Source organism: Urocitellus parryii, chromosome 6 (assembly GCF_045843805.1).
Source record: "Urocitellus parryii isolate mUroPar1 chromosome 6, mUroPar1.hap1, whole genome shotgun sequence".
In the NCBI taxonomy this organism is placed as follows: Eukaryota; Metazoa; Chordata; class Mammalia; order Rodentia; family Sciuridae; genus Urocitellus; species Urocitellus parryii.
In genome coordinates, this window is record NC_135536.1 from 76999709 (window position 1) to 77071797 (window position 72089).

General features: G+C 40.7%; 1 protein-coding gene across 2 annotated transcripts; it reads left to right on the forward strand.

Moving 5' to 3' along the window:
- The first annotated feature begins 33694 nt into the window (after positions 1–33694).
- On the forward strand, positions 33695–40791 carry Bmp4 (bone morphogenetic protein 4). Of its 2 annotated transcripts, none has more exons than XM_026384094.2 (4): positions 33695–33754; positions 37129–37253; positions 38415–38741; positions 39712–40791. In XM_026384094.2, exons 1-4 carry the CDS (start codon positions 33705–33707, stop codon positions 40566–40568), a joined length of 1359 nt encoding a protein of 452 aa, XP_026239879.1. In that variant the 5' UTR covers positions 33695–33704; the 3' UTR covers positions 40569–40791. The 2 variants fall into 2 exon arrangements, with proteins under 2 accessions (XP_026239879.1, XP_026239877.1); XM_026384092.2 differs by having other exon boundaries at positions 33714–33964; positions 38362–38741.
- Positions 40792–72089: the final 31298 nt, after the last annotated feature.

Here is a 72089-nt window from a genome sequence, read left to right on the forward strand (position 1 = left end):
TAGAAATTATATAGACTCATGGAGATTGAACTTTTGAATGAATAAAGAGTCATGTCATTGAGGATTCTAAAAACCAAATATTTGTATTCTTGATGGCTGTCATTCTAACTAGAATGAGATGAAATCTCTGTGTAATTTTGATTTGCATTACCCTAATTGCTAAAGATGTTGAACATTTTTTCATATATTTGTTGGTCATTTGTACATCTTCTTTGGGGTAGTGTCTGTTTATTTATTAATTGAGTTGTTTGTTTTTTGGGTGTTAAGTTTTTTTTAGTTCTTTATATATTCTGGGTATTAATCCTCTCCCAGGAGAGTAGTTAATAAAGATTTTCTCCCACTCTCTTGGCTCACTTTTCACATTCTTAATTGTTTCCTTTGCTATGCAGAAGTTTTTCATTTGATGCCATCCCACTTATTAACTCTTGGCATTATTTCCTGAACTTTAGTGGTCTTATTGCTTGTACCTACATGTTGGAGTGTTGACCCTACGTTTTCTTAGAGTTGCATAGTTTTTGGTCTAATTTATACATAGACAATGGAGTACTAGTCAGCCATAAAGAAGAATGAAACCATGTCATATGCAGGAAAATGGATGAAACTGGAGGTCATCACGTTAAGTGAAATAAGCCAGACACAGAAAGGCAAATATCAATGGCAAATTCCTCTCATACATGGAATCTTCAAATAGAGAAATAAAAGAAACAATGTCCTCACCTAGAAGTAGAAAGGGGACCAATAAAGAAGAAGATGGAGCCTGGGTGTTAGGGGATAAAACAGGTGGCAAGAGATGGTAGAAGGGAGGGTGGACATGATCAAAGCAAGATACACACACACACACACATATGTATATATACACACACACATATATATGCATATATACACATATGTATATATATAAAAATGTCCAGTGAAATGCATTGATTTGTATAATAAATATGCATTAATAATTGTAACAACAATTTTAAATTGAGATTTATGTTTATGAATTCAAAGATTTAAAATTTTTAAAATGTCAGTTACTACAGAAGTTATCATTAGAACAAATATAAATACTAACAAAAATTTTATGTACATTTCAGAATGAGCTTGGGTATGTTACTTCAATTGCTCTGTGCCTCTGTTTCCTCATCTGAGAAATATAGGTAACAGCTGTGTTTATTACTAGGCAAGATTATTATGGGGATTATACATACATAGTAAGTGTAATAAGTGTTCAAAACATTTTTAGTTATTATAATACATGTCCAGTACCATGATAGAATTAAAAACATGTATGAAATATTTATCCTTTTTTAAGACCCTGATCAAGTGTACTTTCCAAAACTTCTGAAAGAATAATCCTTCCTTCTTCCTAAACTTTCGGTAAATTCCTATTTTAGCCTTTATTATATTGTTATCTAGAGTGTCTTGGAAACTCTTTGTAGGGCAGAAATAGGATCTTATTCATCTTTCTTTCTTGACCCTCCTCCTTCCCCCTGGCCTGCAAATACAAATGCGTGGCCCTTGGGCTAGAGGTTGGAGCTTAGAGAGTGTAGAATAAATCTTTGTTAAATGGAACTGAACTGAATTGACATGCAAAGTCTGGGCCCAACCCAGGAGAAAAGAGAATCGGAGAGCAAGAGGAAAACCCAGAGCTGGCATTTGTCATTTAGAAACAGTGTTATCTCACTTACATGCATTTGAATGAAAGGCTCTTGACACTGTGAAGTTTGTGGTTGAAAGACAACAAAAGCTTATTGAGGCTATTGAGGTGCAGACAATCCTTTATGAAATATGTACTGGCCAGCCTTCTGACTTGTAGGAATCTTGGCCCCCCAATTTCAGTCCATGCCAAACTGAGATCTCAGAGAAATTTTTGATAAAGCTGTAGCTTGTGCAGTTTTACTTCTGCAAATTAGTGTGAACTAAAGGTAACTTTTCAAGTGACTCTACTGTGATTCCCCAGTGCATAAAATTCATAGGGGTTAAATTCGGTAAGGACGTGTGGAGCTTTGGTCTCTGGAAGCTTGACCAAAGTCATGGAAATCAAATGCAATCAGTGGTGCTGGCATAAATCCCAAGGGTCAGTTAGGAGAGTCCTGTTTGTCCTGCAGTATAAACACACACGTACACACATGCACACACACATTCTCTCAAACATACACAAGTCATTAACACATACACATTCTCAAACACACTCTCAGATTTATCATCTCAAACATTGATACACAGGTACTCACAACCCACATACACACAGACACACACACACTTTTCTAGTAATCACTTCAGAAATTGCAGGAACAGATCTTTTGAGCAGTAATCATGAATATCTAGAAACTGGCTTCTCTTCTGCATATAATAGTACCAGTACTCAGGGCTTTGTGTTTGGCCTCTAGAGTTGTTCTCATCTTCATATTAGTCTGTCAGGATCTCCTACAAAATGAAAATTCCTAGCCCTGAACCTTCTGAGGGTTTGGCTCAGCAGGTCTGCATTTGTCAGCCAGATCAATAATAGCTGATCTAAAACCCTTTGGATCTAATAATGACTTATGGCTCTGTTTTGAGGCCTACTATATCCACCTACGTTTTATCACTGTACCAATAAAACCTCAAACATCAAACTTTGAAGTCTAACTGCAGCCTGGCCATCTTCACCTGGAAGGCCCTAGTGTGCTTCCCACATTGGCATCATAAGAAGGGCCTTGTTTAAGAATGGGTCATAGCTGGGTGTCATGGCACACATGCCCGTAATCCCATCCACTATGGAAGTTGAGGCAGTAGGATCACAAGTTCGAGATCAGCCTCAGCAATTTAGGAAAACAAACAAACAAAAAACAAAACAGGATCATCCTACACATTTGTGTGTGAAATGAGAGCAGACAGCTCATTCCCTTGTTGTAGCTGTTCATGAATATATATAGCACAGACTGCGCACCCCGCCTCTGAAATGCTTGGAACAAGTTCTGGATTTTGGAGCCTATGGATTTTGGAGTTTGAGATGAGAGATGCTCAACCTGTGTCTCATTTTATCTCCGCAGAGTGGGCACTCAAACCCAATGCAACCTTCTTTCTATTTATTTTTTATTGTTTTGTACTAGAGATTGAAATCAGGGGTGCTCTACCACTGAGCTACATCCTCGGTGCTTTTGACTTTTTATTTTGAGACAGGGTCTTACTAAGTTGCTGAGGCTGGGATTATAGGCTGTGAGCACCATGGCTCCTGGCAAACCCAATTTTCGTGATGATGCCACACCTAACATGTGTCTGGCTGGACCTCAGTTGTCTTCACTGGCTGACCCGGAGTCTCATCAAATGAAATCTTCATAGCAGGTGATATTAAAGTACTTAGCAACCAGTAGAGCAGGTACAGGCCCTTTCAGGACTGATGCAGATATGTGGGCCCTGAGGTTGTTGCCTGAGTGCAGGAGAGTGTCCTGCTCACTCCCTGCCCCACCCGCTGAAAATGGCATAGTGTCCTTCAAGATATTATCATAGGGGACTCAAGCCCCTAATTAGGGCTGAGAAAAAGAAGCAGGAAATCACCTGCTTCCACCCAACTTCCAGAGCAAATGAGAGCAAACAGAAAATGATGACCAAACAATGCAAGTTCACTCTTTCCTTGAGACAGGGTAAAGGGCTGAATTAAAAAATAGAAATTGTGACAACCTCCGCCCCCCAAACAATATCTCAAACTCATACTCTGACAAGTATTCTGCATTTATGAAGATGAGGAAGCTAAGTGTTTTAAATTGCGACCCTCCTGCAAATCAGTGACAAATGATTACCAAATGTCAACATTATTTGGTGGTCATTACCATGCTCTTTAATTTCCTTGGTATAAAGAATTTGTCTCCTTCTAGGGCTCAGGTGCAAACACCTGAGATGAGAATGCTGGGAATGTCTGAAAGGGTGACTCATTAAGTCCCTCACAGTTTTGCCTGGATCCAGCCCAGGTCAGCTGTCTGTGACCCTGTCAGGGCCTGCATGATGCCCTGCAGGAGCAGGGGTTGACTTTGCAGATTTCAGATTAGAAAAAGCTCTGATCAACCACAGGTTCCCTTCTTTCTCCATACCTCCTCCCATCTTTCTTCATCTTTTCCAGCTGTTTTAAATTTAGTTTTTAGACTTAATATTTAATCCATATAAGTCTTACAACTCATGATTCAGTATTTTTAAAATATATTTTTAGTTATAGATGGACAGAATTACCTTTATTTATAGAATTTTTATTTACTTATTTATTTATATGCGATTCTGAGGATCGAACCCAGTGCCTTACATGGGCTAGGCAAGCGCTCTACCACTGAGCCACAACTTCAGCCCTTAGTATTTTCATACTAAGGTGAACTTTCATTTTTTTTTTAAGAGAGAGAGAGAGAATTTTTTAATATTTATTTTTTAGTTTTCAGCGGACACAACATCTTTATTTTATTTTTATGTGGTGCTGAGGATCGAACACAGAGCCCCAGCGCATGCCAGGCGAGCGCGCATGCCAGGCGAGCGCGCTACCGCTTGAGCCACGTCCCTAGCCTTGAACTTTCATTTTTGATAGCAGTTTCTAACTCTCCTGTTTTTCTCTTTTGGACTCTTGTCATAAGTACTCCACTTATGACTTTAAATGACTTCTGATTTAAAATCATGCCATTCTGATGTAAAAATCCCATACTTAATACAGCCATGCCTAATAACCATGCCCACAAGGTATTTAAGGTAATTGGAAATTATTTTATTATGGCTTCACTTCCCTAAAAGCATTCCAACATCACTCATTGAAGTAGCTAAAATAGAAGCTTGATCTTGGAATTAATTAGGGATTAACACGGAATCTTAATTTTAAATGTATCAAAGGAAAGAAAACAATTTAGACCCCAGTATACATCAAAGGATAATTCTATCTGGCAAGGCACAATGACTTTGCAGCCGCCTAATCTCTCACCACACCCTAATGCTTCCATGGCGACCGCACCACAGAAGCCCCAACAACATATCTAGAGCAGCTCCTTCAGGAAAGGAGCTCTCCCAAAGCACTGTGTCTGGTACTTATTCAATTATGGCTATTTACAAACCCACCAAAGCTGTTGTACCCCAACAGATAATTTCCACTAGCCCAGGTTGAGGTCTCTTTGGAATGATAACCGGTGATAACTGTTGCAAAACCCTGCTTTAACATTGCGGGCATAGCCTCTGCCCTGCTTTCAGCCTCTGCAGAACAAGAATCTGGAAAGGCACAGGGCACTTGGCCAGAGGGATAAGTGAGAGGCCACAAGGAACAAGGTGAGAGAGAATTCAGAGGCCCATGACCAGCTGCATTCAGGGTTCAAAACGGTGTCAAATGTCAGCACGTCACAGTGAGATTCATATGCACATACCCTCTTCTTGTAGGCAAAAATCTCACGTGCATTTTTCTCTTTTTCACTTATTTGAAAACCTTCATAGCTGAGGAAGGGATTATGCACTAGGAGTGTTTCATTTTCAAATGTTTTTGCAGAGGCCCTGTGCCTCCCACCAACATGTCAATCACATATAGTGAGCTTCACTAGAAAAAAAAAAAAAGGTTTTCATTTAAAATTTGAGTAAGCATCATAAAATCTAGAAGGATTCAGCATAACTAATTCTGAAAGAGAAAATTCTAAGTAAAGGAATCTTCTTTAATTTAGAAATCAACCTGTACCAAAACATCATCATCCCCAATCTTGAGTCAACCTACTTATAATTTGAGACTTTGGTATAGGGAGTAGAATTTAGGGCTTTAAGAGCTAAACTTTTTATTTTATCAGAATGCAACTCACTTAAGTGTATCTTTCTTTCTGACCATATTGACTAAAAAGGGTATTTTTCTTTTACTTCTTCTCCTTTATTCTCTTTCTTTTTCTAATAAGTGTAACTGATACAAAATTTTAAAGTTGTCCCTTTTACAGTTCAATTGAATTGCCTTATCTCCAGTGCTAGTTACACCTAGTTTCCAAATACTAAGCTTTCATTCAGGTACAGAACTGAGTTCTTCTTGGCAACAGAACAGGTACTGTAGAGAGTCTTTCTTTTATTTAAAAATACCTTTGGGGGGCAACTTTCCCCTTGCTGTAGACTAAAACAATTATCGAGGCTGTAAACAAAGCCAAAATCACCAAACTCTTAACAGCCAGTTCCAATGGGATGGTCCTAATGATGAAATTTCTTTTCTTTTTTTTTTTTTTTTTTAATCTCTTAAGAAGGGTTTTTAGTTTAAACTGAAAAACACAAATATGTTGTTAGTGAGTGTTTTCCTGGATATAATGTATCCCTCAAAGCATTTTTCCTAAGAGGGAAATGTTGAACTCTTGATAAATGAAAAATAAACTCTTGTTTTCAAAGATAAATTATTACAATGAGAACTTTCTCTACCTTAAAAAAAAAATCTAATACTAATCTTTGGCTTGGCATGGTAGAATTTCCCTAAATTGTTGGATGCATTCCATGTTCCTCAGACTTTGTTTTGGTAAAGGACAAGGGGAGCATCTCCAGTGGGTGATTTGCCTTATCTTCCTTACACCACATCCTCAGAGATCTTTAACTCTTTAAGCAGTGGCATTTAAGTCTTAAGAACACCCAGAAGTATGCCCCAGGCTTTAGCATTCTTGGTTAAAAAAAAAAAAAAAAAAAAAAGGCCAGCTTGGGTATCAGCAAAGCAGAAAATGAATAAGGCAGGTAGTTCAATTCTGATAAGATTAGAGATCTTCTGCAAATCAGGTAAGCTGACCTGCAAACAAGTGCCCCTACTTGGGCAGAGGTGGCCTCTCCTCTTTCTTAGGTCTGAGTCTACTAAATGACAAAAAAAAAGTTATAGATATGCTCTTTCTCAGCAACTAGGTTATTCTTTCACTTTTATAAACATTTTTTAATCACATCTTCTTACCTTTGTGCATCAAAAAGAGGTTATCTAAACCCGAATGTAACTGTCTCTAGGCTATGCTGAGAAAACTGGTACAATCATCAATTTTAAGGGGGCTTTCTCATGATTATTATATCATGACATAAGGAATGCTTGACCTTTGAAATGACACCTCAGGCCTTCCCTAAGGAAAGCCTTTACTTTAAAAAGAAGAAGAAAAAGAAGAAAAAAAGTAAAGAAAATAAAAATGATTGTAGGAACATGCTTTTAAGTCCTAAAAATCAGAATGCAATTATTCCTTCATTAAAAACTTTGCAAATTGGTCTTATTTAAAACTCTTTAATTATAAAACCAATACTTCATATTTCAGTATGATGTAAAAACCCTTAAGCTATACTGGTAAATAGAAAGGGTAATAACAAAAAATTTTGTTCGACTTATTTTGTAATAACAAAAAAGTTTGTTTTGCATTTTGCTTGAAGTGCTGCCTTCAAGCAAAAAAGCAAACAAGCAAACAAAAGTGCACCAGTATACCTATACCATGTTTTAACTTTAACAGTTAATGTTTGTTGTCAAATCAAAGTTGTATCCTATATCATTTATAAAAAGAATTTTAAAGAAAAGCTTAGAGAAAACCATATTCCCAAAGTTAAGCAGTCTTTGACTTTAAGTGGTACAATCATAGTTGATTTTTTTTCCTTTACTTTTTAAATTTCTCAGTTCTCCTGTTTTTTATAATGAAATATTTCTCTTAAAATGTCATGCAATTTTGTGTAAATTATAAGATGATACGGGTCATACTTACCTCATTGTGGGATGTTTTAAACACCAGCTTTGGAACTCCTTCTCTTCACCACTTCTCTGCTTATCTCTGGGTTGAATTTCTCCTTACATTGGTTTTTTCCTCCTCTCACGCCCCTCCCTCGGTGTTCTTTCTCCTTCCTCAGTCAGGATCACCTGCCCTAGAGCTAAGTGCCTAGGGTAACCCTGACAAAGAGATGAAAAAGAAAAAGAAGACAGTGTGCTACACAGGGGAAGCTTCTGAGATAAGAAGCCATAGGAAGTCAGGGCTGAAGCCTCATTTTACAGACAAGGGAAGGAAAGTGAGAGGGTGACTTGTTCAAGGTCATACTACCAACTTGCAACAAAGTGGGATTAGAACCCAGGACCTGTACTTACAAAATGAACCTGTGATGGAGCCAAGAGTCTGAGTACTGACCATCAGATGTGTTTAAGACACAAGGCAGACATTTCATGCCTGAAGCTGGCTGGCAGCCCAACACCCTCCCCCTCTGCCTTTTTTTCTTCTCCCTGCCTTAGATATAGAGCTATGAGCATTGAGAAATGCTCCCCTCTTGTAAGAAGCACAAGGTGCTAAAGCAATGAAACCAGGGACTGCAACTCCAGTATCCAGAGCAGTAGGGCACCCAGGAGCAGTGGCCACCACATCTCAAGGGGGCCACCGTCTCAGCCAGTTGTTGCCATCTATGAACTCTAGACAGTACTGCCAGATCTTCTTATAAATCTTTTTTTTTTTTTTTAAGAGAGAGAGAGAGGGAGAGAGAGAGAGAGAATTTCAATATTTATTTTTCAGTTTTTGGCGGACACAACATCTTTGTTTGCATGTGGTACTGAGGATCGAATCCGGGCCGCACGCATGCCAGGCGAGCGCACTACCGCTTGAACCACATCCCCAGCCCCCAGATCTTCTGATTTGACAAGAGAAGTGAGGAATTAAGATTTTTGTGTGAACTTTGCTAATTTAAATATAGTGAGGTCAAATCACTTTGAAAAGCACATTTCAAGCTAGAGAAATTACTCCAGCTGGGAGCCAGAAAAATTTCAAGCATTAATAAAAATTATGAAAATTGGGGCAGAGTTGCCTCAAAATCTTAGAATATACATGTTCTTGGAGCCTTGGTGAAAAAGGGAAAGGCAGCAGCTATCTCAAGTGCTGATGGGTAGTCTCAGAGTCTAGTAGCATTAATACATAGGCTGGCCACATGGATATAGTGGGGCACTGGGCACAGGGCAACTGCTCTTCCTGTGCTTTTCATATGACATCTGGCTTTCTGAGCCTTTTTTTTTTTTTTAACATAGAAACAAGATTATCACTGTTGCCTCACTGGCTTACAACCAACGCACAGACCCTCCTTAAGCCCTGGTAGAAAGCTGTGGCAGTGGATTGGGATCTACTTGTTGTAACTTGTATGTAACACACATGGTTTCCTAAAACATGTGAGCCTGAGCCTGTACCACGGTGACCATGGAAGGACATCCTTCTTGCCATGTCCAAGAAACTGCTTATATATGCCACCCTCCACCTCTAACTCTCATTTAGGAAAAAAAAAAAAAAAAAGAAAATCCTTTCCTCACCACAGTACCTATTCATTTGATATAATTGAAATTTGACAGAACAAAGATTGAAAGCATTTTCTTTTCAATTCAACTCATAAAGGAGAGCACTCCTGCTGGGCATGGTGGTGCACCCAGCAGAGGCTGAGGCAGGAGGATTGCAAGGTCAAAGCCAGCCTCAGCATAAGGGAGGCACTGAGCAACTCAGTGAGACCCTGTCTCTAAATAAAATACAAAATAGGGCTGGGGATGTGGCTCAGTGACTGAGTGCCCCTGAGTTCAATAACTGGGACCAAAAGAGAAAGAGGAAGGGGGAGAGATGGGGAGAGAGGGAGAAAGTGAGCACTCCTTTTGAAATGAGGACAATGAAATTTCACCTTGGCAACCTAACCAAAAAATTGTAGGTATAATGCTTTTACATGTTTCTACTTTCTCCAATGAGTGTTTATTGTTCTTATAATCTGGAAGGGAAAATGTTAAGAAAAAAAAAAAAGTCTAGAAGGCAAATCAAACTATGTGTCTGTCTGAATAGACACAAAGTCTATTGAAGAGTCAGTCAGATCAGCCACCAGGTAGTTTCAGAAGGCACCAAAGAAGTGGAAAGAACTTCAGCTACAGAGTCAGCCAACCCCAGGTTAGCCTCAGCTTGCCTCCTCCTCCTGAACCTTTGGGCACTCATTCTTTTCTTCGGTTAAATGGGGATGGCGATGGCTACTCTACAGGTTAGTGATAAGCAATGTGCACATGGTAGGTTCTGGATCATTGGTCCTAGTGTCTGTGGTGATTTTGTTTACTACACCACCCCCCATTGGATTGAGAGAACTGTGGGAAACCCTGGTGAACATGCAGACTCGTGTGCATCCATGAGAACCAACCCTCTTGAGGTCCACAGACAGCTGAGGAGGTATCTTGGTTTCCCCTGCTGATTCAGCTCAGGACAGCACCGTAGAATCATGTTATTGTTTGGGACCTGAACAAATTCCATGAGAAAGTTTTGAGGTTATTTTTTTTTCTTATTTTGAGTATTATACTAGTTTAGAAAGAATCAGTGATTGAATTTTTGAGTTGTTTATAACTATTTTTTTTTGCTTCTACATCTTCAAATTTTAAAAATCATACATTCTTTCTCCCCAGGGCTCTTTAGCACAAGAACAACCTTGTAGAACAAACTTGGATCTTGTGCTAAAGATTATGACACTTTTACTAATACTTTGCGCACAGTAAATATTCAAGACATACTTTTTGTATCTGATTAAATACTCCATTGCCTGAATAATGGCCATGGTGTAATAGAATCTGATGGAAAAGTGCAAAACATATTACATTGAATGAAGCTACCTGACCCTCTAGAATTAAAGGAAATGCCAGTACCTTCAGGATCGATTCCATAAATCAAACATTTTTCCCAGATTAATAGTAGTTTTTTTATTATTTTCATTTTGCAGCATTTGAATTTACAATTTACTATGCCAGCCTAATTTAAGAAACTCTATTTGGGATAACTGGATATTTATGTTCTGATCATCTTCCAGGGCTGTCCACTACCACTGATCACACTGAGCTCCGTCTTGTTGCTCCCAGGTGGACTTCCTGCACACACACTACTGCTGTCTTTCTAAAATGCCCATCTAATCCAGCTTGTGACCTACTGGATAACAAGAACTAACACTTATTGAGCATTTACTCTGCTTGGCACTGTGTTAAGCATTCATTATCCCATTTAATCTTCGTAAAAGTCCCACAGAATTATTCCCATTTAACAGAGAAGCAAAGGAGGCTCAGAGAGGTTAAGAAAATTGTGCAAATAAATTACAGATTACATTTTGGGCTTCATTCATCCACTTAATTACACATACTCCCTCCCACCACTGCTGCAGCAGCCCAATGGCAGGATGTACTAGGTGTGGTGACACCTCAGTCACATACTGTCTATTCTGTCTGGAATGCTTTTGCCTACTTAGTATTCAGACAGGTCCTCTCCATTGTGAAGGCATCCCAGACATCCCTCCAATTTTCTGCTTATCCCAACATTTCCGCCACACAACTGTGGCATGTCTTGCTTTGCCATTGTTAGTTTATCTGTTTTTCTCTATTATCAAATGCCATGAGCCCTGGAACTTAGCATATTGTATTTGTGTTCACTTACACAAAGCCTGGTTACCAGTAGACAACTCAATGAATGTTTACAAATGGATGAAGTGTGAGATCCTCAAGGGTCTCACTGATCTTTATATCCCCTAAACCAAGGTGCAGCACCAGGAGGTCTCCCTGAAGGGACCCACCCAATGTAGACAGTTTCTGGCAGTCACTGGCAGTCACTGGCCTGAGGAACCCACTATTTCCCACCCCTTCTGCATGCCTTTCATTCTCTTTCCTGACTTTGAGCCACATAGGCCTTAGCTTGGAGTCATTTCTCATTCATCCTGCTTCTTGACCTGCCACATTTAAACAATTTGCAAGACTGGTTAGTTCTTCCCGTGAAATGCCTTCACCTGTCCCCCTCCCTTCATTGCTTATTACTATCCTCCTACTAAGGGTGGTGGGAAAGGAAAAATTTTAAGTAGGAAATGGGAAAGAAATGAGGGGAAGAAATTATAGTCTGGTTGCAAAGGACGCTTAAGGAACTGATTTGTAGAGCAAAATATCATGTTAGTTAGACTTACAAATTAGTAACAGGACCAAGTTTTATAAGTATAGTTTACCTAAATGCAGAAATGATCAAATGCATATATCTGATGATACAGATATACCTGCTAGTGATGGAGATTGTAATAGGAGGCACTACTTTGTACAGCAACCATTAGAACTCCTTCTTGCTCCGTTTCTTTGATTCCAAGCACTTTCTCTTTTGTTGTCAAATAATTTCTCCTACAGCACAGTTTCAGTATTATTACTATTCACAAACCTTCTCTGGTTTCCCATTGCCCAGTAAATAACAAGTGGTTTTTGCTTTTGTTTAATGTGCTGGGATAAAATCGAGGACCTATTGCATGCTGAGCAGATGCTCTACCACCTGGCTACACTTCACCTCTGCCTACTACACAAGGAACAGTCATTCCACATGTGGACTCTATGGCCCTTCACAATATAGATCCTCCTCTTTTATATATTTATTTATTTATTTTTGGCCTTATATTCCTTAAGTCATTATTGCCCCCTCTATTAATTCCTTTGGAATTAACAGAACATCCAGTGTACTCTGGTTTAAACAAACAGAGAGCTATTTTTCTCACCAAATAAGAAATTAAGAGGTCTACCACCCAAGGGCTGGTAAGGTGCCTGATGATGGCCCAGGCTCCTGTCTCTCTATAGTTTTCTTCTGCTTATCACCCCATGACCTCAAGATACCCCTCCAGGAATCTCACCCACCATTCCCAAGAGGAGATAGGAGAGACTGTGAAGGGCAAAAGTTGAAGGAAAGTGCCTACTAATTGAGCCTGTTCTGTTTTTACGGGGTAAGGGAAACACTCTCCCCGAATCCTAACCCAGCAATCTACTGCTTATGACTCAATGACCAGAAGGTGTCACATTATGGAAGATGACCAGGGAAGGTGAAGTCATGGATGGAGGTGGCCCAGCCATCCGTTAGCACTTGTCACACCCCCTGCTCTAACAGGTAGCTCCCTGTCCTTCCTTTCCATCTGCCTTCATATCATATCTTCCACCTCCGTGATCTTTGTTCTACCCTATCTCTTATTAAAGTCCTTTCATTATTTACAGAACTGATAAAATACCACATCCTCCAAGAAGCCTCCCTTGTCTCCTTCTAAGCCTCTTCTGACAAAATGTCTCCTTCTGAGATCAACCACTGTTTGTATTTCTGCTATACATAGAACTCCTCACACTGCACTATAGTTAATTATGTGTGTTTTGTCTCCTTGTCTGTATTTTGTGGTCCTAGGGGACAGGGAGTATGTCCCATTCATCTTTGTATTTCCAAGACAATCATCACAGAGTAGGTATTCAATAAGCTTTGGATGAATGTGTGCATATTCTGCAATATTCCATTTCGAACAGAAAAGTCTGCAATACCCACACATTGTGTTGTCCATAATAGCCCTTCTGATCCAAGTTAAAGGAGAACATCTGCAGTCCTCTGTGAATATTGGCTGCTGTCTTCTGTCCTCAGCCAAGGCAGGGACATCTGTGGTGGCAACGTGACTATCTACCAATGCTTTCTATGTCCCTCTGCCCAAATGTGCAGCTGTTTCCTGGTTGGGAAAATAAGAGAACAGTAAAAATCAGACAAAATAACAGAAATTTCAGCAAGAGACTTGTAAGGGTATTAGATTTAAGTAAAGAACCTCAAAACCGTGTTACAACATAAGCAATAATATTAATGCCAATTAATGGCATTTATCAAGCCCCCTTATGCCATACACTGTACTTTATATGCATCGTGCCATCAGCTCCTCATAAGAATATAATGTACTCATTGATTAGATAAGTAAACCACAGCTCAGAAAGGTTGAACAATTTGTGCAAGGTTCCATAGCTTCTAAGTGGCAAAACTGGGCAGACTCTCACTTCTTAGCACAAGTGTGTAAGGGAAGGGGTGTTAGCTCTCTTACAGATGAGGAACCTGCAACCCAGAGAATTGAAGTGATTTTCTCCAAGCAGAGGAGTGCAACCATCAAGAGAATGGGCTGTGGTATTGAATTGTTTGGGTTTGAATCCTGGGATACCACTTATCTATGAGTTGGTGCAAACTGTTTCATTTCTGTGCCTCAGTATCCTAATTTGAAAAATGAGGTTCTTTCGAAACAATAGGAATGAAATGCACTTAAAGAGACTAGCATCGGGTCCAAAATGCATTTAGGATTGATCGGACCGGATTGCTACTGTGTGTATGGCAGGGCGTAACACAGCGTACCCGGTGCGATGAACAGAGCAGAATTAGGTATTCAGATGTGCTTAGCTCCTTCTGGAGAAAAGAAACAAATAGTGCTTTCGGACTCCCAGTGGCAGGAGTCCTCTCTCCCCAACAAAAGGATGTCTAGGTTTACCAGCCCCACCCATCAGAGTCATGCCTTTGGAGACAATGGCTCTATCAGCATTTCTTCCCTCTGCCAGCTTTACTTGATCCAGAGAGTTAGCAGAATTGTATCTTTGTTACCTAGTTTATGCTGAGCTCTGTGGGGTGATCTATGATGGTGTAATTTCATTTTGTCTAAACCACTTTTCCTGCTGTGGTATCCAGTCTCTTCAAAGGTTCCCTGATGAACCATGCCTGTTAGTATGCACACAACTTTGTGAATACCTCTACTATATTGAATCTAGAGTCCTCTCTGTAGAGTATGGTATAAGGGATTTTTTTTGTGATTTCTGGCGAGAGGCTAAAAGTAGAGTAGCCTCTGCCTTATGCACTTGGAAAGGTCTCTCAAGGGGATGTTACATATTATATTAAAAGTTCAAATACCATAAGACCCGTGGATGTCTGAGGCCCCAGCTATCTCCGACTGCATGTGTAGGATACCCCAAGTAAGAAATGCCCAACTGAGCCCAGTCAATCTACAGAGCAATAAGAGATATAATAATTGTTATTTTAAGCCTATTTGAGATTATTTATTTTGAAGTACTGGACAATTGAGCACTCTTGATTCTCTGGAGTTTTGGATGCAGTTATAATACATCCAAACCCAAACTGTAGATAAGGATTGTAAACTGTTTCTTTTATTTTTTTCTTTTCGTTTTTTTTTTTTTGTTGTTGTTGTTGTTGTTTTGATGGTACTTGGGATTGAGCCTAAGAGAGCTCCACTGAGCTTCATCCCTGGCACATTTTATTTTTTATTTTGAGAAAAGGTCTTGCCAAATGGCTGAGGCTGGCTTTGAACTTGGAATCCTCCTACCTCAATCTTTTGAGTTACTGGGATTACAGGTGTGCACCTCCTACCTCAATCTTTTGAGTTACTGGGATTACAGGTGTGCACCACTGTGCCTGACTTTTTCAGTTTTTATTAAATAAGATTTTATTCTGAAAATACAAGTCAGAATCCATGGAAGTCCACATGCAAAGCTTTTATTAAATAATAGGCAGAGAACTACTACACCACCTATCCACTGCGTGTTTGTCTATTTGATTGTCACCTGTCTTCCCTTTTTGAATGCAAATTCAAAGGTGGTAATGATTTTGTCTGTTTCATTCTTCTCCTTGTCCTCACTGCCTAGAACAATGCTGGGTTTATAGTGGGTCTGCAGTAAATATGTATTGACTAAGGGGAAAGAAGATAAATGTAATATAAGTAAAATCAATGTATAGTCCAACATTAATGTAATAAGTATATCCAGCCCATTGAAAACCTGTCACATTGACTTCCTAAATAAAATTTGACATAAAATTGTTTGTGATATGGTAAGTCAAAACAAAAATAAAAACAAAACAAAAAAAAAACACACCCTGGCTAAAAAAATCACTTGTAAATCAGCAAGTGATGCATAATTTCATTAAGAATTTCCAAGGGTTTTTCTGCAAAGCATGAGGCCCAAAGTATTTTTTTTTTCAAACTATAGACAGTAGTTATCTCTGGGTAAAGATTCACAAGAGATTTTTGGTTTTTTTTTTCTTAGTGCCTTTAACATATTTTCTAATTTTTTATTTTAATTTTATTTTAATTAGTTATACATGACAATAGAATGCATTTAGGCACTTTGCTATATCATATATACATGGGATATAATTTCTTATTTCTCTGAGTGTACATGTTGTAGAATTACATTGGTCATGCAGTCACATATATACATAAAGTAATAATGTCTGTTTCCTTTACTATCCTTCCTATCCCCACATCTCCTCCCCTGCCCTCCCTTCATTTCCCTCTACCTAATCTAAGGTAATGCTATTCTTCTCTAGTGCTTCCTGCCTTATTGTGAATTAACATACATATATTAGAGAAAACATTATGCCTTTGGTTTGTTGGGCCTGGCTTATTTCACTTAGCATGATATTCTCCAACTCCATCCATTTAACTGGCAAATGTCATATTTTCACTCTTCTTTAAAGCTGAATAATATTCCACTGAATATATACACATTTTCTTTATCCATTCCTCTATTGAAGGACACCTAGGTTGGTTCCATAGTTTAGCTATTGTGAATTGAGCTGCTATAAACATTGACTGCATTATGCTATAAACATTGGCTGCATTACTGTAGTATGCTGATTTTAAGTCATTTGGGTATAAACAAGGAGTGGAATAGCTGGGTCAAATGGTGGTTCCATCTCAAATTTTCTGAGGAATCTGCATGCTGCTTTCCATAGTGGTTACACTAATTTGCAGTCCCACCAGCAATGTAATAATTTCTGAAATTTTAAAAGTAAAGTTTTATGTGTTTTATAGTCAGGAAAATATTATTTCTTTAAAAATGGAGCATTGATATCCCATCTAAAACCATAAAACTTAAAGTCCTTTAATTTTTTTCTCAACCATTTGAATGTTTCATGTGTATTGCTTCCCATAGATTCAAACATACCATCTCTGCCTGTAGGAAGATGAAATAAAAGGTAGAAATAATTCCTCTGTGGCTTAAGTAAATTCAAATAGCATTTTCTGCAAATCAGATCAAGACACTGATTTTCCTTGGAGTCATGGACATTGTTGAAAAAGAAACATTTTCCCAACTTCAGACAGAAATACCATGTTTATAAATGTGTGGAAGCAAACTTTCTAGCTCATTGTGAAAGTGACCCATTGTAAAAATAAAACAGAATATGTTCATGGGGGTTAGGGTTAGAGGTTAGGGTTAGGGTTGTGTCTGTGTATTTCTGTAATTCAAATGAAAATGTCTCAGAATTCAACAGACAATGGAGAGCAAATTGCTTCATCTCTGGGAGGAGAAAAGCTTTCTGCTTAAGAGGATGCACACATGGGGAAGGAGCACTCCACATTCTGAATATATTCTTAGAAGTAAAATAGTGATGACAACACCTATTCCACAAACCCTTCTCTGACTTACTGGGATGAACAACTGCTACTAGTTTATGTGAAACTGTAGCATCTGCCATGTATGGTACTGAAAACCAGATATGCACTGGGAATGAGTGCTAAGAAGTCTAATTCCTTAAATAAATAGTACAGATACCCCCAAAGGTGATCCCAGTTAGTTCTCTAACTGCTCCATCATTGGGAACCATGCATTGTTTAGTGATGAAAATGCTTTCGAGAACAGACATTAGCTCCACTGATGACCAGATTGCACATCATAAAGTTTCCTCAGGCCTGGGTCTCCCCCTAGATTTCCTATGTACATTAATAGCTAGAAACAATAGAATCCTTACCTCTTCTTTCTGCGCATTCCTCACCTGGAAGTCTTGTCAACTAACCTTCAGAATATTCCTTGGACTCTCTTTTCTCTCCTTTTCCTGTGACACACTTGGGGTTCTTCCCATCTCTTACCATGCCTTGCCTACCAGCCTCCCAACTCTGCACCTGGATGTCTTTTTCCCTGGAGAAGGGAATGTTTTTTTGAGGATGAAGAGCAAGTTTTATATTCTTTACATTTTCCAGAGGGCATTGTTCCTAATAGCTGCTCATCAACCACTGGTTTTCTTGCTTGACTGAAAGGTAATAATTGAGGTGGAAAAAAGCACTAAAGCTGAGAAACTAAAGACCTAGGTTCTGCTGTGTGGCTCTCCATATTAGTTGCGTATGGCTTTGTAACAAATTACCTCCAAACTCGTGGTTTACAACAACAGCAATTGTTTTATTATCTCTCATATTATCTGTGGATCAAGATTTCAACAGAGTGTAGTGGAGATGCTTATCTCCCCTTTGTGATATCTAGAGCCTCAGGTGGGAAGACATGAAAGCTAAGTGAAGTGACAGCTACGTTCTGGAATCATGTGGGGGCATCTTCATTCACATGGGTGCCGACTGATGCTGGTATCAGCTGAGGCCATAGCTGGCTGTTCTTCAGGACACTGACACATGGCTTCTCCTGTAGCCTTTCTGCTTGGGTTAGTTTGGGCCTCCTCAAGGCATGGCAAGGGCAACTGGGTTCTAAAAGCAAGGGATTCAAGACAATTGGCAATATCACTTTCATGACCTTGCCTTGGATTTCACATAACCTCAATTCTCCTGTAGTCATAAATTGACCTCCATTTGTTAGGCAGAACAAAGAGCACTCTAAAATGTTCACATTTTAATCCCTGAACCTGTAAATTTGTTAGCTGACCTGGCAAAAGGGGCTTTGCAGATGTAATTAAGTTAAGGACTCAGAGATAGGAAGATTATCCTGGATGATCCAGGTGGCTACAATATAATCCCAAAGTCCTTATAACAGGAATCCAGAAGGTTCAGAATCAGAAAAGGAGATACGATACAGAAGCAGAGGGCAGAGGGATGCTGGCCATGAGCCAAGGAATGCAGGCAGCCTCTAGAAGCTTGAAAAGGCATGGAAACAGATTCTCCCTAGAGCTTCAAAAAGGATCTGGCCCTGCCAATATCTTGATTTTATCCTACTAAGACATATTTTGGAATTCTGATCTCTCAAACTGTAAAATAATAGATTTGTGTTGTTTTATGCCACAAGTTTTTGGTGATTTGTTTACAGCAGCTACAGGAAACTGATATACCCAGATTCAAGGCAGGGAACATAGACTCCCATCTTCTCAGTGATCAGTGTCAAAGTTGCATTCAAGAGCATGTGGAACAAAACAGATTATTGTAGACAGCTTTTAAAAATGCAATCTGCCACACTCAACCACTAAGTAGGTGGGTAATTAGAGGTTTGTCTTTCTGGGTCTTAGTCTCATCATCAGACAAATGAGAGGGTTGAGTGTGAGGACCTCAAACATTTAGGTCCTCCAAATTCCTGATCCTATGAGTGAAAGGGAGTCTAATATTTTCATGAGAATTCATAATAAATCATGGCCAATTTCCTAAGTTGTACCCTAACTCTTATCATCATTTATTTACTATTCTAAATGGAATGGGCATAGATACATGCATCAGAAAATAAGCATAGTGAATTCATAAGAAGGTAAGAGTGGAGACTTAGACTTTTTGGTGTTTGCTTTTGTTTTTGCAAAATTTCAAAATATAAAAGAAAAGAAGGAAGGAAAAAAAGAAGAAAAGAAGGAAGGAAAATATCAATTCTTTGAGATAGGGACCATTTCTTGCTGGTTCTTTGAATGGAATCCCAGTAACTGCCATAGAGTCTAGTATTCAAATGACCTCCAAAGAAAGTCATGTGAAAATAAAAAGACAACACAAGTTACACTGGTTATATGCATGACAGCTTTTTAGGGTGGCCCACCCCTAGGTGGATTATTAGGTATAAAGCTTTGATTCACTTTTTCTTGGGAAGCTAGTTCAGTGGGCTTTTACCTTGTCTCATTTTTCCCATCCTTGTCCTAAATACAGCAGTCAGAGTAATTCTGATAAAAGTTAATGTTATTCATGCCCCTCTCCTAAAAAACATCCAGAGGCTTCCTGTCCCACTTGTTATTGAATCCAAAGTTTTACCTGGACCAGAACTAGGGTGAGGCCTGGGAGATTCCTGGGGTGCATATTTGAGGAGGAACTCACTCTTAGGTGCCCACCCTGCACTTGCAGAGTTCTGAGAATGACTGCCTCCTTAAACTGTGTGGTTTGCTTGCCCCACCCTCATCCTGACACTGACCCTTATCTAAGGTGGTAATTCAAGACTATTTACCATTGAACACCTCACACCCCACATATCTCTGATTTCATCTCTTCATATTCTCTCTTGCCTCCTTTTTACTCAAGCACACTTTCCTCTTGCTGTTCTGGCCCTCACTTCTACCTTAGATTGCTCTTTCATTTGACAGAAACATGACTTCCCTAAATGTACTAGCCATAATGAAACATCTGAGGCTGGATAACGTATATAGAAAAGAAGTTCATTTAACTTACAGTTTTGAAGAATGAAAGTCTAAGGTTGGGCAAACCCTTTTTTTGTTGTTGTTGTTTTTTGGTTTTTGGTTTTTGGTGAAGACCTCCTGGCATATAGTATTGTGGTAGAGGTACATGTCAGAGGGATTACATGGTGAGATAGAAAGCCAGAGAGTAGAGAGAGCTCTTTTATAATGACCCACATGATCTTTTATAACAACTCACATTTTTTTTAAAACCGCAAATAAAAAGTTTAATTTCAGAAACTGAGTCCATCATTTATAAATACACTAAAGCACAGTCCACTCGAATTGAGAGAGAGCAAAGGTAGAGTATTCAACAGAAGGACAGCTTTCTAGGGGGCCATGGCAGAGGAGGGCGTCGCCTCACCCACAGCACCCAATGGTCTGCAGGGATGTAGAACAGGAAGCTTTTTCAGATGTTCAAGCAAACACTGACAACTGAGTCTGACAACTGATAATTTCACTCTGATGTCCTGGGATTCTAAAATATCCCAGTGATGGCTGAATCTTCCCTATTATAAAATAGCAACCCACTTTCATAGAACTAACTGGGGTCCCCTGAGAACTACGTTAATCTCTTCTGAGAGCAGTGGTCCCAGTGACCCACTTACCTTGCACTTAATCTACATTCTAAAGGTTCTACTACCTCCCAATATCACCACACTGAGGACCACACTTTCCACACATGAATCCTTGGGGAACATAATCAAATCATATCCAAACCATAGCACCTGATATCATGTGCTAATTCCTCACCTCATTCAGGTCTCTTCTCTGCCCAAATGTTACTTTTTCTGTGAAACATTCCCTGACTACTCTATTAAAATTCAATTGAATGGCTCTCTTTCTCTTGCCCCTTAAATTTTATTCTTAGAACCTACTGCCATCTTATGTATTCTGGGTTGTTTTTGTTCATTTTGTTGGGGGTCTGCTTTTCATATTAGACATTAAGACTTGGGAGGAAAAGAATTTTTATCAGGTTTTCACTTCTGTGTCCTGGCACCACGAATAGTGCTTGAGCATATGTAAGTGCTCAATAAAATTTGTTAATTGAATAAATACAATAGACAATTTGTTCCATACAACAGGGCATGGTTGCTTGTTCCCATCTACTCAGGAGGCTGAGGCAGAAAGATCACAAGTTTAAGGCCAGCCTTCGCAAAGTAGTGAGGCCCCCATCTCAAAAAAAAAAAAAATTGTCCTATAAAGTCATGTGGAATAGAAAATTATAGGATTTTAGAATAAATGAGCATTTTACTAAAGGGATCAACAAAGTACATATACTCCATGACCTATCTAGATGAGCTAAGAATGGTCTTATGGATTGAACTGTGTCTCCCCCAAATTTCATTTGTTAAAATAATATCCAGAACTTCAGAATGTGACTTGATTGGAAATAGGGTCATTGTCAATATACTTAGTTAACTTGAAATAATACTAGAATAGTGTAGGCCCCTAATCTGACAGTGACCTTATACAAAAAGGGTAAATTTGGATGTAGACATATGTATAGGGAGAACACTATGTAAATTTAAATTCCAAGATCAGGGTGTCGCTTCTATAAGGCAAGTGTCTTAGCTCATTTTGCGCTGTTATAACAGGATACTACAGACTAAGTAATTCACAGGCAATGGGAAGTCCTAGTTCTGGGAACTGGGAACCTATTATAAGACCTATAATAGGTGATTGGGCCATGAGGTCTCTGCTCTCAGTATCAACATGTTGGCATCTGGTGAGGGCTTTCCTTCTTGTGATATCACTCCACAGCAGAAGACAGACGGGCAAGACAAGGCGAGGGCAAGAGAGCTTGAGCCAGAGGGGAAGGGAACCAAACTTACCCATTTATCAGAAACCCATTCTTGGGATGACGACATTAATCCACTCATGAGGGCAGAACCCTCATGACCTAAGCACCTCTGTAAGGTCCTACCTCTCAACACCGTTGCATTGTGGATTAAGTCTCCAACATATGGACACATTCAAACCACAGCATCAAGGAACTCCAAAGATGGGCAGCAAACCACTGAAGATTAGGAAAGAGGCTTGAACAGATTCTTCTTCACAGCTCTCAGAAAGAATCAACCTTTTATATACAGAGTTACGAAAAATTGTGCTGTGAATAGATAATTATGAATGTAATACACTCCACTATTGTCATGTAAGAAATAAATAAATAAATAATATACATAACTAAAAAAAAAAAAGAAAGAATCAACCCTGCTGACATCTTGAACTCAGATGTCTACCTTCCAGAACTGAAAGATAATGAAATTTCTGCTGGTGAAGCCACCCAATTGTGGTACTTTGCTATGCTAGCCCTAAAAAGGCAATACAAATCGATTATACGTTTGTAAATAACTGTAGAAGGGAAGGAGGAAGGAAGAGGAAGAGGGAAAGGAGGAAAGGAAAAGAAAGAGAAAGGAGGAAGAAATAATGACAGAGATGGTAGTGGCCCCAAAAGCCTGAAATATTTACTATCTGGCCCTTTACGGGTAAAACTTGCCAATACCTAAAATTTAGAGGTCATATATCTCATGTAACTTGGGAAATGTCCAAGTTCAGACAACAGTACTATGGCTTGAATGTGTTGCCTGGAGTTCATGTGTTAGACACTTAATTTCCAATGCAGCAATATTGAGAGGTGGGACCTATAATAGGTGATTAGGCCATGAGGTCTCTGCTCTCATTAATGGATTAATGCCATTATGAAGGAAGCAAATTGGTTATTGAAGAAATGGCATCCTTATAAAAGAGGAGTTTGGCCCCTTCTCTCTCATATGCTCTGTTTTTCCATGTGATACCTTCTTCCACATTATGACACAGCAAAAAGGTCCTCACCAAATGTGGCCCCTCCATCTTGAGATTCCCAGCCTCAGATGAACTTCTGTTGTTTATAAATGACCTTGTTCATGGTCTTCTGGCACAGCAGCACAGAACAGAGTAAGATATATAGTATGAACTGGTTTTAGCTATGCCCAAGACAGGCTGTCTTCAAGTCTATTAAAAAAAAAAAAAGATCATACCACACTACTTTACTTTTAATAATCATTTCATCAATTCTTCCTTGTATAAATACCAAAGTGTTATTAAAACGTTTTCATCTACTCAGCAACCTGAGTCCTATACAGAAACACAGCACACTTCATAAGTTTTTGAACAAAGCTCCTGCTATGATCCATACTTGTTTTTGCTCTTGTTATTAATTTTCTGAGATACTAGTTCTCAAGTCATAATTAAAACATAATTATTAAAGATAAGAATATATGTCTGCCTACTCTCTCTGGATCTTCCACAAACTTTGTACAGATTCTGCTATTATATACTTTACGCTAAAGAGGAACAAAAATGGAGAACTATCTGTTGAACAAATCTACCTGCCATGGAGATTACTTCAGAAATGATTTAAAAGAGAGTGGACCAGAGCCTGTAGTAGTTCTTTTAATGTGCCCCAAACTCAGGGAGCAGCAAAATAAATCTGTTTTATTTTCATTAGCCAATGACTTGGTGCTATGTGTGCACACACACACACTTATACACACACACTGTTTTGGTTATTTAACCTTGAGTGAGATATTTAACCATGTGGACAGATAACAGTTTGGGCCTCCACAGGTTGTTGAAGATAATGGTTTCTACTACAAAGGGTCACTGGAAGAATTGCAGGAGATGAGGACAGAGGTGCTCTTTCCTTCCTAAGCCTTCTTAATTAGTTGAAGAAGCTCTATGCCACTAATAAGGAAATATGTGCATAAATTTCGGTTAAGATGCTAATACACCTGAACTGTGGAGGAAATAGAAGGGAAGTTAAAGACAAATTTTTAACAAAAAGTCCATGAGAAGACGGAACATCTCAAGTGTGGCTGCTCTATTTTAAACTCCTGTACTTTTATAACAAACTCACAAGGAATATAATTTACTTAAATCTGAGCAAAATTTGCACTTTATCTAATATCCACTTTTTAAAGCAGGGATTTTGTTTAGAGTAGGAACCTGGTGCTTGTTAGCAGGGTGGCCTTAGGCAATTTAATCTATGTTTCTTTCCTCAAATGTTTAAAAAAAAAGTGTGGGGGGGGAGGGGTAATAACTATAGCATATAAGGATTAGGTGAGATAATGAAACATGAAAATGTCTAATAATTATTAGGGATTCAAAGTATGTTGACTTTCCTTACAAGTATATGGTTGAAGAAAATATGCAAATGTTCATTTAATTATAATTATTTACATAATTGTTCATTTAATTATAACTAGCATGTGAAAACCCATCAGTATTTTTGTAAATGCCACCAGCCATATATTTTGTGATCTGTAAAGTAATTTCACATACACTTCAACATTTGCTCCGTACACTAAGAGTCACAAGAGTCTTAGGTGGATAAATGGTGGGTTTAATTCACATGGGCAGAGCAGGGATTTGGGCTAGGGGCCTTTGGCCTGCTAGTGCTAGCTCTTAACAGAGTGACTTTCTGTTAACCCAGTGACAACTTAAGAACATTGTTGAGTGTGAAATCTATGTATCACTGAATCAAAGTTGTTTTGCAGGCCATTTAGAGACAGATCCCAAAAGGAATCTTGGATCATATATGATGTGTATGAGAAAGGCTTTCAGCTTTTTCTGGGTCCCAAATACCTTTGAAAATTTGATGAAGTTATGGCCCCCAAGCATGTTAATGATGCACCCAAAATTTTATACATAATGTCAGTTTTTTAGATCCCCCTAACAGCCATCCAGTGAAGCTTTATAGGAGGTTTAAGAATCTCTAATCTAAACAGGTTAACTTTTAAATTTAAGTATAACAAAGACAGTCAACACTCACTTTTCTCCTTAAGACTCTTAGACCTTCAATCATCCAATACTGGCCAAACCATTCTATCTAATACTATAGAAATGAAATGGGATCATCCAAAGTGTTCCAATGGCCAAACCATTCTATCTAATACTATAGAAATGAAATGGGATCATCCAAAGTGTTCCAGGACCCACACAGGTCATTTGGCTCAAGCTGAAGTCATGTTTACCTGTCACTTGTAGTTGACACCCTAACAGGCAGGAAATGAACAAAGAGTAAAAGTCAGATTTTCAAAATGAAAATCAGAATTCTGAAGCATAGGCTACAAAATCTAATCAGTCATCCCCCCTTATGAAAGAAGAAGAAGAAAGATGACTCCTTTATTCAGTTAAACTTTTGCTTAATTTGGGGCTGGGTTCGTGGCTCAGTTGGCAAAGCGCTGGCATAGCACGTCTGAGGCCCTAGGTTCCATTCTCAGCACCACATAAAAATAAATTAATTAAATAAAGGTATTGTGTCCAACTACAGCTAAAAAATAAATATTAAAAAAAGAGAGAAACTGTTGTTTAATTGGCTCAAGGAAAGGCTGAGCCCCCCCTCCCCATTGCTCTGCAAAGATCCTCTAGCCCACCAGGGCCCATCTGAAACAGCAGCCCAAAGCTTGAACCTCACACCTCCTGCTCCTTTTCTCTACATCAGGTCCCTTCACCCACACCTGGCCTTACAAATCCCACTTTGCCAGTGTTGTTTAAACTTGAAGTTACTACTGCTGCACTTGGCAAGAGCAGACACTGAGGGAAGCACACCCTTATCCTTAACTGATATGAAAAGCCCCACTCTAGCCCCTGGACAACCTGTCCTTGGAAACAGCAGTGGAAGCAGCGTCTAGCTTGAGAAGCAAGCTTGCCAATACTTTCCGAATTCAATTTTCTCCAAATATAATCGAGGCTTCTGTACTCGGTTATCCCAGAATCCTTAGGACTTCAGGGGGAGAATGCCAGGGGCCAAGGATAAAATTGTACCAGGAGCCTCTCACTTCCTCCCAGAGGAGTATCAGTTTAGGACCTCCCATCTCTTTCTTTTTCTAAATTTTATTTATTTACTTATGACTGGGAGAATGGTTCAGAGTTTCTAAGTCCTGGTAGATGGAAAAAGAAGGTGGGAAAGCTCTGCTGTCAGGAGCCTCTGGAGTGGCTGAATGCAAATTCCGTGCGAGTGGCTCACGAGGGTTGTTGGGTGCTTGCTGTTTATTCAAGTATGGGTCAGGTTAGCCACCTGGGGCACAAATCCTGCAAAACGAGTCTTGAGAGCGAGCGGGGCGAGCTCTTGCAGGTAGGAGGGTGCAGCCGCCGAGCTAAAAATAATGAGGGCAAGAGAAAGACTGGCACGCGGTGGAGGCTGGGGCCGCACCAGGGGCGAGGATGCAGCTGTGCTGCGTGGTCCCGCCAACCCTCTGCCTATGGTGAACATACGCACAGGTTACTAGGGCATCGCCGCAGGGACCCGCTAGAAGTGCCCAAGGAGTGGACCGGGCAGCCTCCTGAGCCTCTGAAAACAGCCACGATCTGCCAGGCCATTGTGGCCCTTGGGCATCTAGGCCTAATCATGATGTTTCTTTAGGTGAGGGCACATGGGGGAGGTTCAGCTATGCATCTGACCAGAGAGGGCAGAAGGATAAGGAGCTGAGAAAAAAATGTGCCCCCCCCCCCCACAGCTGGTCTGGGGAGGATAGGAAGGTTCTGGACCTGGTGAAGCTGTTGTCCTGTAGCTTAGCATGCTAGACCCCCTGCAATCAGGGAAGGCCAGGTGCAGCATGGAATGAGCTCTGACAGGACCTACTCCATCTGCCTGCAGGAGGTGAGCTCAGGGTGCAATTTAGCTGCCTCCCAAGGGGAAGACTCTTTCCCTGGATTAAACCAGCACCTTACTCTCTCGACTGGCAGCTCATTCTCTCAACACATCTATTTTCCTTGAAATTGAGTTTGCTGATCTGTGAACCTGGCCCTGAGGACTCAAGACCCGGAAGAGGACCAAGTGTTGACCACATGAACCTAGATTTATCTTTTTGCATCAAGCTGGGACTCAGTTTTGAAGAAGGATCAAGTCACTTCTTTGGAGTCCCATTTTCTTTATTACTATTCTCTCCCCAGACCATCTCCCAAGCCTTGAGTTTCCAGAATCTGGACATAGAGCCCATTTCTTTCTCTTAAGCTGTTACCTGTGTTTTGTTTTCATGCATTTTTATAGAAAAAAATTGGGGAACCCTGGCATTTCCCCCCAGAGACTGATGCCCGTAATATTCAGTCCAAACCTCTCAGCCAGTCACAGATGCCTCTAGGAATCTTTGTTTTAGCCTAGAGGTTCCTGGCCCTCCGTAGGTTTGAGAAAAGTTAACAGTGATCTTTGAGCATTTGCCTTCCACCTTGGATTTCTCTGATGCCCAGAGGCCAGGCTTTGGTTGGTATGGCCACCCTTGAAGAGGAACCCAGAGTGGATTTCCTGAGGCCTTAGTTCTGTTTTTCAGGGGTTGTGGCCACCAGCAGATCACAGATCAGCTACTTCTAGTTTTGCCCTGCAAATCCCTTTGGCTCTAAGCATTGTCTCTTGTTGGAGGTTTCAATTGTTGGTCAAAGAAAGTATTTCAATTGTTGGTCAAAGTCATATTTTCCATAAACTTTTTATTCAAGTATAACATAAATAGAAAGTGCATAAATCTCAGGTACATAACTTAATGAATTCCCACATAGTGAGCATCAATTTCATCTGTATATAATCCTAGAGGGGCTTACAAACAATTTGTAATTATTCTTGAACAGGACATTAGTGAAAGGGTTCCCTTCACTCCAAGGACCATGAAATACTTGGACTATGAGTAAAAATACCCAACTTTACTTACATGGTAAAAAATTCTTGGATCACATATTCTTGTGAATAAAGGTTTCCATGCAAAAGAATAGAAAGCTTTTAGCATGAATTGAGGAAAGAATGTTAGTTGTTACTACCCAATTAACATATGATTGGGAAACCACAATAATCACTTGGTAGTCAGACATTGGAGTAGTACTGCACCCTGCCTCCAAGACCTATCCTCTAGTGACACTGCATTCTTGTCCAGGTCACACTGTTCATGCACACCAGGGAGAGAAATAGTGAATGAGAAGGATATGTGAACTGAGAACAAAGACATTCCAAAGTTTTAACCTTTTTCACACATTCTATAAGAATTTATTTCCAAATAGCACACCTGCTACACAGAATTAGGTGGGTACAGTTGACTATTTTTTAGGAAAGGAAGCCTTAAATACTTAAATAGGCAAAGCTAAATATCCTTCATTGTGTGCTGCTCCCATCTTTACCTTTCTTGGAAAAGAAAGAATGTCTACATCTGTGCCCTGTCTGCCATCATACATGTTAAACATGTAAGCTCTAAACATGTAAGCACTCTTCTCATCCATCAGATATCACTGATGGAATTATCTGCCCATTTTTCATGTTATACTTTGAAGGAATTATTTTTAAAGGATTATATTCTAGAGAGTAGCAAGACAATAATTCAAGACATAGGGAACTGAAACAGTATTGTATTTTCTTTTTTTTTTTCACGAGAAAATATTAGAATCCAGTATTAATAGCTTCAAGTGAGGTGTATCAAGAGTGGACAACAGTCTTGAATGTTTAGAGAAGGAACAACTTGTACAACTGGGTTAAAAATTCTTCTTGGTGTTAGGGGGTGCAGCTCAGTGGTCAAATGCTTGTCTAGCACATGCAAGGCCATGGATTCAATCCCCAAGACTGCCAAAAACAAAACAAAAACTTCTTGACCAGGAAAAAAGGAAGTGGCTTAGGGTTTTTTGTTTTTGTTTTCATACTGAGGATTGAACCCATAGGTGCTTTACCACTGAGTTACATACCCTGCCCTTTTTGTTTTATTTTTTAAAATTTTGATACAGGGTCTTGCTAAGTTGCTGAGGTGGCCTCAAACTTGCCATCCTTCTGCCTGAGTCTCCTGATTTGCTTGTATTACATGCATGTGTCACGGGGCCTGGCAGGTTTAGATTTTAACAAGATGGATAGAGAAAATTCTAAAGTGAGAGGACTTAGGAATCAGAAAAATCAGAGATGGAAAATGCCTTGGAGGTATCAGTGAGTCCATCATTTCTTTGATCTCAGTAGGTATGACTTTGACAGTTATGGGTTATTTTGGCAGAGGTATACTCATAGTAAAACTATAATGAATGTAACTCAATGAATGCTATTCATGTAAACAGCAGCCCGTATTCAATACACACTTGAGGTGTACACAATAAAGGTGAGACACAACCTTTTCCTTTCAAAAATTTATCATGACCTTTAAATAAAACTCAGCAGCAAAGTGTTTCTTTACCTTCTACTTTGCTCATTTAATCACTACTCTTGTAAAGAATAATACTAACTAATATTTATTGACCCCCTTTGTGCTTGCCATCTGAGTATATCAATTCATTTAATGATTATAGGAATATAATGAAATAAAAAAATGATTCTTAGGTTATAAATGAAGAAACTGAGACAATGAAGGATAAGCCATTTGACTATGACTTAACTACTAGGATTACTGTCTGTAGATCCTGGGGCTTGAGAAACCTGTGAAAAACCTGTTCAGTCATCACATTTTACAGTGTGGAAACTTTGACCTAGCAGAGGTAACTAGATTCTTTTTTCAAGATCACAACCTTTTTTCAGAGGAGGGAACAGAAAGTCTTTCCCTAAGGTGGGCTCTATGTCAAGAAGAAACAAACATCAGGGTCTTGATTTTGTTCCGTCATTGGAAAACTTGGGAAAATCTCCTGAAATTCCCTGTACTAGCACACTGCAAGGTACAGCAGTGGGTGCCTTGGCCTTGGAAAAGCCTCAGGGCAGGACTTTTTAGGTGGATCCACAGGGATCCATAGGGTCTATTCCCACAGGGGATCCATCCATCTTCCTGTAGGCCCAGTTCAGGCTGTGGAGGAGGAGACAGACTGACATGGTCTGACTTTTGGTCCATCACTATAGCTCTGTGACCTTGAGCAACTTATATAGCCTCTGTAAATTTCAGATTCTCATCTGTAGAACAGGGATTTATGTGGGTTGTCATGAGGGCTAGAGAACAGATATGTAACATATGGTATATATTAATAAAAGAAAAACTAAGGGTCCAAGCCAGTTTCAGAGATCCCTTCTGCTATGGTTTAGAATGAGGTATCTCCCAAAAACTCATTTGTAAAACAATGCAAGAAAGTTTAGAGATGAAATGATTGGGTTATGAGAGCCCTAACCTGGTCAGTGCATTGGTCCACTGATAGGGATTAATGGGGTGGTAATATAGACAGGTAGAGTGTAATTGGAGGCAGTGAGTTATTGGGTGCATGTCTTTGGGATATATATTTTTTTTCCCTGGAAAGTGGAGCTGTCTCTTTCTCCCTGCTCCTTGGTGGCCATGTCCTGAGCCACTTTCTTCCACCACACTCTTCCGCCATGATGTTCTGCCATCCCTGGGGCACAAAGCAATGGAATTAGCCATCTATGGACTGAGACCTCTAAAACCATGAGCACTCTAAAATTGTTCTTGTCACGTCTTTGGGTCCAGCAGCAAAAAAAAGCTGACTAAAACACCTTCCAATCCACTTTTAATTGCTCTATCTTACTGCTTCTCAACAGTTAGCAATGGTGCTGGGAATTCTTTAAAGTATTCCCCTACAGCTTCAATAGAAAGTTTGAAGACTCCATGTGGTTCTTAGTTTAGGACCCAGAAGCAAATACTACTATGTCTACAGAATTAGAATTTTTTTTTTTAACCTCTGTAGACTTTTTTGGTGTGTTCTGGGCATAGTAAGACTATAAGGGCCATATTTAACAGTTTATAAAGTATTTATAAAGCAAGCAACTTCCTTGCTTATTCAATAATGTCTTGGTATCTGTTTTTAATGGTATGTATCAGTCTTGAAACTAAGCGAAATCACTTTTATAACAGTAGTTCTCAAACTTCTGTGTGCTCAGAATCATGAGGGAACCTTATGAAATGCAGATTTCTAGATCCAGATCTGGGTCAGGGGCAGGAAATCTGCATTTTATTAGCACTCCCACCTGTATTGTGAAACTTACAACCCTCAGAACCTACCTTGAGAAAGTCTGTCCCAAGAGCTTGTTGACCAGCTACTCTTTCATGATGCTCTCTCTAGGAAAAAACCCAACAAACAAATTCCTTTCATTGAGCAGGAGGAGCACAGGAGCCATAGTTGCTCCTGAATTATATGGCTTCTTCTCTTAATTTATATGCTTTAAAGTAGAGCTTTATTTGGTCTATCTATATCATGTTTTGTAAAGAATCAAGATTCAAGAGGAGGTTGAGAGGGGGGAAAAGAACTAGATGGATTTCCCTCACCACCTCTGATCACTGGTCTGTGTTTGATAGGCTCTTTAACCAAAAAGTAATTTGTTCTTGGGGGGGAAAAGAGTGGGTTAAAAGCACAATAGGTGGTTTGCACTCATCTAAAATGTGGGGAAGGAAATAAAGCTGTCCCAAGAGAACTACAGCCTTGTTCTCCCATCACATACCTAAAGATCCATATCAGTATCTAAACAAGGTATGTCAGGTGGCTTAATTGGGAACTCCCAGACAGTGGGTTTCACAGACTCATGGGTGGGCGATTGCCACTTTATTGTCTGGGCTTCAGCAAAATGAGAGAATAGCTGTCATCCCAAAACATTTGGGATTAGAAAAACAAAGACATAGGGCTTTAAAATAAATTAACATCTGTCCTGTTTTTAAAGTATATCATATCATTGTTGTTTCTGAATTTAAATATTAAAGAACACATTTTGTTAATAATTAAAATAATAGTGATTGATAGGGGGCTCAGTGAACATTTAATGTCTTCACAGTGTGCTAAAGAAGCATACTGCCCTGATGCCGCAGGAGAGACATTAGTAACTATTTAATGGACTTTTAATTTTGTGTTGTTAGTTTTAATAATTAATTGTAATTTTGACTGTGTTGGAAGCTGCAGGTATATTTTCAGTCATCTTTCCAGGCTGGTGTTACGGCCCTGCCCTGTTTAATCAGAGGTTCTTAGAGGAGCGAGATTCAGGAGTGGTTTAAAATGAAAAGGTGGATGTTCATTAAAACTACAATAAAATAATCAAATCATTTTCAGATTTAAGGGGAGCATGGAGAATATCTGTCCTAATCTTTTCACAAGAATGAAAAGACTTGGCCAAAGGCATACATCTTTGTTTCTGTTGCTCAGACAAAAGATCTCACCAAGCCTGGAAGAGAGGGCAGGATGCTTTGGTCCTGCTCTGATAGTTGTTTCTCTGCTCTCCATGCACACTTCTCATCTTTTGTGACCTATGCTCCCAGATTACAGGAAATAGTTTCTATTTTCTAAATATTGAAGGTGTGTGAATGTAAAGTTTTATAGAAGAGCTACCCTTGGCCATTATCTGTTTAAGAGCTCAATGCTTTGCTGAGACAGGGAAGTATAAAGACTATCCAGGGAAAGAAATCCAGGACAGGAAATGGTCAGTCCTCCCTGGCTACCTGGAGCTCAGGGCTGTGAGCCTCAACTCTGCCCTGAAGCATTACCTCAAGACTGCAGAGCAGAGGCTGTGATTTACTTCAGGGCTTTGGGCAAGTCCCTTTAACCTTGCTGTCCTTCCCCTTCCTTGTTTGTAAAACAGAGATGGGGCTGATAGCTCCCTCACAGCTCCATCAGAGGCAGTGTGTGAAATTAGTTCCTGTTTGGGAAGGTTTAAAAGCCACATTCCACCTCCCTGCTAATATGATTACTAGCATGCAGGGGGGGCGGGGGGGGGGGGGGGGGCTGTGCACAAAAGGGCCAATTCCGCATCCCCCTTCTTCTTATAAAAACAGACCAAAGGGTATCTTTTCTTGTCTCCTTGTGGCCTAAAAGGTGGTAGCTTCTGTGGTTGTTACCTTCTTGGAAGGTCAGATTGCTGAGGTGAGGTGTTCTTAGTTACACCACAAATAAACAATCAACAACAACAAAAATAACTGCTGTGGCAGTGCTTAAGAGGGCTTCTGAACTATAAACATACTTTTCTAACTGTAAAAATATGGCCCCAATCTGTCTGCAAAGGCACTTCTGTCCTCTAAAGGTAAGGTCCAGACAGAGGAGAGAAAGCAGCCCTTTTAATGGGATCGTGTTTCTAAGGGTCATCACTAAGGCTTTCCACACGTAACACTTAAAAAAAAAATTGGATGGAAAGTCACCTTTTAAGAACTGAAGAAGTATCTTTCAGGCACGCAGCTCTGTGCACAGCCTGTTTCTCAACGTTTGGAACTTCTTTAACAGTTTATGGAAGGCCACCCTTTAAACCAATCCAACAGCTCCTTTCTCCATAACCTGATTTTAGAGGTGTTTCATTATCTCTAATTACTCAGGGTAAATGGTGATTACTCAGTGTTTTAATCATCAGTTTGGGCAGCAGTTACTCTAAACTCAGGGAAGCCCAGACTCCCATGGGTATTTTTGGAAGGTACCGCGACTAGTCGGTGCATGCTTTCTAGTACCTCTGCACGTGGTCCCCAGGTGAGCCCCGGCTGCTTCCCAGAGCTGGAGAGAGCGGTGTCCCAGCCTTGGCCGCATCTGAGGGCTGGGGCGCGCTGCGCGGGCTTCCGGGACTCGGGCCTGAGAGGCGAGGCCCGGCAGCTGGTTGGGAGGATGTGGGCGGGGCTCCTATCCCCAGAAAGGGAGGCGAGCCAGGGAGGAGGGAAGAGGGAGGGGCTCCTGGGGAAGAGGAGGAGGAAGGAAAGAAAGAAAGAGAGGGAGGGAAAGAGAAGGAAGAAGTAGATGCGGGAAGGCAGAAGAGGAAGGTGGGAGGGAAGGAGCGCGGAAGCTAGGTGAGTTGAGTATTTCAGACCAGGGACAGGAGCCTAAGACGCCGCTGCTGACCGGCCTAAGTATCTGGCCTCTTGTCCCTGATGGGATTCCCGTCCGAGCTGTCTCGAGCCTGCAGCTCCCCAGTCCCCGGCCCTCGCCCAGGTTTACTTCAGCCCTTCAGAGGTCCCCAGGAGCTGCTGCTGGCGAGCCCGCTACTGCAGGGACCTATGGTGAGCAAGGCTATCTGGCTAGGGGCGCTAGTCAGAGGGGTCCGGGGCGCATCCTTAGGGGAGAAGCTGGGAACTGAGACCTTAACTAAGGCAAAAGGTGGCCTATTTTTGCTCTCCAACGGTGGTGCTGGAGTGGGGATGCTGGAGCTGAAAGACACCTTCATATCTGCTACTGCCTCCACCCAGGCACCTTCTTCTCCGTCAGGTGGCCCCGGGCAATTTCCACTTTTTTTTTTTTGGAGGTGCAAGGCAGGAGAGGCGGGAAGTAAGAGAAATCCTTCGTAGGAAGTCGTTGGGAAAGACTGTGGGGTCTTGAGCTGAAATCTTTGCCCGTGGGCTGGCGGTTGCAATTCCAGGACGAGAAGGGCAGAGAGAGGTAGGAGAGAGCTGGCTGTTAGTTTCAGAGACCCTGAGGAGGTTGAGGAACCGCAGCATGGGGGAGAGAACACCTGGCAGAAGCTGGTTCCGTGATAGGAAGTGCAGTCCGGTGGTCCTCTGGAGCGAGCGCGCCGCTGGAGGGGCTGCCTCGAGGGGACTGTCACCCATTCTTGCTCCCAGCTGGCAGGCGCTCGGTGAGCTTTGTGAATTGCAACTGCGGCTTGCGCCTTTTCCAGGAGCTATTTTCTTAGACTTGCGGTACTTTAGGAGCCTTCCCTCTCTCATTTCATGGTTTAAGGTTCCCAGGAAAGATGGCCAAAATGCCAAGAGCTTCCTTGCATTTAGTGTGTTATGGGGAGTCTCTGATGGGACGCACGGCGGACGCGAAGCTTTTTCAGGCCCTCCTGCCCCGAACTCATGGGAAAATGCCCTGGAATTGCGAGGTCCCAGCAGACCCCGTTCCCGCAGGAGTTGGACCTGGAGCCTCGGGCGCGTCCTTGAGCACCGCTTTGGTTGTTGGTTTGCGAATATCGTAATTTATGAGCTGCAGGTTTCGAGATCTTAAAACCCCTAAAGGCACACAGTTGGTCAAGGGAGCCTACCTCTAAACAAATTTAGGCAATGGGAGAAGATTCATGTAGTGAAGTGAAGGACAATCGCCACAAATTGCATTCCCGCCCCGAAGAAGTAGTTCTGGAGATGAAAGTTCTCTTTGGCGTGTATCTTTTTCATTAAAAATTTTGAGAAGAAAGAGGATTAGAGAAGAATCCTAGTGAATCCAAAATTAAAACGCGTCTTCCCCCAGACGCGTGGTTTGAGCGCAGAGAGCGCTCTGCCGCCACCCTGGGAGACTCCTAAGGGACCAAGGATTATACCGGGATCTCAAATACCTCCCCTTGTACTGTACCGCATCCCGCTGGTAGCGGCCGCTCTCTCTATATTTCCCACTTCTGGAGGTCCCACAATCACGGGGCATCATCATCATCATTATTATTATTTTAACTCCTGACTTCTCAAAATCAATCTTTGCTTTCTCGAGCCCTTTCCCAGTTCTCCCCAGCTGTGGCGTGGGCTTGAGAAAGGCGAAAGCTGCTCAAAAAGCTGAGCGGCTCTTGCTGGGCATAGATGGCCAAGCAGGGACGCCCGCGGCCTCCGCACTCCGTTCCTCAGTATAGGGTGGCGCCGGGTAGCAGTGGCCTGGAGGAAGAACAGAGTTGCTCTATCGTTTATGCCTCTTCCTCAAAGGCTTTCCCCCAAATAACATTGAGTTTCTTGGAGAGAGGGTGGCGGCCACACGGAGTCCTTGAGTTACGAAGCGACTCGGGACAGAAACTGGGAATAGCCTCAGAAAAAGGAGACTGGGTGAAGCAGACTTTGGGTTGGGAGTAGAGGGACTCGGGCCCCGGGGGGTGACCCGGCGCACGCACTATGGCTAAACGCAGAGTTACCCCAGCTCAGGTTTTCCAATAGTCCCTTGTGCTAAGCGAGCCACGCGTGCGGCATCTTTGGTTAGAGTCAGGTCACCCAGTAATTGTTTGAGTTGTGGGTTGGTAAAATTCTTTAAGGAATATTTGCTGCGACTCTGCAGCTGGTGCAAAGAAGGAAGGGGGTGGGGGAAGGAAGTAGAGGGCGGTGGAGTATGGTGGTTTTAAAAATAAGCCAAGCCTGGGAGAGAGACGCAAACGCAGAGGTCGAGTGCAGGCCGAAAGCTGTTCACGGTTTTCTCCACTCCTGGAAACGTGGTGGGATTTCTTTTCTGTGCCGAGTCTGGAGTTGTAAAAACAAAAACAAACTTGGCGATATTAAGATCTGAAAAATGTGATGCGCCCTTTGGCGACGCCTCTTTCTGAATTTGCCTGGAGCGACGACCCCAGGCACCCGCCCCTCTGCCTTGAACGGCCTCGCTGCAGGGTTTCAAGGGGATCTGCTTTGGAGTGTGTATACACGCGCGCGAGGGGTGGGTGGGGGGCGAATGCCGCGGCCCACCCGTTGCGGGGCTTCTCGGCAAAGTAATGGAACCGGAGAAATTACTCTAGCAGCCGCTCCCTCTAACTTTCCCACACCGATCACACCCTGATACTCTCCTCCTTCCGGCCGGTGCGCGACAGGGTCAGCAACTTTTGGCTCGGAGCTAAATCGGCTACCCAGACCGTCCGAGCACTCGCAGGCATTCTCCAGGGGTTGGCTGCCTGTCGCTGGGAGCGTACTTGGCCTCTCCAAGACTTGAAGAGGAGGTGGCGGGTGTGTGTGTGTGTGTGTGTGTGTGTGTGTGTGTGTGTAGGGTCCCACAGCGATTTTCCTCTTTAAGTGCCTCTCAGTGGTGAGGCTATGGGCAGCTAAGACTCGGCTGCCCCCGCTCCGGGCCTCACTAGAACGGTGTTCACACTCCAAATCGCGCAGTCTCTACCGTGCGCCCCAGTTCGTCGGGCTTCAGGCCGCTAGTGATAGGGTATGGCCAGACGCGCCGCGCACCGCAGGTAGAGGCGAGCACCAGGTCCACTACACTCGCGGCCCGAAGAGCGCGCCAGCGGCCGGACACCGGGCGGAGGTTCTCCTCTGAGCGCTGCCGGGAGCTCCTCCCAGACCGCTGCGGCTCCGGCGGCGGGCGCGGAGGTTGGCTTTGCCTGGAGAGGCGGGACCTAGCGGGGGCGGGAGGGTGGAGAAGAGGAGGGCGGGCTCCTGAGTAAACGGGGCGGGGCCTCTTAGTTCACGTGACTCGGAGGGGCTGGAAGAAAAACAGAGCCTGTCTGCGCCGGAGTCTCATTATATTCAAATATTCATTTTAGGAGCCATTCCGTAGTGCCATTCCGAGCAACGCACTGCCGCAGCTTCTCTGAGCCTTTCCAGCAAGTTTGTTCAAGATTGGCTGTCAAGAATCATGGACTGTTATTATATGCCTTGTTTTCTGTCAGTGAGTAGACACCTCTTCCTTCCCTCTTCTCGGGAACTCACTTTGCCCTCCCCATCCCTGATCGCCGTCTGTCCCTCACGTCGGACCTTCCTTTCAGCGTCCACACTCCGCTCTCTGGCAGTGCTGTCGCTCTCTTCTTGGCCCTGCAGCCCGGGCGCTCGAAGCGTACCGGTTCCTTTTAAAGTGCTTCTTGCTCCCACTCGCCCTCTCAGATCCGGTGCGTTGCAATAAAAGGGGGGCGCGAGGGGACTAAAGAGATGAAAGGTCCGCAGCCCTGGGTAAGAGATGAAAGGTCCGCAGCCCCTGGGTTGTACCTTGCGGACTAAACACTCCCTTCTGCCTCACTTGCCTTAGGAGCGCTCAATTCCCGGGTGACGCGTTCCTAGGCTCTTGTCAAAACTCAGAGTCCGCTCCGGAATCATCCCCCACCCCTTCCCTGGGAGTGAGTGAGCAGACACGATCAGATGTTTTTTGCTGAACATTTCCAGCTCATCGGCCACAATAAAATAAACCATCATGCCACCCGGGCAGCTCCCAAACTCTTTCTCGGTCAGTGGACCGTGCCGCCCAGTCTTTGCCTTGTCCCGGCTTCTCTGCTATCCCTCCCAACGGCTCCCAAACAGCTGGAAGTTGTGGAAGTTGGGCTCGGAGGGAGGAGGAAGAAAGGCGGGGGTGAAGGAAGAGGGGGAGATGCTGAAGGTCTGAAGTGGAGAGCTATGGCAATTTAATTTTCCCTCCCCCCACCCTTTTTTACCCCCTCAATGTTAACTGTTTATCCTTGAAGAAGCCACGCTGAGATCATGGCTCAGATAGCAGTTGGGACAAAAAAAGATTAACAGGATGGAGGCTATCTGATTTGGGGTTATTTGACTGTAAACAAGTTAGACCAAGTAATTACAGGGCAATTCTTACTTTCAGGCCTTGCATGGCTGCAGCTGCTGGTGATGGTGGGGTGTGAGGGAGAAAGCACAAACTTGATCTTTCTGACCTGATTTGCATCCTGACCCTCCTTTACTAGTCCTCTATACATATGCGGAGACATCTCTATTTCTCTCTATTTATCGGTGTTTATTTATTCTTTAACCTTCCACCCCCTCCCCCTCCCCAGAGACACCATGATTCCTGGTAACCGAATGCTGATGGTCGTTTTATTATGCCAAGTCCTGCTAGGAGGCGCGAGCCATGCTAGTTTGATACCTGAGACGGGGAAGAAAAAAGTCGCCGAGATTCAGGGCCACGCGGGAGGACGCCGCTCAGGGCAGAGCCATGAGCTCCTGCGGGACTTCGAGGCGACACTTCTGCAGATGTTCGGGCTGCGCCGCCGCCCGCAGCCAAGCAAGAGCGCAGTCATCCCGGATTACATGCGGGATCTTTACCGGCTCCAGTCTGGGGAGGAGGAGGAGGAAGAGCAGATCCACGGCATGGGTTTGGAGTACCCGGAGCGCCCCGCCAGTCGTGCCAACACCGTGAGGAGCTTCCACCACGAAGGTCAGTCCCTGCCCCCAGTCCGGGTGGGGGGTGGGGGAGGGCTAGTAGGGCAGGCTGGAGGGGCCTTGGAAGCCCTGGGGAAGAAGAGTTCAGGTTACATCAAAGCCCCAATCCAGGAGGCTGAGGAACAGAGCCCCTTACCTCCAAGAATTTCCAGAGCTGCCGCTGGACTTATTTTCTGGAGACAGAGGGGGAGGGGTCGGGAGAAGGGGAATGACACCGCTCAGACGAGGGCTAGCCCCAGCGGTGTGTTTTTGCTATATCAAAGCCTTTTCTGCCGAGTTTTCTGCCCGTTTTTTTTTTTTCAAAGCACCTACTGAATTTAATATTACAGCTGTGTGTTTGTCAGGTTTATTCAATAGGGGCCTTGTAATCTGATCTGAATGTTTCCTAGCGGATGTTTCTTTTCCAAAGTAAATCTGAGTTATTAATCCACCAGCATCATTACTGTGTTGGAATTTATTTTCCCCTCTGTAACATGATCAACAAGGCATGCTCTGTGTTTCCAAGATCGCTGGGGAAATGTTTAGTAACATACTCGAAAGTGGAAGAGGGAGAGGGTGACTGTGAGCATGTTTCCTCCCTGCCTCTGCTGTTGGCCCCTCTTTCTTTACAGCCACTTGTAAAGAAAACTGTGTGCAAAAAGCCAAAAGAGGGTCTTCAAAGGGGAGTCTAAGGGTGGTGAAGTAAAGAAATTGACACATGGAAATTATTAGACGTATGAAGGAGGTTGGGAGATACTTTCTGTCTTTGGTGTTTGACAAATGCTAGCAAAGTTTTGATGGTTTGCTAACTGCCCTACTTCTCTACTCCTTCAAATTGAAAGGTACACTTATTTCCCTTTAATAGTCTTCTACAATATAAGCAGAACTCACCACTCATCGCCCAACACAGCTATTTCTTGACTTTTCCATCTCTCAAAAAAGTTCATAAGCTTTTTCTTTTCCCTTTCTTTCCCAACTGTGCCTAGAACATCTGGAGAACATCCCCGGGACCAGTGAAAACTCTGCTTTTCGTTTCCTATTTAACCTCAGCAGCATCCCAGAGAATGAGGTGGTCTCCTCTGCAGAGCTTAGGCTCTTTCGTGAGCAGGTGGACCAGGGCCCTGATTGGGAGCAGGGATTCCACCGAATAAACATTTATGAGGTTATGAAGTCCCCGGCAGAAGTGGTGCCTGGGCATCTCATCACACGACTACTGGACACGAGACTGGTCCACCACAATGTGACACGTTGGGAAACTTTTGATGTGAGCCCTGCAGTCCTTCGCTGGACTCAGGAGAAGCAGCCAAACTATGGGCTGGCCATTGAGGTGACTCACCTCCATCATACACGGACCCACCAGGGCCAGCATGTCAGGATTAGCCGATCGTTACCTCAAGGGAGTGGGGATTGGGCCCAGCTCCGGCCCCTCCTGGTCACTTTTGGCCATGATGGCCGGGGCCATTCCTTGACCCGACGCCGGAGGGCCAAGCGTAGCCCTAAGCATCACCCACAGCGGTCCAGGAAGAAGAATAAGAACTGCCGTCGCCACTCACTTTATGTGGACTTCAGCGATGTGGGCTGGAATGATTGGATTGTGGCCCCACCAGGCTACCAGGCCTTCTACTGCCATGGGGACTGCCCCTTTCCACTGGCGGACCACCTCAACTCAACCAACCACGCCATTGTGCAGACCCTGGTCAACTCTGTCAATTCCAGTATCCCCAAGGCCTGTTGTGTTCCCACTGAACTAAGTGCCATCTCCATGCTATATCTGGATGAGTATGACAAGGTGGTGCTGAAAAATTATCAGGAGATGGTGGTAGAGGGATGTGGGTGCCGCTGAGATCAGGTAGTCCTTGAGGATAGACAGACACACACATTCACACAAACACACACGATCCCATCCACTCACTCACACACCACACAGACTGCTTCCTTATAGCTGGACTTTTATCTTAAAAAAAAAGAAAGAAAAAACCTAAACATTCACCTTGACCTTATTTATGACTTTACGTGCAAATGTTTTGACCATATTGATCATATATTTTGACAAAATATATTTATAACTACATATTAAAAGAAAAATAAAATGAGTCATTATTTTAAAGGTAAACTATGGCCTTTTTCTCTTTTTTTCTGCCCCAGACCTTTTGAATGAAATTGGTTTTTGTTGAGGTGGGGTTGGGATCATGCTGGAAATCAGAAGGTGGTAACTGGAGGTGGTTAAGTTATAAGAACAGGAAGTAAACTGATGGCAGAGAGAGATGGTAATTGCCAGGATGAATTGTTTTCCATTTCTATTTAATGTTAACAAGGACGCAGCATCCTCTCCCATCTGGATGACACATGCCTTGGGGAACAGTGGGATGAAAGGAATAGGTCAGATTAAAGACTCTGTTTTGGGCTTCTTGAACATCTTCTGTTTTTGGTCACCTGTTAGAGGTGTGTCACATCTGAGTGTGATGGAGAAGTCTCAACCAGGAAATCAATTCCCACTTCTGCTTTTATGATACTCCAGATGTCTCCAGTTATGACGGGCACCAGTGTTGTATTTTTCAAACCAAAACTAATTTACACACTTACCTATTAACATGTGGGCCTCCCCACCCCCCAACAGGAATATTTTTGTTGTCTTTTTGTTTTTGTCTTTGTTTTTGTTTTGGAGAGGGGATTTTTACCCAATGAAAGAAAGAAAGCCCTCTGCCTTCAACAAGTTTGGTGACCACTGTTATATGGTAGGATTCGCCAGTGTTTCTGGACTTTTTTCCTTGCTCCTTAGCTCCAGGTGAAGGCTTTTATTTAGTTCAAGATCCCAACAGATTGGGCTGATATAGGAGAGAGTTGGTAATGGAGTCAGATACTGAAGGGTCGGAATTATCAGGTAGGCCCTGTGAAAGTGTTCTGCTATTACATGAACTCTGGAGTCAAATGCCAGCCCTCCTTTTCTCTGTGCTGCCTCCCCCACACACCCTTCTCTGGAGCTGGGCAGAATGTGATACACCTGGTAGATTTGATGTTTGAGCCAGGGTTTCCTCAAGGAGAAAGTTTGATTTTTGGCCACAGTAAAAAAGGATGATGCTAATGTGCTGAGGGGGTGGGGGACTTTCTTCAGTCAAGGATAGAGAAATGGTTTTCTGGAAGTATAGGAGTATAGGAGTTAAAAGAACCAGAGAAGTATTTGGTATTTTTTTTCTTAAAACCAACAGTGAAATGAAGCCTCCTCAGACTCATTTCTTATGTGAGCATTTTCTCTGCATAGGCATAGGGTTAGGGTTAGGGGGACGAAGTGGTCAGTGTCTTTGTATAGTCCTTTGGGAAAGGACTGGTAGGAGTGCACTTCTCAATGAGGAAGATGTGATGGGCGTGGCAGTGGGAGGGCAGCTGTTGCTGGTGGTGTGTGTGCACCCAAAGAGAAACTGTGAGGCAAGTACCTGGCATTTGTATATTTGTGTGTGTTGTGTGAGCAACCCCCCCCCCCCCCCGCATTCTTGTACACAGAGTCTTGCATATGCTCTTGGGGGTGGGGTGGGTGAAGCAGGATTCATTTTTGTTTTTAATTACTGAAGTCCTACAATCCTCCAAAAGGAGCAGCTTAGTGGAAACCAATAAAAATAGAAGTGGGGTGGTTGCCAAAGCTCCAGCTCCCCGGAGAGCGCAGGTGGAGAGAGGAGATCAGAGCCCCGGGCAAAGGCAGCAAGACTCCACAGTTCCTCCAAAACTCCCCGCAAAGAGGGGTTCCTCCCCCCTCCTTCAGCCCCCCAGGTCGCTGCCCCTTTGATTAATAGTATGGAGTTTGAATAAATCATTTAGGGGAAGCCCATTACAGGTTCCCTCAGGCGGCCTCGTTTTCTTTTGCCCGATTTCCAGCAATTTTCTGAAATGTCCTGTCATTGAAAAGGAGCCCTAGATCTCCAGCCCTTGAACCAATGATGCTGGGGTGAGTCCCGAGCCTGGTGATTGTCCAGCTCAGGTCACTTTCTAGCAACCACTACCGGCAACGCTCCTCCCCCTCCCTGCCGGCCTCTCATTCCTACTGGCTTATTTTCAGGAATGGATAATGTTGTTTATTTGTTCAGCCAAATATTTGGTCTGGGAATTTACCGTGAAATTCTGTGAATTGCATATACCTAGTTAACAAAATAGCCCTAACGCCACAAATGTTAGCCTGGAAAACAAGGAGCTGTGGCCAGCTTTAACTCTTTAAAATCTGTTGGAAAGCACAGTCCTAGGGTCTGGGGAGATAAGGAGTGTGTGGAGGCTGAGCTAGGCTTTATTAGTTTATATTTATGCCTTATGTTAGGCCCAGTACCTTATGGAAGTTGTAGGGTGGCCCTTGGCATTGCTTTGGGATCTGTCATTTCCCATCTTCTCCCTTTACAACCGTACCCCCTACCCCCACCCTAGAGTAATGTTCCCATTACTTAAAGAAAGATGGGGAGGGAGAATAGCCCTTGAGGACTTCAGCAAAGACGTAACCACATCAGAGGCACTGCTTGGTCGATTCCTGCCCAACCCTTAAACTGGAACCGGCTTCCTAGGAGCTTAAGACCGAAAACAAAACAAAACAAAACAAAAAAAGAGGGGGAAACGCATCAAACATTCCCTTGCTTTCGTTGCATAATTTGCTCAGAACCTGCCAGGTGACCTGCTGACTTTGTTTTCTCCGTCTTGACCATGCTTCATTCCACCCCCCCCACCCCCGCCGCCCCTAGCCGGCGGCAGCGCCACACTGAGAATGCTCCGCGCGGCCCGGGCGCTGGCAGACCCCAATAATCACCCCCGGCCTTGGACAGACGTCAAGATCCGGCCCTGAGGCCCCGCCTCTCGCTGGCTCCAGGCGCTCCCCGGCCGGCGGCGGCGGTGGCGGCGGCGGGGGCACCAGGGGGCGTCCTCCCCTCCGGGGACTAGCGGGGATCCTGCACCTGGCGGCTGTTCGGCTCTGCCCGCCGTGGGCGTCCTCCGCGGACCCTTCCCCAGGCCAACTGCAGTTTCAGGTCCCCCACTCGAGGTGAAGACCCGTCCAGCTCAGCCGCCCACGGGGCCCCGGCGGCCCAGGTGAAGCTCTACGAAGACAGACGGATCTGATTAGCACACGCTGGTCCTTAGGGCGGTTGCTCGGCATATTTAACATGAAATGGGGTCAAACGGCCGCGCAGAATCCTAGAGTCTGGAGGGAGATTCTCTGGGGTGGAGAGGTGTAAGAGGGGTTGACATCTTTAGGGGACTTCTGTGGGGCAGAGAGCGGGAATTCGGCAGCCAGCCTCTCTTGTCACCAAGTGCATAGTGGCCCCACTTGTTGGAGTGATTGAACCGTGGCATGGATGGCATAAGCAAGTAGGGGACAGACCTACTTACTGGCTGAGAGTCTGACCTGCAGACAGGCTTTAAGGCCTAGCTGGTCTTAGCCTCTCGGAGTTCATGCAGAGCCCCCGGCCTTGCTAAACTGCTACCTGACCCCCTTCCCCAAACTTTGCGGAAGGAGGGGACCAGGAGAGGCTGAGAATGTGCCAGAGGAGTTGGCAGATTTCTTGCAGAAAAGAAGTGCCAAGCCCATAACACATAACCATAGCACTTCTGCTGACCTCCTCTGGCCTCTGGTCCAAGGACTCCATGGGTGCCAGACGCCTTCCCCTTCTACAGTGAGCCCAGACAAGGAGAATAAAGCTTTACTGAGGCCTACTTCTCCAAACTGTCTTCAATGATACTTCTGCTTCCACACAGAGCAATTTTATAAACGATCCACACATTATTTTTTACTTATTTAAAAAATGATTATTATTGTGGTGCCAGGATTAGAACCCAGGGTCTCTGCATGCTAGGCAAGTACTCTGTTACTGAGTATACCACCAGCCCCATACATTATCTTTTAAAAATGCAAACACAACACAACAAAACAAACAAGCAACAACAACTAAAGCAACATTGGTGACCTCACATTACCTGAGAATCAGAAGGCTATTAGTATTCTCCAGAGGAATTTAGGATAACTGATGGAATGCCAAGTTAGAATTGATGCAGAGTTATGCAGGCTTACCATGTGATACAAACTAGCACAATTCAGAAAAGTATAACTGAAAATAAATTCAAAAGTGGTTAGAGGGGTGACCCAGGTGTGATACCAAGGGTCACATTTCCTTATTATGCATTAAAAGAGTTCAGAAGTATGATGCTCTCCAGTAGAGAAAAGTGGCTGGTGAAAATTAGGAGAAAATTTGGAATGCTCTAATGTTAAAACAAAAGAACATGACACAACATGCACAAATTTTGAAAAAAATAAGTCAAAAGTTCAAGGTTAATTCTTGAAAAGTATTTCTTTTTTTTTTTTAAACTGAGGAAGCCATTTGAAATTATCATTCATAAGTCACTTAATATACTAACTGTAGTGAGTTCCAATTGTCTCTGCTTTTTCTCTCTAAAACATTCTTTAAAAATCCTGGATGAAAATATAAATGTTGTACAGTATCCTGATGAGATCAAGTAATTTAGAAAGTATAATTCTATAGGATTCAGAAATGTTTGCTTTAAAAATGTGAAAAATGTTTTCTGTGAGAAGAGGAAGACAAGATGGACCAATAATTTGCTGAGTTGTATTACTAATGAGAATTTCTGAAGTCCAGCTTTCAGTCAGTTTTGCCACAATTTCTCAAGAAGAGATCTCGATTGCTCTTAATTTTTTGTAACTTGATTTCTAGCAAAAATATTTTAAAACTACAACAAAGCTTCTCTGCCCCAAATCCTTGGACTCCATAGCCAAGCTGCAAGTAGACTGTAGTTTTACATAGTTTCATTATAGGCTTAGCAATTTTTCCAGTTGTATTAATTGAAGCCTTGGCCAGATAATTCTCTAAAAGTCCAAATCACACTGATTTTAAACCATTAGACTTGTTTACTCCTGTAATTTCTCTCTCCCTATGAGACCAGGGACCAACTCAATCTCACTTATAGTTGCCCATGATATAGTTAAGAAAATATACAACTCAAGCTTCATGCTGATTTAATCTTTTAATCTTTGTTATTTGCATTTTCAAAGCAGTTTGTGTCTGAGGTAGGGCCTCAGGAGAAGAACCCACAGATAAGTCTGGAAATACAGACTGATTGACTTTCCAAGTGTACTTACTTTAGTTTTCTATTGATTATTATGCAAAAGTAGTAAAATATTCTTTTTAAAGGATAACAAAAGGTACGGTTAAGGCTATAATTAGAGTTCTTGGAATCCAGACATGATTCCAAAGTAGAAGAATGGCTATCTTTTGAGAACTACCTTAAAAATTTCCTTTAATTGATCAGCAAGTTATGTAGCCTGAAGTGTTAACTTCATTTCCAGAAAGCTCAGACCTGAGTATCTAATGTCCATTTGCAATTCCTCATTCCAATTGGTTTCCACAACTCTGTCTTTTCTTCTTTTGTTTCTAATCTTTAACAAAATGACACTATAAAGAAAAAAACTTTATGAGAAAGTAAATTCATTTATAGCCTCATCATCCTAAAACAATTACTTAGGCTTTCTGTTTCTTTCATGTAGCTATTATTTTATATTTTATTTTTCTTAATTTCAGGTCAATAGTATAACCTTAACATATTGTGACTCCTAAATGTATTCGTTTATACTTATGTTAAGGTGGATCATGTCCACTCTTTTGTAAGAAAGTAGATTGGGCATAAAATTTAAATTACTAATCTGAGGTAATTTTAAACATCCTGACTATCATATCAGGAGTGTGTGCATCATGTCCAAATCTTATTCATATTCATATTGATTTCTTATGGTTTAGCCTATGCACAGTGGCCCCTGTACTAAACAGAATGCTTCTTTGTGTGCCTACAGTAACCTGAACATCTCATGCTCTGACATTTTTGTTAACAGAGCATATCAGACAACGTGTATCCACATGATTTTGTCATCTTGGTAATATGTTCCTTCCCTGGAGAAAGTCAACTGACCCACAGAGGGAGAAACACACCAAAGGATCTCTGCCTCATACACACTTTGTTCCCTGGACCACATCCCTGTCCCTTCTTTTCTTGCTCTGATTTCTCCTCCTGGTTTTCTTGGGAATTGAGGGTGATGGGAAAGAAAGGCACAATAATTACCAAATTGAAACCTGTTTAAATGGTTCAGTTAACTAGGCTCAGACTGACCTTGACACTTTCAACCTTCAGACTCCAGTTAGTTGGGATCAGACACAAATGTGGAGTTGCTGAGTGATTTCCACATGCTTCCTTTTTTTTTTTTTTTGTTTTGTTTTTTTAAAGAGAGAGGGGAGAGAGAGAGAGAGAGAGAATTTTTAATATTTATTTTTTTTTTAGTTCTCGGCAGACACAACATCTTTGTTGGTATATGGTGCTGAGGATCGAACCCCGGCCGCACGCATGCCAGGCGAGCGCGCTACCGCTTGAGCCACATCCCCAGCCCTCACATGCTTCCTTTGTGTACCTTAACCAGAGCAGACAAAAGATGTTTTTCCAATGGGACTCACTCTGACCCTGGAAGAAGCAAGCTAATCTTTGGCGATTTGGGGTTTTTAGGGCACTGAGGACTTTTAGAGCATGGAGAAGTCATTTGTTCAATGGTACCTTAAAAGAGTTTACCTCCAAAAGGTGAGTTCCTTTTACTGTCTTGAGTCCTTTACTTCCTTTGAAATCAGATTTGTTATTTGCATAGCAAAGCATTCCATTTAGCTGGAAAGGAGGGACTGGGGACTGTTAACAGGCAAAGTCCCTTTTCCCACAGTCTTTCAAAACTTAGCAGTGTGGTAAGTGGGTTTGATCAATCTTTCCCCTCCCTAAACCCCAAAACTTCAGGCTATTTTGCTCATTATCTATCTTGAGATTGACTAGTTTTTCCGGATTGAAGAGCTGTAGGATTTAGCAAATAGCTGCTGAAAGCACAGTTTTGCTAACATTGTTTGTTTTGGCGAGTTAGTGTAGATTTACAGGTGAAAACTGCAGGAGACAGCAAACTTCATCAACATCCCTCTTCCTCTTCACTGACAGTGCTTTTTATTTTTTAAATACATAACCCAAATAAATCAGGGAGGAGATTTCTAAAATGGTGATGATACTTTGCATGGGAATGATACAAACTTATCTTGATATTATGTTCGCCACTGTTTCTTCTACCTAAACTCATCTATACACTTTAATCACCGTCTCTGAGGGCCTACTCGATGTGTAGGTTATTGTTTATTTGGTTGTCACTTAGCCATTTTCCAGAACTTGCTCATAATTTATTTTAACCAAATGTGGCCCACCTTAGAGACCCAACAACATAAATAAAGGGGACTTTTCAGCATTCTAGAAGATTGAACACTCTGGGTTTCTAATTAGCACATGGTCTACTGGTAGTCTTTTTACCATCTATTATTTCCAAGTCAGGAGATTAGTCACAGGAATCTGAAGGAAGAAACCAAACCTTTAATGAGCTCGATTGATAAGTAGGGCAATTGCAAAAACATAAAAGATTTGCTGTTAGAAGATAAGCTGTGACTTAAGTAAACTGTTACTTTTTTTATTGGTGCATATTAATTAAACAAAATGATGAGTTTCATTGTGCTATACTCAAATATACATAAAAATGAATTTGATCATTTTAGCTCCCCAGAACCTCCCCTCTGGCCTCCCCCAGACTGCCTTACTTTACCCTAAAGTTATCCCTTCCACTTTCATGGCATTTTTTAAAAACTGTTACCTTTTAAGCATTTGTAGAAGAATCCTCTTTCATCTATCTCCCTACGATCACTAATGTCACATGCTCAAGTCATAGTGGCCTGAAAAAAGTTAATTTAGGAAAATGTTGCAGGAAGAGAATGACAGGCAGAAGAAAATGGCCTGGACCTATCCTGTAGTCCACTGAGAAAGTTTCTGGATTTCTCTAGCCGATGCATGGCTTGAGGGTGGGAGAGGGTCAGGAAGAGGCTTCTATTTCCTCTAGGGTAATTTACACTTAGTTATAGTTATGGTTGTCTATAACTAAGTGCAAACTTTTAACAGAATAGAATAGTATCTACTAAGATAAACATGAATATATAAAGAATTGTTTTTACTCCTGTGTTGTAATGCTGGGATACTGGTTCTGATCCTTCCTTCCTTCCTTCCTTTCTTTTTCTTTTTTTAATCTATATATAAGTATACAGATAAACAGGAGTTTGACCATTAATGAGAAAATTGTTATAATGAAAATGAAAATGCCCCCTAGGCTAATTTAATACAATACCAACTAAAAATCTCCTTAAAAATACTTTATGGAACTTGAAGATATTCAGATGAGCCAGTACATGGGAAAGAATAGATTAGCCTTCGATGTTTAAAAATGATACTTTATAAAGATCTTTGTTATTAGGTTATTAGAGAGAGAGGCAGAGCAGATATCAGTGGGATAAGCAAATAGCCAGGAGATATATTTAAAATATTATTAGCACTTAACATCTGACAAGCTAGGAGAAATGCAGCATAGGAATACCAAGAAATACTACTTGGTTAAATGGATATCATGCAAAAGTGATTTCATGTAGATGGGTAACTTTACAATAAATTTCAGAAATGTCTAAACATAATTAAAGAGTTAACTGCATTTTAAAGTATGGGAAACCATAGTTTTAGGAATAAGAAAATTGAATCGCCCAATTCAGGAGACTGAGGTAGGAGGATTGCAAATTTGAGGCCAACTTAGGCAATTTAGCAAGACCTTGTCTCAAAAGACCAAAAGGGCTGGCCATGTGCCTCAGTGGACCACTGGTTCAATTCCTAGTAACACACACACACACACACACACACACACACACACATGAAAAAAACAGAATTGCCTATTTTTCAATGTATTGCAGAAGTGTGTATTGACACTACTAGAGAAATGAGGGGATTATTAGCAGTAAAGAGACTAGATTTTAGGGCTGGGGATGTGGCTCAAGCGGTAGTGCGCTCGCCTGGCATTGAGCATGGTGCGGGGTTCTATCCTCGCGCCACATGAAAATAAAGATTTTGTGTCTGCCGAAAACTAAAAAATAGATATTAAATTCTCTCTCTCTCTTTCTTAAAAAAAAAGAGAGACTAGATTTTATAATCAGAAATTTAAAAAAATTGTAAGAAAACATATATAAAAAGCAAACTCCAGAATATGAATTATGATAAGTTCTTGATAAATATTAACTACAATATTAACTACAAAACACAAATTATGAATATAATTCAAGGTCACATGAAAGTTTATAGTCAAAGTTACTGAACAGATGCTTTAGAGCAGAGGTTGGCACAGTTTTTCCATACAGGGCCAGATGGTAAATATTTTAGGGTTTGTGGATCACAGGTCTCTCTCAGTTACTTAACTCTTTGGTTATAGCATAACAGCAGCCACAGAAAATAGTAGATGAATGCAGGTGGCTGTGTCTCAATAAAACTTTATTTATGGATATGAGCATTTGAATTTCATGCAGTTTTTTACATGTTATAAAATACTTTACTTTTGATTTTAAAAGACTATTTAAAATTCTTAGTTGGTAGGCTATACAAAACCAGGTGGGGGCTGGATTTGGCCAGCAAGCTGTAGATCACCACCTCTTATTTGGACCTCGGTTCCCTGAGGCATTTTCCTTGAAACACATCTTAAGAACTTCTGTGTGAAAGGATGCTATGAGGAAATGTGCTTGGGAAACCAAGGGATCTGTATCATCCAGTTGAAAATTTACACAGATCTTTCACATTTTAAAGACGTTCTGAAATTCCACAGGGAGAAACCTGCTTAAATTTGGTCAATCCAATTTAGACTCAGTAACCCCTTTTTGTTCCACAGATTTTTTAACTCCGCAAGGCCTTTGCATGGTTTGGCCCTTGCCTATCTCTCTAATGGCACTGTCTCTTTTTGCTTTGTTAATTACATTCCAGCCACACAGGCCTTCTTTTTGTTCTTGAACCAACCTGTACATTCATTCTTGTCTTGGACGGTCTGCTGTCTCCTCTGCATAAAATGTTCCTTTGCAAGATCCTCACAAGTGGCTGTCCTAGTGATCAGGTTTCAACTCCATTGTCTCCTCCTCTGTGAAGCCTTCTCTGTGCTATTCTAAAACAGTTCCCTCCTTCTAGCACGTTTAACCACAGGATTCAGGGTTTTTTTTTTTGGTTTTTGTTTTGTTTTGTTTTGTTTTTGGTTCTTTTTAGACTACCAAGGATTAAACCCAGGGGTACTTAACCACTGAGCCACATTCCCAGACCTTTCTAATATTTTATTTAGAGATAGAGTCTCGTTGAGTTGTTTAGAACCTTGCTAAGTTGCTAAGGCTGGCTTTGAACTTGAGATCCTCCTGCCTCAGTTGCTTGAGCCACTGGAATGACAGATGTGTCCCACTTGCTTGCCTATAGTTGTTTTCTTCATTGAATGTTTATGAAATTTCCTTTCTATCTCTATGTTTGTTTATGTATAATGTATCATCTCTTCTCTATAATGAAAGTTCCATGAGGGTGGGAACAGTGCTCTTTTTGTCTTTGCTAGATTATTCTTTCCCTAGCAAAAGTGTCTGCCATATAAAATAAATGTAAGGGGCTGGGGATGTGGCTCAAGCGGTAACGCGCTCGCCTGGCATGCGTGCGGCCCGGGTTCGATCCTCAGCACCACATACCAACAAGGATGTTGTGTCCGCCGAGAACTAAAAAATAAATATTAAAAATTCTCTCTCTCTCTCTCTCTCTCTTTAAAAAAAAAAAAAAAAAAAAAAAATTAAAAAAAAAAAAAAAAAAAAAAAAAATAAATGTAATATAATTTTATTCAGACAGATTGCAAGAGACAGAGAATGAGAGAGAAGGAAGGGAGGGAGAAGGAGAAGAAGAGAGAAAAGAGTTCACAGATTATATTTCACATTTGGAGAAATGCTTTATCATAACAAAGAAAACACAAGTGTTAAATTATCACTTGAAAAAATGTACAATGCTACTAGTAGTTACAATGCAAATTAATAAAACTTAAAGTTTATATTGCAACTCAAACAAAAGTTATTCTAAATAGCTCACATAATCACACCCATCAATTATTGAAGTTTCTGGAAATGCTTTCATTTATTTGTTTTCTGGAGCATAAAAACGAAAAGTTCCTTATAATCTTTGACATTTTGGGGAATATATGTCATATGAATAATCTGAAGAGGAAAACAGTTTTTTATCAGTAAATTGATATCAACCTGGTTATAATAGAAATAAATTGGAAACAATTTTTCTATGCTATTAAAAATGGCAATAATGAAAATTATATCAGTAGCTGAATTTGTGTTTATCAAGCAATATTAAATTAAAAGAGCACGAAAACAAAATTTGTGCCTTTGATTTTACTCATATAAAAACATGCACTCATTTGCTAAACAGCTAGAGATTGCAATAAAGAGATTTCAATAAAGCAAATTAAATTTTATTTGTTGCAATCTTTCCTCTGTAAAGTGAAAAAAATTGACAAAAGAAAAGAGATTGGCACTTGTCTACGCTGAGGAGAGAAAACCGGTTCTGAACATGCTTTAATTTGTCTGAGGTCAAAGAGAGAAAACTTAAATATCCTGAATTAAAGGTGGCAAAACTTGTCCCATTCAGCCTCTCAAGAAGTCTGAACTATGATCCCAAAAGCATTCTTGTTTCTCAGTTAATTCACTTTGCTGTCCTCTAAGTCCTTTGAGAAATAGAAGGTTGCTGTGTACTATGAAGTATTTGCATTAAACAGGGTGTTCGGACATAAATTATGTGGAAGACATTTAGTTCCTACACCTTAAATTTATTAGCTTTGTTCTGTTGGTTTAAAAGGTTAACATACACCTGCTGTTTAAAACTTTCGACAACAAAAACTTTCCCAAGCCTGGCCCTGCTAAGATTCACTAAAAGGTAAGAGATTTAGAGGTGCTCTGTAGCCCCATTCCAGTAAGGTATGAATGCCAGAGTGCCCATGTTTAGTATTTGCAGACAAGGCTGTTTGATCTGCAGTGCAAGAATCCATTGGTGTGTACGTGAGCTCCGTGGATGAACACTGGTCAAAGGAGAACTGTTATGTAATTATAGCATCTGTAGCGTCTGACGCGACACCTGGCCTAGCCTAATAGTTTGTACTGGGAAGTGGGAGTCATATGGATAGTGAGAATTAATTAATGTTTATGAAGACTTGTCCAGATTCATGGGAGAAAAGCACTCTGTAAAGACAGCCTGTTAAGTCATTTGGGAAATGATGTCTTCTTTTCTTAAACTGGAAGAGGTGCTTGGGCATCTCTTGTCATCATTGTCATTTGAAATTGAACCTTCATTTGGGTTCTTTTGAAACTTTTGGCAAATTTCTGATTTTATGAGTCTGATGTAGAGTATGTCAATATTTTGCCACCATACAAACTTGAAGAACTGAGATTTGACTGGGCTTAATGTAAGTGAAATATCATCATCATCATCATTTTCATTAGTGAACACATATAATTAATTATCCAGTTCATATATGCTTTGTACCACTTCTTTACAGTGTGCACAGTAAGCAAATTTTATTTCTGTAAAACATACTAGTAATTTATAGTCCAGGAAAACTTGTGTATAGGTATAAAGAAACATAGTGGCTAGAAATATATATTTGATTCATGCAAATATAATTTCATCTAGGCTTAAAAATTTAAATCACGATACATTTTAAATGCTATAAAATTATTTTTTTAAAAAAAATTTGTAGTATTAGGGATCAAATCCAGGGCCTCATGCATAGTAAGCATGAGGTAAGTACTCTTATCAGTGAACTATATCCTCAACACATTTTATATTTTCTCTTGAAATAGGGTCTTGATAAATTGTTCAGGTTGGCCTAGAACTTGTGATCCTCCTGCCTCAGCCTCCTGAGTAGCTGGGATTACAGGTGTATTTTACCACAACCAACTTCGATGAAATTTAAAAAATAATTTTAATGTTGCAAGCTAGACAATCTTTGTGTGCTATTTATAAGATTATTTGAACACTTAAGGCAGAAAATAAACACAGTTGTAAAGTTAAAATCAATTGCACACAGTATTTATAATACTATTGGTTCACCAATGACATTTGATATAAAAACATTTATTTAGTAATTTTAAACGTAACATAAAGCATAAAAATATATTTTTAAATTTATAATTTAAAAAATAAAGTGTATTTTGGGACATTATAAAATTGACATGTGCTTCTATAGTTTCTCAACCTGTGCTTTAGTTGCTGGTATAAAACACAGAATTAACACAGTTGTCAGGCATTGAGCAGCATTTCCAGTGATTTAATGAATGCTATTAGGCAAGCAAAGAAGTACCATCCTATTTAATTTAGAATAATTGTTTTTTTAAAATACTTGAGAATAGCCTTTCTTTGTAATTAAAGGAGATGCTTAAAATATCTTTAATATCATGTTGTAAGTTTCTTGTAAAAGATGCTTAATCAGCAGTTCATTTATTCATAAACATTTAAATAGGCTAAACACATTTAGTAGTGAACTTGCAAATTGGGGAAACTTACTGTGATAATGAAAACATTGTTTTCAAATATTTTAGTGCTGATTTGCAATTTCACTTATATTGGATTTGAGTTTCTCAATAGCTCTTTATACTTTTTCAGGCATGCAAATTATTCTCTTCTTTAAATTTCATTTTCAGTAAAAACTTTAGTTTGCCTGTTGAGCTAAGGAAATATGAAATCATCAATGAGAATTATATGTCATTCATTTACAAAGTGATTGATTTGGAGAAAGGCAAAGAATATTTGAAAACTAATTTTATTGCATTACTTTTAAATAGAATTCACTTCACTGTGATTATTTTGGCATGCTGGAATTTGAACCCAGCATCTTGAACATGCTAGGCAAATGCTCTACCACTGAACTATATCCCTAGCCCTGTTGCATTATTTAGTACTGAATTAATCTACAGTACTTATACTTCAAAAAATAAAGTGTACTTTTGAGTACTATCACTGCAGGGTCTCAAAATGAGGAATTGGGTTGTATTATCAAGGAGGTACAGGAAAGCTCATGGTTATGTTGGGTGTGAAGTTGGAATGTTGCAACAAAGGTAAAGATCAAGAAGAGAAACTGAAATGTTTCCTTTAATTTGATGAAGAGAGATCATTTATAGCTGATAACAAGGCTATTCATTTTAATTTTAGATTTTTTACATTTGTTCATTATGAGATGGAAACAAGAACAGATAATAAATATGATAGGAGAAAAGAAAACTAAACTTGGCATGAAGAAGAACTTGTGAGAAATCGATCCGGCAGTATTCAAATCTATAGGTACTGATAATTAATGTCCTAGGGTCAAAGAAGACTCAGGTGAAGTTACCATAAAATGTGAAACAAACGTTCTGAGGAATTCAGAGTTGACTGATAAGATGTTTAAATGAATAATAAATGTATTTTTAAATGGGAACCAATCAGCCTGACAATTTAGCTTTAATATGTGCAAATTCTCAAGTTTATCACAAATTGCCTGAAATCGAAGCTTTTGTGGAGCAAATACAACATGAACTAGTTTCTAAAAATTTAGAATTAAGGTCTTGCTATGGACTGCATGTTTGTGCCTGTATCACCTCCCCTTCCCCAATTCATATGTGTCTGAATCTAATCTCCAGTGAAATGCCATTATACAGAGAATATACAGAGAATTTGTGTTTTTCCTAGGGCCTTTGGGAGGTACTTAGGTTTAGAAGAAGTCATGTGAGTATGGAGTCCCCATAATGATGTTGGTATCTTTAAAATAAGAAGAGAAAGACAGTAGAACACACTTCACACCTTTGGCCAGGTGAGGACTCATTAGAAAGATGGTAGTCTATAAACCAGGAAGTGCTCTCTCCAGATATGGAATCTGCTGCTGCCTTGAACTTGGTTTTCTCAGCCTCTAGAACTGTGAGAAATGTAGTTTATGCCACCTAGTCTATGGTAGTTTGTTACCGCAATGCCAGTTCACTAAGATTCCTTCAGGAGTTCTTGGCCTGTCATACCCAGCATGGACTTTGAGGTGGTTTTTCATTAGTCTTTGAGTTGCATAGCTTTTCCATATAGATTTTTTTTTCCCTTCAGGTTCCTCCTGGGACCAAAATAATACTGAATTATTAGGGCCGTAGTCTGTGACTGTGCCACAGAGGGAAAGTAACAGATTTTGTAAATTGATACCTTGACCTTGCCCCTGAGCGGACAATGCTAAAACCAACTTAGCTAACTAGTCACAGACCTAAGTAGATGAGCTTGGTTGACTGAGGGGAAGCAATAAATTATGTTTGTATTGACCTTAGTAAACCTTTTAATTCTTTCCCACATGATATAGTTCTCAACAAATTGGGAAAATATGGCCTAGAGTCTAGGTAATTGCACAATGGCAGATCAATGGCCGAGGCCCGCAGCGTTAGTTTTATGGCTTGGTGTACTCAGTTTCATCGTATATAGGGAATGGAGGGGTGCTGAAGCTTCGGGCCATTCCCTCCCGTCATCCCAGAGAGGACCTGGGAGGACAAGGCCTCCCCTTCCATAATAGAGAAAACCCAGTTCCAAGTGTGTTGGGGGGTCAGGGTTGTTATGAGGAACGCTGGTGTTCACTGTAGCATTTCTCCATTTCTCCTACAGCTATAATCTCTGAACAGAAAAAAAAAATGACTCAAATTCTCCTTTTGCACCCCTCATTTGGCTCATGGTTGCTGTCAGATCAAGTGGAAATCCTTGGCTTTTTTTTTCCCTCAACCTGTTCAACTGGTAACTCTCTTAAGTCACAAAGTAAAATGCATTAAAAACCTAATGGCTGCTAAGTGCAAAAATCTATACAATTTGTAAAACTCCCTCATTAATTCAATAAATTGCTGACTAACTACTTCCATGTGCTTCACTATACCAGGCAGTAGGTGTACTAACTATTGGTCCAGAGGAATGTAGTCTATTTGAAAACACTGGCATTACACACACACACACACACACACAGACACACACACATGCACACACACATTTCTTTATTATATGTCATATATAGTATACGAGTATATATGTATGTGTATGTATATTATATATCACATATAATATTTATGTGTACACACATACGTGCATACATAAGAACTGCAGAAATTTCCTAGAGTCTACATAACAAAATACTACAGACATGGTGGCTTAAACAACAGAAGTATATTTTCTCATACTTCTGGAGGCCAAAAGTACAAGATCAAGGTGTTAGCAGGTTTGTTTTCTCCAGAGGTTTCTGTCTGGCTTGCAGGTGGCCACCTTCTTATTGTGTCCTCATGTGGTCTTTGCTCTGTGTGTGAGAATCTCTGGTGTTTCTTTGTGTGCCCAAATTCCTTCTTCTTAAAAGAATGCCAGCCAGATTTGATTGGCACTCACTCCAAAGGCCTCATTTTAACATAATTACCTCATTAGAAGTCCTATCTCTAAACAGAGTTACAGTCTGAGATCCTGGGTCAGGGATTCAACACAGGACTCTTGGGATTCATATGAATCTAGTTCATGAGAATGGCATGAGGGTGAGGTGAGTGATAACAGAGGTATGGAAAATTTTATGTGAGCTCAGATATTGTTTTTGGACCAGGAAAAACACAAATTCTCTGTATATTCTAGAGCAGGTTTCACTTTGGCAAGTCATAGATAGCTTTAGGCCTATGAACATGATCTATTTGGTCAACATCATGTTGAATAATCCTAAGTCTGAATCCTTTAAGGTGGACAAACACTTGCTTTACAATTACAATATCAGTTTGGTCCTTAGAAATAGGTTTGCAATCTCTGGCTAAACTCATAAGGAGAAAGAGAAACATTTTCCTCACCATCCCATAATTTGCCAGCCCACGTGCAGTCAGTAAAGTACATCATTATACACCTAATTATTATTAAGTTGTTCAAATATTATTTATTTGTCCATTCCTCTCTGTCTACCCATTTTCATTTACTTCCTCCCCCAACCAAGAATAAGAAATGGTACCACACTTGAACCAAACGCTTCTTTAGCTACATAAAGATTTAGCCAAAGTTTTTTTTTTTTTTTTTTTAAAGAGGGAGAGTGAGAGAGAGAGAATTTTTTTTTTTTATTGTTGGTCGTTCAAAACATTACATAGTTCTTAATACATCATCTTTCACAGTTTGATTCAAGTGGGTTATGAACTCCCAATTTTACCCCGTATACAGATTGCTGTATCACATCAGTTACCCTTCCATTGATTGACAAATTGCCTTTCTAGTGTCTGATGCATTCTGCTGTCTGTCCTATTCTCTACTATCCCCCCTCCCCTCCCCTCCCCTCCCCTTTTCTCTCTCTACCCCTTCTACTGTAAATCATTTCTTCCCTTTGTATTCTCTTGTCTTACCCCTCCTTTCCTCTTATATGTCATTTTGTATAACCCTGAGGATCGCCTTCTATTTCCATGCGATTTCCCTTCTCACTCCCTTTCCCTCCCACCTCTCATCCCTGTTTAATGTACATCTTCTTCAAGAGAGAATTTTTTAATATTTATTTTCCATTTCTCGGCGGACATAACATCTTTTTTGTTTTTGTATGTGGTGCTGAGGATCAAACCCGGGCCGCACGCATGCCAGGCGAGCGCGCTACCGCTTGAGCCACATCCCCAGCCCAAGATTTAGCCAAAGTTTTGAACTTTTGCTTCAGGACTTGTTTTTCTTAAGTAAGACTTTCCCCGCCACTTCCATAAAACTCTGTCATATCTTCTCTTTTCTAATTTTATTTGCTTATTCATTGTGTTTTTGGTGTGCTAGGGATTGAACTCAGGGTCTCATACATGCTAAGCCCAGGGTCTACCACTGACCCCTTTTTTTTCTAATTTTAAATTGCTCATGGTAGTGGCTGATGATAACAAAGACCTACCTCTATGTGATCCTTCAACATTCAGCTCTGCAAACCAGCAGCCTTTCCTGGGATATTTTGGTGAGAGGAGGAGGAGGTTAGAAGTCATTGGTCAATTCATTTTTTAGGGCCAGGTCACAGGTTATCACCATTTCAGCTATGGATGAGGCTGGTGAATTCACTGTAAAGGAAGAGTGAATGGACAAGATGTATGTGGGTGCTTGCAATACTTTATAATCTTGTTATTTTGTATTTTTCTGTGATGGTTTAAAAATAGCATTTTTCACCAAATAAATGCAATGAAAATAAAAACATTTTAAGTAAAATGTAAAAAAGGTGGAGGCTTTCAGTAGTAACCAAACACATGCAAGTAAAGAAAATATGAGGTATCATATTTGAACTTAGTTTGGTAAAGATTTAAGGATTGGTGATGTTCTATATTTGCAAGAATGAGGGAAGATCAGAACTTACAAATTATTAATGGGGTATAAATTGGTACAGTGTTCTGGAGGACAGTCTGTTACCGAATATCAAAATTGAAAATTCTACTTCTAGGAATTTATCTCAGATATACCAACATGTATATATGAATCAACACAGCATTGGAAATAATTGCAGAAAAAAGATGGCTAGAGTCTTAACTTTCCAACAATAAGGAATAGATTAAAATAATTATTGTGCATTCATATAAGGAAATTGTATGTTGCCTTTAAAAAGAATGAGTCATAACTGTATTCACTGGCATAGAAATATACTTCAATAGTATATTGTTTAGTTAAAAAAAGACAATTTTGAAAATAACTATGTAGGACAATCCCTTCAGTCTTAAATTGTGTGTGTGTATATATATAGAGAAAGAGCTAATTTGGCAGACTGTTCATCATGTTCACAATGACGATTTGGGGGATAAGATTTGAGATTATTTTAATTATCTAATGAATTAAAAATTTTCTTTAGATTTTATAAATTCTAAATATTTTCTTTATGATATCCTTTTAATTAGAAAAAGAGTAAATTAAAATTTTTTGAATAAAATTGTGTTTCCTAAGATATTTACCAAATGAGCTCCATTTAATATTTATTCCATAAACTGATGGCTTGCTCAAATATTTTGATTTCATTTATAGAAATAATTTCTATGTGCAGAATATTACTAAAAGTGTTTACAGTATATTGTGAACTTTTGTTTTAACATGCATGAAGTATTTCAACAGGCCAAATAAATTAGGAACATGTCACAAATTCATCCAAGACAAGTGTCTCCCAGAATTATGTCTCCCTAAATTCATATGCTGAAGTTACTAATCCCCAATAACCCAGAATATGACTGTATTTGGACATAGGATCTTTGAAGACATAATTGAAAATAAAGTTCTTAGCCCAGCCCAATCCAATCTGAATGGAGTCCTTATAGAACAGGAAATCTGGACATAGACACATACAGAGGGAAACCCACTTGAGGACTCAGGGAGAGGGCCATCAATAAGACACAGAGAGAAGCTTCAAGAAATCAGTCCTGCAGACACTTAAATCCTGGACTGCTGGCTTCTAGAATTGTGAAAAATAGATTTCTGTTGTTGAAGGTGCTGGGTCTGTGGTACTTTGCTATGGAAGCCCTTGCAAACTAGTACAACAAGTAAGCCCACTTCATCTCTTCTGAGAGTCTTGTTTTTATTTTGCAATATTTCAAAGTTTATTTAACTCTCTTGTACATACATGGTCTTGAAAAAAATTTTAAACTGCTTAAGTTAGCAAAAAAATATGAATATAAACTTCATGATATTGCACCTAAAAATATCATCAAAAATCCATTTTAGAAACCTAAAATTGATACCAAAGAAATGAAACAATATCATCCTTAGATTGAGCTGTTTTAGCAAAGTTATTTATACACATAGGTGTAGAGTTCTGTAATTTATTTAGATAAAAGTATTTGGAACAGAAATGTGACTTTAATCAGTGCTACATCTTGCAAAATTAAAGAACCTACTGCTTTGTTCCATTCATTGCTTTTTTATGTATATGACTTTTCATAGACTTTTCTTGGGGGAAGGAAAAACCCACAATCTAGAGAATTAAAAAAAAAAAAAAACGGGAAGAAGCTAAACTGCTCTTAAATTGGTGGGCCTTTTAAAACTTGTAGAGACTAATGAAGTCCATATAGTACTTTTTATTTACCAATATCTAAAAATTTTAGATGAAGCTTTTAAGATTTTGGAATGTAAAGGCATATTAGTAAATGAAGGGTTTAATTTTACCAAAGCTACTTGATAGTTATGAAGTATGAAATCCTGTGGAAAAAAAAGTGACTTTTACTTAACTTGTGTTGGATCTTGTGTATTTACAGGAAATGTTTCCATTTAAGGCCATTGATACATTAATAGTTTCCAGGCACATTTTATGACAGGGCCTAAGTTTGTTCTCTTTTGAACAGCTAGGAAAGGATGTTTTTAAAGTAAGCACTTAGATTTGCCTGGATTTCATTTATAAAGCAAGGGTCTTAACTCCAAATGCCTCTGAAATCAAACTATGCCCTGGAGTAGTGAATTCCCCAGAGATGACCAAAGCATCTTCCAGTCGATTTCTTCCTAAGTCTTTTCTTCTTCTGTTCTTTTTTTTTCTCCCTTGAAAGTAGTCAATAGATTCAGTTGGTGGCTGTCCCTCACAACCTCTCATTTTGTTTATGGATAGTCTGTGATTTTACTTTCCTAGATCCTTGCAGAAGTTGCTAATCATGAATCATTTATGACAATGCTGCTTAAAAGCTCTATGCTCATTCTGACCCTGGGGTTTGACTGACGTCTTGTAGTATATATTATGAGACCTTTAAGAATTGGGAAGATCTGATACGGTGGAGAAAATATGAATATATTCTCAAGAACTGGTCAAGAGCTCTACAGTGTACTGGAGAACAGGTGTAATGTTTTTGACCTGAATCTTGTCGTCTTCCAGTGTGTCGCTAAAGCCCCCTAGTGGCCAGGTTACCCCAATCAGGTGCTGGGTGCCCCCTCTTTTGGGGAGCTTATCCTAATTGAAGTCCTAGCTCTTCCTTTCTTCAGATTTCTCTGAACTTGGCTCTTGGGTATAGTCTGATTCCCTGGTTTCAAAATGTTTCAGGGAGTTCTGGCCTTTACCTCAGCAGGCTTTCCAAGGAAGGGAGAGGCCAGCTGAGCAGAAGATAGGTCACAAAATCCATAAAGTGTTCTTCAAAGTGGCAGTGCAGACAGAAGATCTCAGTAAGGCACCAAAGCTGTGAGCTGGGGCTCCCTGGGGGTAGCTTCCTGACTTTGGGTGTCTTATCCTTCCTGCACAGCTTCAGAAGGAGGGGATGGAGTCCAGTTCTCTTGACCTTCTCATAGGAACCTTTAGGAAGTTCAAAAATATAGTTCATATAGTTATACGCACTTGACTTGAGTGACATGCTGTAAATTCAAATGACCTCTCAATTTAGGCTTTACAGTGAAGAACCTTGAGAAATCTCCTGTTTTCCCTCAGAACCCGTTCCTCTGTGCCTATATGGTCCCCATTGGGCATAAGCCCATTGAAAAGTGTGTAATGATAGACCATGCCATCTCTGTATACTTGGTGGTGAGCAGGGTGTGTGGCACATCATGGGGTCACACAGTGAGTCTTTGGAATCAATGAAAGCAATGAAATCAAGTTGGTTTGAAGTATATGTCTCTGTGGAGATTCAAGTTCTAAAAGATACACTTTACCAAGATTTTAAATTAAGATGCTTTTCATTATGAGCTGTGTATATGGTAATGTGCTGAGCCTTAGAGATAGTGGCAGAGAAGTCCCAGATAGGATTAATTCCCATTCCCAGGAAAGAAACTATGGCCCAGTGGAAACCACATGTCCCCTGGACCCTGTCTGCCTTCACCCCTGCTCATTTCTACACTCCCTGCTAAGCTTCTTCGTTCTCCTTCCCCACCTCCTAATCACCTTTAGCCCTTTTTCTTCTATGTTCTTACCCCTTACTCCATGGAATCTGCTCTATCTGAGGTCATCATGTTGGAAGTTCACTTTTTAGCTCTCTGACTATTAATTTCACCTCTGGGAGCACTGGACACATGTGGCCACTTCCTCATTTTCTACTCTCCACTCCTTTTCTACCTTTCTTACTGCTCCTTCTCAGTCTCCTTTGCCATCTCTCCCTTTCCTCCCTAAATTCGAGTGTTGGCTTTTCTTTTGAGATCTATCTTGGGGTCTTTTTTTCATGTCACTCCTCTGGGTATTTTAATCACAGATGTACATTGGAAGCACCTGGGGAGTTGTATTTTTTAAGGCCCATATATCCAAACCCCAGAAAATCTGATTTATTGGGCCTCTGGTGTTTGTGTTTTGAAAAAAGACGATTCCACAGGTGATTTTTTAGTAACACTGCTTGTTAAGCACTCTGGCTCCATTTCCCTCTGTCTGTCTGTCTGTCTCTTTTTCCCTTCCTCTAGGTGATCTCATCCTCTCCTATGGCTTCCATATGCTGGTAACTTCCAAATCTAAATTTCATCCCCAGATCTTGCTTTTAATTCCAGATCACAATGTACAAATGCATTCTTGGGTAGCACAGAGGCTTCTCATAAAACTCAAAGTAAATCATGATTTATTTCTCCAAATCTGTTCCTCTTCCTACCTTTCTCCTTCCAGTAAGTGGCATTATCATTTATACATTCAGAAAATGGGACATTCTCCTTAACACCGTCTCCTGCATCTCCTGTACCCGTTGAAGTACAAGTCCTGCCACACCTGCCTTCTAAAAATGCAACTGCAAGCAATCCCTTTTTACTACAAAAAAGCACACCATTTCAAATGATTAAACTCAATACTTATCAACTGTGTTCATTTTTAAAAAAATTTTTGTGATATCATTTTTGTCCAAACACTGGTTCTTTGGATGGCTGAAATACCTTCCTTACAGGCCTCTCTACAACTTCTCTTGCCCTTTCCTTCCAGTATTTACGCTGTTTCCAGAGTGATTTTTTAAAATGTATATCTAATTACCTCTTCCCTTCACTTAATAACCTTCAACAGGCTCTCAGTGAACTTGAATAAAGTATAAAATTCTTAAATGGCTTGGAATTCCCTGTATCATCTGGTTCGTTTTTCCTATGCATCATTGTTCTGAGTAATTTTTTTTTCTTTCCACTTCCTTCTATGGTCAAATCTTACTGGTTTCTTTAGGTTTCCTCTGGTTTCCAATTTCCTTGGCCTGGTATGCTTGTCATCTGATTTTTGCTTGCAGTGCTATGGAGTGAACCCAGTGTCTTGCACATACGAGGCAAGCGTTCTGCCACTCATAGCCCTAGTCCTTCATCAAAGTTTTCTTTGAATAGTAAATCCCTCACATCTCAGTCTAAACATCACATCCTCTGGGAAACTCTGCCTGATGCTCCCTATAGGTTGAGGGTCCCTATTATGAAAGCTGAAATTAGAATACTAATTGCCATTGTTATTCATTATGAAACTCATTCTGTAATTATTTATCCAAGAAATAATGTATTCATTAGTTTGTCTGTGAGACTAATGCTCTACAAGAGCAGGGACTATGTTCATCTCATTTTTTCCAGTATCTTCATCTTTTAGCACAGTGCCTGAAATTTGATAAATTCTTTTGTTATTCTTTTGGTGCCAGAGCTTGGACCCAGGGCCTCTAGGCAAATGCTCTGTCCCTGAGTTCTGCCCCCTCCCCCAATAAATTCTTAATATCCATACCTTGAATGTATAAATAAGGTGGGAATTAAAACACAAGCATATATTTAAAAAAATGCCAGGAAAATTTTGGAAGCATCTTATGTAGAATGAATGAAGTTTAGAGGAGAAAGAGAGAGAAAAAGAAAATATATCCTGGATTTTCATAGAAAACTTCACACAGAAGGAGATATTTGTCTTGACCCTTCAGAGATGGTAAGGCTTTCCATGGATGGAGTAGCACCCTAGGTAGTGGGAAAAGAAGGAACAAGAGCATAATAATAGAGACAAGAAAAAAAAAAAGGTCAACTTGAGGAATAGCAACTGAGCCAGGTGGCTTGAGGGTAGGGCATGTGCTAGGGTATGAATGGGTGATAAAGCTATGCTATAGATGGGAAGGGGGGCAGAGGATGGAGCTCCTAAGGATTTAAAATTTTTCATGTCTAGCCATTAGATGAACAGTGTTCTGAGAGAACTAATCTGGCCTTAATGTGCAGGGAAAGCTCGGGGCATCTCAACACCAGTTAGGAATGATCACCAGTTACCAATGATCACCAGTTACCAATGATCACCAGTTACCAATGATCACCAGTTACTAATGATCACCAGAGCCAAAACCCAGGTCATTGCAGTGGGAGAGAAAGGAAAGACGAACCTGAGGCTGAGATGACAGAAGTAGCATTGAGAGGTGTTGCATGGCCACAGTAGACGACCAGACCAAGATGTGACCCTGAGGTCCAAAGACTACAAGAAAGGCAGTCTCCTAGCAGAGGGTTTCAGAGCAGTCACTACTTTGAATTTCAAGGGAGGAAACTAGGTTGCATCAGGTGTGTCTGTTCTGCGAAAGCTGTGAGGGTTCATTCACTAGGAAAATCTATTCACCGGGATTCCCTGCTTTCTGTCCAGCATCCTCTCTCTTGGTAAAGTTCTATTATTGAGTAGCTGTGAAGGTGGTTTGTAAGCTGATTTTTGGAATGGTATTTTTAAAATTTTTTTTTTTTTAATTAAAAATTTTTTTTTTTGTTCTCTTCCCAGACAGCAGTTATGGTTCAGTCTACTTCACAGGTACGCCACAGGCTTGCAAATGACTATTTCACATTTACTATGTAAACTAATGACTCAGTGTGTTGCTTCAGAACCAGATATGTGTGGTTTTGCTTCACTTGAGGAATTCAGTAAAGAACATACTTCATGTCAGCAGAAACCCTCGTAAATCTATATGGAGAAGGACACGAGTAAAAGCTCCTTTTCTAATCACATGGCTGCATGCAATTGGCTTCCTTTTCTTTACAGGGAAGTCCTGGAGTTTTCTCTACTACCCTAGAAAGAGAAGGGCCACCATTTTCACCTTTTTTTCTTGAATTTACTCTTCAAGATTAAAATAATAATAATAATTGAAGGAGGAAGGACAATTCTAGGGGTGGTTATTTAGCTTTGTCTGTAAGAGGTATGCATTTTCCCTCCAGCAGGGTCCTCCAGGGAAGCTTGCCAGAAAAAACAAACAAGGCGACATGGCCCTACACAGTTTCTCCTGCACAATGGCTGAGCTTCTGTATCTGGCCCTGTGTATATAAACTATGTGTCCTGGGATAGAAAGTTTTCCAGAAGCACAAAATCATGGACGGATGTGGTAGGGAATAGAGATAATTATTTTGTGGTCGCAATAGAACATGTGTATCGTTACTATTTCAGCTTGGATAGAGATTAAGCTTTTAAAAAATTCCATAAATAGCATCATCTTCTGCTTGTGTCATTTTTGGCTTTGAGAAATTGGAATTAATGAGATTAAGTGAAAGGAGATAAACATTAAAAGGAAGTCCCCAGATAGAAGGGTTTCGCAAAAGACACCTGCCTAATCGATGTTTTCTGCTGCATAATAGACTCCACAGCTTGGAAGAACCTCTATATGAATATTTGGGTTGAATTGATGACCTTTTTTTTTTATGGAATGGAAAAAACACATTTTTTTTTTTCTGAGCAGAGTACTATATGTTGCTTTAAAGAGTCCTTGACATTATTTTGTCTCATGGTCTATATTAGTAAACTTGGTAAATATTTTGACAAGCACGATGTTTGAGATGAACTCAGGCCTTTTAATGTTCGTTTTCTGTAGGCTAAGTGACAAAATTTCCCTAGATGATTATTTTATTTATCTAAATTTATATTTCAATTATGAAGCACTTCATATCATCACGGGGACATTTACTTGGTATTTTATTAGTATTTTAAAATATGTTTTTGTTTCATATCTGAATAACACCATTCCTGGTGTATGTGTGTACATGTGCATGCTCATGTTCTCATCTCTGAAATTTGTCTTATTTTGTATGACTTTAGAAGACTTTTGAGACTATTCATCATGGCTAGTGATCAGTGCATGGGGACCGCCTGTCCCAGAGCACATGGAGCTTTGGAACCAAGGTTGCCCACCCTTGGGTTGATAGCAGTCGGCACATTCCCCATGGCCCGATATTTCAGTATTTCCTTTGGTGAGTAGAACTAGAAAACATGACCCTTTTAATTTATAGATGACACTTTCTTGGAAGCAAAAGCCTAAAAGCATACATTTGAGGTCAGAATTAGACTTCAGAAAATTTTTGATAGAAGCCGAGGAATTAGCAGAGCAAAATTTATTCTATGGCAAAGGCATTCCCAGGTTCACAGAGCTTCTCTCTGCCTCCTGCAGATACGGCAGCTCTCCAGGGGTCCTTCTTCTGGGGACTCCACAGTTCAGGCTGCTTGCCCAGGTTCCTGTTCAGTCCCTGCTTCTCCTAACATGGTTGCTGAAAGCGCTGTTCCTCTGAGGTCATCTCCGCCCTTTGCTATCTTCTCCTGACCACCATCTTCTGGCCACGTTCCCTCCCCTTCCTCTGACATCCATTGCTGGCTTTGGCACATTCCTTCTTCATCATTTGTTCTCCCCTTTTCCCTGTCATGATTGAAAAGATCTTCCTCTTTCTGCCTAAGGTCAATCCTTATTCCTAGGCTCAGGATTCCATTCCCTCTGGCCTCACTGATTTTGCCTACCTTACATTTTAGATTTTTTTTCCTTTTGTATTTCCATCTTCGCTGCCTCTGTCTTAATTCAAACCATCACAATCTCTCACAATCCCTCTGTTCCCTAATTTGACTCCCTATATATAGCACTGCCTTTTTCTAGACCATCCTTCCTCAGAAAGTCAGTGAATTTTCCAGATTGTAAACCTGAGCATTTCACATAACTTCCTCTTCTCCCTCCATCCTGGCTTCCCCTTGGTTGTTAGTAGGGCTCAAACACCCACCCCAGAGCCACCTGGTCTAACCTTTGCTTAACTTGGGGAGCAGATAACAGATCACCTTTTAGCAAGATAGTAGTAATGCAGGTTAATGAAATCTCTGGTATTAAGAAAATTTTTTAAAAAGACAATAACTTTCCTATGTCCATAAATGAATACTTCACCAGGAAAACTCCACATCATATTCAACCACAAGAAAGGGTCCTAATTAGAATGTTATCCTCCCTGTATGTATAATATGTCAAAATTCACTCTGCCGTCATGTGTCTCTAACAACAACAACAAAGTCAGTTTTCAGTACATGATTTGTCTCAATGAAAAAATTTCAGAAGGAAATTTTGAGCTTATAGAACTTTTTCTTGACAGGATAAAGCTATTTCTGACATTTGCAAAAGTCTCTAAAAACCATACTTCCTTTTTGTTTAGATGCTTATGGGTGTATGTATGGACGCTTTATTTTATATACAAGATGTGATTCCTAGGAGAGAGTATTAGGAATTTAGAAACCAAGGTGTCTAATTTTGGGAAGTTGTCTGTGCAAGGGCCTTGTTCAATCTTTGCCTATTTCCTAAGCAGTGAGATGGTGACAAAACTACAGTACCTCTGAGTGTTTGTGGAACATAGCTAATAAAAATAACAAGCTGTGTTACTAGGACAATAAGATGCCTTGGAAATGACAGATTTTTTATTAATAATGTATGATGACTTATGAGTTCTTTGGAATTATTTTTAGTTCCTGAGGTTAAGCCTTATGTCATTTAAGAAAGAATAATCAGATGCACATTGGTGATATTCCCTGCTTCACAGCGTATGTAATGTGATCTATGATGCCAAAATAAAACCATGAAAGCCAAAAGAAAAGCACTGAATATTTAGCGTTTTCAAGCATCATTTTTTTTCACATCCCTTTCTGAATATCAATTAATTTATACATGTCTCTGAGAAAAACGATGAAGATCTGCTACAGGTGAGAAGAAACTGAAGTTAGTTGCTAAATGCCTTGCCTAAGGCCATAGAGGGGATGTTTTGTGCTTGGCCCAGAACCTGGCTACTTCTGATGTCTAATCCAGCTGAATTGTGCTTTGAATAGTACCTCTGATTAAAGGGATCTTTGTCTTTGTCGTTCACTGGCTAGACAGTTGAATCCAACGTGTTTTGTGATTCCTGTTTTGTGACTTACCTCCCCAACCCCTGCCAAAATGCAGTTCATAGAAACTTATTTTCTTATGTAAAAATATGATATACCAGCAAATTCTGATATTTCAGCATTTGAGTGAATGATAACTGAGGGCCTGTGTGGCTTCTGGTGATAAAACTTAGGTCTTTAGACACTGCACTTGACCTGCATTGTGCAGAGTGATGAATTGTAAACAGAGAGAGCAGGGATGATGGGGTAATTTCATTTGTACTTGCAAACTGAAGAGGGACAGATCCAAAGGTTGTTCAGAATACTTTTTAAAAAGGGAATGCCAGGGATCTTAGATTGTTTGCATTCCTTGATTTACATAAAAGATATATTCTTCTAAAGTTTATGTAAATGGAGCATATTTTTAAAGCACCAACAAAAATAGCCTTTTAAAAGATTCTTGATTTGAATCCATTTGAAAGTAAACTGAACTATTGTGAAATAGACAATTACTTCTGAATTAATCTATGGTACAGATCTGGCTTTCACATAAGCGATAGTTTCTTCTAAATCAGAGACTTTCTGTGAACTTGTTATAAAATGCAACAATGTTATTAACACAGAGTGGAAGGGAGCACTGCCCCACAAAGAACTTGATCTTCACCAACACATGACTCTGGAGGGCAATATAAATTGTCAATTATTCCTGTATATCCATTGATAAGTTTCCTCTAGTTAGTTTTTCAAAAACATTGCTTTAATTTTGTATTGAAAATTTTAATGTAACCAAGTCATGAGCAGTTTCCAGGCAATTCAGTTCACATAGATCTCTCATTCTTTTAGTATTCACAGGCTATTCCATTGCATAGGGTTATTGTAGCTTCTTCATCCATTCTTCCATTAAGGGACACATTACTTTCATCCAATCTTTAATTTAAAGCAACAATCCTGCAAAGAATGTATGAGTTCATGTGTCCCTAATAAGCACATAAGTCAGATTTCTAGAAGTGGGATGACTATAAATGGGTATTTAAAATGTCATAGATTCTGAAATTATACTCCAAAGAGGATACACCATTTTGTATTCCCATGAACAGTGTGAGCACCTGTTCACATCCTGGAACCATAACTTTTACTAGCTATTGCCATACCTTCTCATACACCTGATCCATTGGATGAAAAGGAAAGTTTTTCACTATTGTTGTTATTTATATTTATTTAGTTGTGGTTCAGCTTAATAAGCAGACTTTACATGTGTGTTAGACCAAACAATTTTATTGCTGGGGAATTGGAAAGAAATAATAATCAGGCGTGCAACATAATTCAGCTCTGAGACTGAGAATATCCTTAATATTTCCCTTTGTTATGATGGATGAAGGATGATAAGAGGATCTATGCAATTCCAATATTTTTTTAAAAAAATATGAAAAACAGGGTATAAACAGTCCTGTATTATCTTTATTAAGACTCCCAATTACTAGACAAGCATTTTGGTTCTGGGAACTGGAATTGGTAGGAAAGCATTTAAAGAAAACTTAGGAAAGAACTTAATTTCAAGGAACATGAGACTAAGACTTCAGGGGAAAAATGATTATTATTTAATGGAAAATTATTTTATACCCCTGAGCTCTGACTTTCAGCTAGAGAATCATTAGTTGACATTTTGATTGTTATGGTTGGTAGTAGTTATAGGTTTAATCACTTTAATTCATGGTTTCAATAGCCCACAGAAATCTGGCCTGTAGCCTTTTGAAGAAAATGACCCTGAAACATGTTACTGCTGAAAAAAGAATCATCTCTGTGCAAATACTAAGTCTGATAAACATATCTTATATTCATTAAAAATGAGAAGAGAGAGAGAGAGAGAGAGAGAGAGAGAGAGAGAGAGAGAGAAAGAGAAAGAAATAAAAGTAACCTCTTGCTGGGCATGATGGTGAAGCCTATAATATCAACTTCTTGGGAGGCTGAGGCATTGCTAGCCTCAGCAATTTAGGAAAATCCTGTCTCAAAATAAATTAAAAAGGCCTTTGGATGTAGCTCAGTGGTAGAGTGCTTGCTTACCATGTATGAAGACCTTGGTTTAGTACCTAGTTCTGAAATAAATAAATAAATAAATAAAACCTATTTTTAATTTACAGGCTGATACAAACATTGAATCCAATTTTTAAAGTCCAGTTGTTCTTTTGCTGTCAGCTCCTTAGGTCTATAGTGTACCTTTTCAAACATGGACCACTATTTGGAAAATCCCAGTCTATGACAGAGGGGTTAAATGGAAATACAAATTTTGACTCTTGGAAGAACCAAAACATCATGGTCAAGGAGGAATCACAGGTCGTGTTTTTCTCTTTTAACTTAGGGGTTATAGTAGTTCAACTAGCATCCCAAAACTTGTTTTGAAGAAGTGTCTAGCCATGTTCATATGCAGGACAGGACTATTTGGTGCGTAAAGGTAAGTCTATGATGCTAGACTTATCCTATCACACAGAAGATTTTAATTGGAGTCATTTGGTGGGGAGTGAAAGATGGTGGAGGACAGATGTAGGACAATGAAGGAGGAAACCTGGCATGTTCTGTTGGAGTAGCCTGGGCATTAACAATGGTGGCAACCAAGAGAACTTTTAGGAGTAAGGGTGACCGATTTCTAATTTTATGTTGTTTTGCAAATTTCCAACTTAAATCTTCTTCATTATACCAAAACTTAAGTAAATCCATGTGATTTTTAAAAAAATTACTCTTTTTAGTGTGGTAGACACATCTCCCCAGTTGGGGGAGGGGCAGAGCCGCTGCGCGACTGCAAGGTAGGCGGACCTGGGACCCACCTGCAGAACAGGCCCAGCGGCCTGTGGAGGGGCAGAGCCGGCCCCCCACGCCTGAAAGGTAGGCGGAACTGCAACCACTGACAGAACAGGCCCAAAAACCCGCGGAGGGGCACACCGCCCCCCGCGCCTGCAAAGTAGGCGGACCTGTGACCCACCGGCAGAACAGGACCAGCGGCCTGCGGAGGGGCAGAGCTTCCCCCCACCCCGCGCCTGCAAGGTAGGTGGAACTGTGACCACCGACAGAACAGGCCAGCGGCCTGCGGAGGGGCGGAGCTGCCAACCGCGCCTGCAAGGTAGGTGGACCTGCGACCCACCGGCAGAACAGGCCCAGCGACCAGCCAGCGTGGTAGACACATCTCCCTGGTTGGGGGAGGGGCAGAGCCGCCACCCGAGCCTGCAAGTTAGACCTGCAACCGATAGACAGAACAGGCCCAGGGGCCTGCGCCTGCAAGGTAGGCGGACCTTCTACCAACTGGCAGAACAGGCCCAGCAGCCTGCCGGCGTGGTAGGCACATTGCCCCAATTGGAGGAGGGGCAGAGCTACCACACTCGCCTGCGAGGGAGACTTTGCAACTATACAAGAGCAATATAAATATATAGGGGGAAAATTCAATAACACAACAGTTTCACCAAGCAGAAAGAAATGCGAACA

Coding starts and splice junctions, on each gene's coding strand:
- Bmp4 (XM_026384094.2), top strand. CDS start 33,705: ATGCGGGAAGGCAGAAGAGGAAGGTGGGAGGGAAGGAGCGCGGAAGCT. Junction 33,755..37,128: donor GGAAGGAGCGCGGAAGCTAG/GTGAGTTGAGTA, acceptor TATTCATTTTAG/GAGCCATTCCGTAGTGCCAT. Junction 37,254..38,414: donor ATATGCCTTGTTTTCTGTCA/GTGAGTAGACAC, acceptor TATTATGCCAAG/TCCTGCTAGGAGGCGCGAGC.